General features: G+C 47.6%; 2 protein-coding genes, 1 long non-coding RNA gene and 1 pseudogene across 6 annotated transcripts; 2 read left to right on the top strand and 2 right to left on the bottom strand.

The window, feature by feature from the left end:
* The first annotated feature begins 20693 nt into the window (after positions 1 to 20693).
* On the top strand, positions 20694 to 22158 carry LOC124655783 (annotated as a pseudogene).
* A 1315-nt stretch (positions 22159 to 23473) lies between these two features.
* On the bottom strand, positions 23474 to 32884 carry LOC124652327 (putative disease resistance protein RGA1). 2 transcript variants are annotated; one of them, XM_047191350.1, is made up of 5 exons: positions 28616 to 32884; positions 28290 to 28418; positions 24551 to 24811; positions 24324 to 24477; positions 23474 to 23967 (listed from the first exon to the last, which is right to left on the bottom strand). In XM_047191350.1, the coding sequence occupies exon 1, from the start codon at positions 32882 to 32884 to the stop codon at positions 28622 to 28624; it is 4263 nt and encodes a 1420-aa protein (XP_047047306.1). In that variant the 3' UTR covers positions 23474 to 23967; positions 24324 to 24477; positions 24551 to 24811; positions 28290 to 28418; positions 28616 to 28621. The 2 variants fall into 2 exon arrangements, with proteins under 2 accessions (XP_047047306.1, XP_047047307.1); XM_047191351.1 differs by having other exon boundaries at positions 24425 to 24477.
* A 1193-nt stretch (positions 32885 to 34077) lies between these two features.
* Positions 34078 to 35589, bottom strand: LOC124655235. 3 transcript variants are annotated; one of them, XR_006988609.1, is made up of 3 exons: positions 35475 to 35589; positions 35320 to 35369; positions 34078 to 34585 (listed from the first exon to the last, which is right to left on the bottom strand). It is a non-coding gene; the product is annotated as an uncharacterized LOC124655235 (long non-coding RNA). The 3 variants fall into 3 exon arrangements; XR_006988610.1 differs by lacking the exon at positions 35320 to 35369 and having other exon boundaries at positions 35475 to 35550; XR_006988608.1 differs by lacking the exons at positions 35320 to 35369; positions 35475 to 35589 and adding an exon at positions 34674 to 35302.
* A 15531-nt stretch (positions 35590 to 51120) lies between these two features.
* On the top strand, positions 51121 to 54119 carry LOC124654197 (transcription factor HHO6-like). The gene is made up of 5 exons (XM_047193215.1): positions 51121 to 51835; positions 51943 to 52193; positions 53017 to 53278; positions 53390 to 53466; positions 53570 to 54119. The coding sequence occupies exons 1-5, from the start codon at positions 51583 to 51585 to the stop codon at positions 53831 to 53833; spliced, it is 1107 nt and encodes a 368-aa protein (XP_047049171.1). The 5' UTR covers positions 51121 to 51582; the 3' UTR covers positions 53834 to 54119.
* The last annotated feature ends 17421 nt before the right edge of the window (positions 54120 to 71540 follow it).

Here is a 71540-nt window from a genome sequence, read left to right as displayed (position 1 = left end):
CCTTGAGCATCTCTTTTCCCTCTTCCGGTTCCACACATCTTTGAAGGACACCGGTAACACTTCTCTTGTATACCTCACCATTGATGAAGGTGTAAGCTTTGGCTCTCCGTTGGATCCTTCTTGACTCAGTTTCGTCAACCGGCAAGGTGCCGTTGGTCAGGAATTCCTTAATAGGTTTAACCCAAGATGGTGCTTCTCTAACCACAAACACCGGCACATCTATGTCCATGCTATCCACAAGCATTGCTTCTTCCGGTATGGGCATCGCAGTCCCCGAGCTTACCGGAGGAGTCCCCGGGTTTGCCGGAGCAGTCCCCGGGTTTCCTTCGTCGATGTCCATTGGCACCACATGTGACTCCGGTACGAAAATTGATTCCGACTCCGGACTCGGCTTGATTGATGGAGCTCTTAAGTGCGCCAAGGCTATTCCGGGAGGAATTTCTCAGCCCGCGGCACATGGTGAAACTCACATCCCGCGAAGAAGCCGGCAATCTTTTGCACATGAAACCGGTATGAGGCCATGTTGGCATCTTTCACATCCCAATCTCCGGAACACTGCTGCACCACAAGATCTTAATCGCCGTAGCAAATGATCCGGTGCGCACCGACTTCTTTTGCAACCTTGAGCCCATGGATTAGAGCCTCATACTCAGCGACATTGTTTGATGCCCTGAAGTGCACTTGCAAAACATACCGGAGATGATCTCCCTTTGGTGAGGTGAGTACCACACCGGCACCTAGACCCTCCTTGAGCTTGGATCCGTCAAAGTGCATCTTCCAGTATTCTATTTTGTGTTCCGGCGGCTTGTATTGCATTTCCACCCAATCGACCAGGAAATCAGCCAAAGCTTGTGATTTTATGGCATCCCTTCTTTCGTATACCCGGCACGTATGGTGACAACTGAATTGCCCATTTTGCAATCCGGCCGCTGGCGTCTTTGTTGCCCATGATATCCGAAATGGGTGCTTCACTCACCACTTTCATGGGGTGCTCCTCGAAATAGTGCTTGAGTTTAGTGGCGGCCATGAACACGCCATAGGTCATTTTTTGGAAATGGGGGTAGTTTTGTTTTGAGAGGGAGAGCACCTCGCTCAAGTAGTATACCGGCCTTTGCACGGTTTTCCCTTCTTCCTCTCTTTCTACCACAACCACCACACTCACATCCCGGTTGGTTGCTGCTATGTATAACAACATGGGCTCCCTCTCCAAAGGCGAGGCCAATACCGGAGCGGTGGCTAGCATTGTTTTCAGCTCTTTGAACGATGCGTCTGCCTGTGGGGTCCAGACGAAAGTATCCGATTTTTTCATTAAGGCATAGAGCGGCAAAGCCTTTTCTCCTAGCCTGCTTATGAACCGGCTTAGCGATGCCAAGCTTCCGGTAAACTTTTGCACATCTTTTAGTTCCCGTGGGACAGTCATTCTTTCTATTGCCCAGATTTTTACCGGATTAACTTCAATGCCCCGGCTTGACACAAGAAAGCCAAGCAGCTTACCGGCAGGGACACCAAAGGTGCAATTTGCCGGATTAAGTTTCATCCGGAACCGTCTTAGGTTGTCAAATGTTTGCCGGATGTCATCGATTAAGGTGTCTTTTACCTTAGTTTTTATCACAATGTCGTCCACGTAGACTTGCACATTCTTTCCGATTTGATCAAACAAGCATTTTTGCATACGGCGCTGGTACGTTGCACCAGCGTTGCGCAAACCAAAAGGCATAGTAACATAGCAATAAGCCCCGTGCGGTGTAATGAACGCAGTTTTTATTTGATCTTCCTTTTTCAGGGGGATTTGGTGGAAACCGGAATACGCATCCAGAAAAGACAACAACTCACACCCAACAGTAGAATCAATCACTTGATCGATCCGGGGCAGAGGGAAAGGATCTCTTGGGAAAGCCTTGTTGAGGTTGGTGTAGTCGATGCACATGCGCCACACCTTTGGAGCTTTTGCCTCCAGGTTCTCATCTTTCTTCTTTTCGACCATTACCGGATTGGCCAGCCACTCAGTAAGCGTGACCTCCACGATGAAACCGGCAACCAACAGTTTTGTCACCTCTTCTCCAATGATTTTCCTCCTATCTTCAGCGAACCGGCGCAAGGGTTGTCGCACCGGCTTGGCGTCCTTCCGGACGTTTAGAGAGTGCTCAGCCAGCTCCCTCGGAACACCCACCAAGTCATCAGTAGACCAGGCAAAGATATTCCGATTCTCACGCAGGAAGCTGACGAGCGCGCTTTCCTATGCTTGATTGAGGCCGGCACCGATACGAACGGTGCGCTCTGGGTAAGCCGGATCCAGCACAATGTCCTTTGTTTCATTTGTCGGGTTGAATGCCGGTGAGCCCAAGTTTCCACTCATTGCCGCTAAGCTCAACTGTGAGGACTGAGCCAGCGCAACCGCGGTTTGCATTCTCCTTCTTTCCTCCACGATCACCAGCGATTCCGCTAGGTTTGATCCGGCAGATGCTGTTTCCATTGAGACTTTGTAGTTTCCCACCACAGTTAAGGGTCCACGAGGTGCCGGCATCTTCATCTTGAGGTAAGCCATATGAGTTGTGGCCATGAAAGCTGCCAATGCCGGTCTCCCTAGCAGTGCATTGTAGGGACTGTCCAGGTCCACCACCTCAAACAGAATGTTTTCCACCCGGCAATTGTCACGTCCTCCGAAAGACACATCCACCCGGACTTTTCCTACCGGCGCGCAAGACAGGCCCGGAACGATTCCATGGAATGTTGTGTGAGTTGGCTGCAGCATGTTTTCGGTTATGCCCAGTGTACGCATTGTATGCTTGTACATGATGTTTATGCTGCTCCCGTTGTCTATCGGCACTTTGCTGAACTTGACTCGAGTTTCTGGCCCTCTCATGATTGGGTCCACAACAAGAGCGTATCCACCCGGATTCGGCATGATTTTGGGGTGATCCTTGAACGACCAGGTGATTTCCTGATCTGACCACAACATGTACTTTGGTACTGCTGGCATCACGGCGTTTACTTCCATGGAGCGGCGATGCACACTCTGCCTATCTGTTGGCTCAGTGACAAAGACAACACAACACAAATGTGGGTCCTCGTAAACATTCCGGCCCAAAGGTGCCGGTGGAGGTGGTTGATCATTATTTTGCTCCACCCGGTTAACTTGCTGGTATTGTTGTACTGGTATGGTATTGGCTCCGGTAAGAGGTGGTGGTGGTGGTAATGGGTGCTGGTGCAGCATGTCGTGAGAGGGCGGCAGTATCGTGGCACAGCCATCTGCTTGCGCATCTTTTGCCGCTCCTCTCAGCATCAAGTGCTTGATCCATGAACAATCCTTTGTCAAATGGTTTGCCGGCTTCGATGGGTGTGGAGTGTGAAGCTTGCACGGCATGTCCATTGCTGCTTCCATGGTGTATCTCATATGCTCTTGCCAATCTTTTTTCTGTCCCCACTTTTCTTTTTCTACCCATTTCTTCTTAGGACCCGCCCATGGCTGCGATCCGGTTTTCTGCCTCTGGTTTCCGCCGGGGCCGGAATCTTCCTGCACCGCGGCTACTTGCTGTGGACCATACCTTCGATCCGGGAAATCTTCCCTTCTTTTGTTATGTCGATTATCCCGGTGTTGATCTTGCCGGGGTTGGTTTGACTGCGCCGGTTCAGCTTGCACAGCCGGCTGCAGTGGGTCTCCCAACGCATAGTTTTCCGCCACTCGCATCATCTCTGCCAATGTGCTTGGCATGTTTCTCTGCAGCATTTGCCACAGTGGTGATCCTCTTCGGCATCTCTGACTGAACCAAGCAATCGCTTGTGCTTCAATCACTCCTTCACATGTGTTTCTCGTTGAGTTCCACCGGGTGAGGTAATCCCGGTCTGTTTCACCTGCACGCTGCTGGCATAAAGCGAGCTGCTGGGGCCGGTTTGGCCTCTTGTAAGTGCTGCTGAAGTTGGTCACAAAAGCTTCCTCAAAGTCCAACCATCCGTTAATGCTTCCTGCCGGCAAGTTGTTAAGCCAAATACGCGCAGGTCCTACCAGGTAGGACGGTATGATTCTTACCGCTCCGCCACCAGCAACATAAACAGCTGTGACATAGTCCGCCAGCCAATCTTCCGGCTTGGTCGTACCATCGTACGTTTTCGTGTCCCAGGGCAATTGGAAATTGCGTACCGGTGGCTCTTCTCCCATGATTCGTGGGCCAAAGCACTTTGGGCCAGGAGGACCCTCAGATTCGATCATTTCGGAAAGATGCACTTTGTCCAGCCTGTGCCTCGCATCCCGGCCTGGTAAGCATCTTTCCCCCACGCGTTCCCCCAAGGGGTTCCGGTAGGCTCTGACTCGTTCCACCTCGGAATCTCCTTCTTCATATCTCTCCGGTTCCGCGGCCCTTGCCTGCCGGTACCTTGGTGGTCGCACCTCTTCTTCAGCGTACACTGCTCTTGCAGCTCGATAATTTTGCCCGGTTTCGTGTCTACCGGCATGATTGTTTCCGGCATAGCCATAGCCATTTCCGGCATAGCCACGACCTGCTTCATAGCTTTTTTCTCCAGCATTGTACGGCCCGGCTTTTTGTTTTCCGGCAAGAACCGGAACGTACACGGTCATCTGCCGCGCATTTGTTTCTTTTTCTCTTCTTTTATCCGGATGAGGGGATGAAGCCTGCCCCTGGGACTTGCTTCCGGCAACTTTTTTCGACCGGATTGATTTTGACTCTAGCGCTGCTTTGTTCATTCTAGCAAGCTCATCATTTTGTGCCTGTATGGTGTCAAGCAGCTCTCTAACTCTATCTTGCTGCTTTGCCAGAGCCTCACCGGATAACGAATCACACATCTCCATAGCGGCCTTAGCAGCTTTTATAGTTTTATCCGGACTACTGTACTTAGGTTTCTCTACGATGCTCACAGATGCAGAGGTACTTTTGCCGGCATGAATTTCCTTACGCAAATCCTGATCTAGATTGCGAACCTTATGCCGGTTTTCCGGCATCCTAGCAGCATGAGCGCTAACTGAAGCAAAGCCATGGGCAGCGTTATACTCACGTAGGGTCAGGTTCAGCTCGCGCAGCGCCTGGAGGATGTTTGCGCCGCCGGAAAGCAGCGTCTTGCGTGTCGCCTCCAGCTGCGCTTGGGCCGCAGCCGGATCGATGTTCTGCGCGATGGGCGTCGCCAGCGCGTTCATCGCCGCTTGGAGTGGCGTTTCCGGTGGTGCAGAAGATGCTCCCGCAGCGCCCGCGTCGCGCTCCAGCGGTGGTTTGGCTGGGCGGGTCGATGCCGCACGGCCAGGGCCTTGCTCCACAGCGTCCTTGCCGGCGCCGGCCACGCCAGCCATCATGACCTCCACGCTGCCGGCGGCGCGGCCAGCACACAGCCATCTTGGCGGATCCGGTGCCACCAGCACCGGCGAGAGGCACTGGCGCACAGGGACGGTGCCGAAGTAGAGGCGGTGGCTGCCGAACTCGATGATGCGGCCGTTCTTGGGGAACTTACCGCCGTTGGCGAAGCAGCCCGCGTTGTCGTTGATGAAGTCCATGGCGTAAATGTTCTGTACGAGCGCGGACACCGTTCGCTTGCCGTCGACGTCGAGGAGGCCCGCCCGAATATGCACTCCAGCAAGCGCCTCTCTCTGCCCCACGGTGGGCGCCAACTGTCGTCGTGGTGAACAGACAGATGCCATAGGATGGCTTAAGTTGGGGCCGAGTTGGACGCTAGAGGATTCGGGGGAGGGTTTTGGATCAGGTCGGATGAACTTCCGGGTGCTTTCCTCAAGAACTTGGCCAAAGCCAGAGGTAGAAGAAGAGAGACACAAGGATGAACTCCGTTCTAGATCTTCTCTATTCCATGAACAAGGTTACAGGAGGTTTTCATACATACATGCTCGTATTATCTCGTCGTGCCCATGAGGAGGGCTGCCCCCTCTCCTTATATAGGGGAGAGGGTGGCTTACAGGGGAAGAAACCCTAATGGCATCTTTGAACAGACAAACTACTTTACAAAGCTACTTTATAAAGCTACTTTAATCATAGGTGACGCCGGTATCTTCTTTAATCAGGGAAGCTGATGTCCTCCGGTTGCTTTGGGCGTCACCCTTGTCTTTTACGTCATGGCTTCGTTTAAAGCTACTTTGCTTAGCTCATCTTTGTCTTCTAGCTCCTGAGAGAATCTTTGACCAGCTTTGCTTATACCGGTAGTCCGGTATCTTCTTAGCTCATTCCGGCATGCCTCTCTTTGGGCATAGCGGTATAGGCTTCCTTAGCCAAAAGCCTAAACTCACAGTCCGGAATGAACATCAAACCGGTATCTTGATGGCTCAAACCATCCGGTTTGGCATGCCTTTGGCATACCGGGGTCATCCCCCCAACATTAGTCCCCGAAGCTGGTATAGTCCGGTGGATTTTATCCGACGGTCCATGCCAGGTTCTTATCTCACTAGGTACCGGTTTGATCTTTCCGGTACTTTGTTCAAAGATGCCGGCCTCCCTGCCTTAGCCTCTTTTTGTTATCTTTTGGATTTTTCCGGTATCTCAAGTCATATTTTCATCTTGCTTCCTTTGCAAGGTGTCTCCGGTGTCTTTTCCTCCGGTATCATTGACATTTAATCCCTCCTCGGCGAAGTCGAGAATTTCTTGGGTACAGTGCGTCCGCCGAGACATGCGCACCTGTTTCGCCGTGTCGGTGTCGCGTGGTCACTTCGGTTCGGCTTCTGCGCCAGCATTTAATGTGCCGCACCGGATCCTTCCGGCCATTCCGGATCCGTGCGGCGACCCTGTCGCCGGCGTGGCAATTGATACGTCTCCGACGTATCGATAATTTCTTATGTTCTATGCCATATTATTGATGATACCTACATGTTTTATGCACACTTTATGTCATATTCGTGCATTTTCTGGAACTAACCTATTAACAAGATGCCGAAGTGCCGGTTCTCGTTTTCTGCAGCTTTTGGTTTCAGAAATCCTAGTAACGAAATATTCTCGGAATTGGACGAAACGAAGACCCGTGGGCCTATTTTTCCACGGAGCTTCCGGAAGACCGAAGAACATACGAAGTGGGGCCACGAGGTGGCGACACCACAAGGCGGCGCGGCCTAGGGGGCCCGCGCCGCCCTATGGTGTGGCCCCCTCGTCGGACCCCCGACTCGCCCTTCCGCCTACTTAAAGCCTCCGTCGCGAAACCCCTGATGCGAAAAACCACGATACGGAAAACCTTACTGAGACGCCGCCGCCGCCGATCCCATCTCGGGGGATTCTGGAGATCTCCTCCCGCACCCTGCCGGAGAGGGGATTCATCTCCCGGAGGACTCTACACCGCCATGGTCGCCTCCGGAGTGATGAGTGAGTAGTTCACCCCTGGACTATGGGTCCATAGCAGTAGCTAGATGGTTGTCTTCTCCTCATTGTGCTTCATTGTTGGATCTTGTGAGCTGCCTAACATGATCAAGATCATCTATCTCGTAATTCTATATGTTGTGTTTGTCGGGATCCGATGGATAGAGAATACCATGTCATGTTAATTATCAAGTTATTACATATGTGTTGTTTATGATCTTGCATGCTCTCTCGTTACTAGTAGAGGCTCTGGCCAAGTTTTTGCTTTTAACTCCAAGAGGGAGTATTTATGCTCGATAGTGGGTTCATGCCTCGCATTGACACTCGGGACAGGTGACGTAAAGTTCTAAGGTTGTGTTGTGCTCGTTGCCACTAGGGATAAAACATTGGCGCTATGTCCGAGGATGTAGTTGTTGATTACATTACGCACCATACTTAATGCAATTGTCTGTTGTTAGCTACTTAATACTGGAGGGGGTTCGGATGATAACCTGAAGGTGGACTTTTTAGGCATAGATGCAGTTGGATGGCGGTCTATGTACTTTGTCGTAATGCCCAATTAAATCTCACTATACTTATCATGTCATGTATGTGCATTGTTATGCCCTCTCTATTTGTCAATTGCCCGACCGTAATTTGTTCACCCAACATGCTTTTATCTTATGGGAGAGACACCTCTAGTGAACTGTGGACCCCGGTCCATTCTTTTAATACTGAAATACAAATCTGCTCGCAATACTTGTTTCTACTGTTTTCTCCGCAAACAATCATCTTCCACACAATACGGTTAATCCTTTGTTACAGCAAGCCGGTGAGATTGACAACCTCACTGTTTCGTTGGGGCAAAGTACTTTGGTTGTGTTGTGCAGGTTCCACGTTGGCGCCGGAATCTCCGGTGTTGCGCCGCACTACATCCCGCCGCCATCAACCTTCAACGTGCTTCTTGGCTCCTCCTGGTTCGATAAACCTTGGTTTCTTTCTCGAGGGAAAACTTGCTGCTGTGCGCATCATACCTTCCTCTTGGGGTTGCCCAACGAACGTGTGAAATACACGCCATCAAGCATATTTTCTGGCGCCGTTGCCGGGGAGATCAAGACACGCTGCAAGGGGAGTCTCCACTTCTCAATCTCTTTACTTTGTTTTTGTCTTGCTTTATTTTATTTACTACTTTGTTTGCTGCATTATATCAAAACACAAAAAAAATAGTTGCTAGCTTTACTTTATTTACTGTCTTGTTTGCCATATCAAAAACACAAAAAAAATTAGTTTACTTGCATTTACTTTATCTAGTTTGTTTTATTTACTACTGCTAAAATGGCCAACCCTGAAAATACTAAGTTGTGTGACTTCACTAGCACAAATAATAATGATTTCCTATGCACACCTATTGCTCCACCTGCTACTACAGCAGAATTCTTTGAAATTAAACCTGCTTTACTTAATCTTGTCATGAGAGAGCAATTTTCCGGTGTTAGTTCTGATGATGCTCGTTGCCCATCTCAATAATTTTGTTGAACTATGTGAAATGCAAAAATATAAAGATGTAGATGGTGACATTATAAAATTAAAATTGTTCCCTTTCTCATTAAGAGGAAGAGCTAAAGATTGGTTGCTATCTCTGCCTAAGAATAGTATTGATTCATGGACTAAATGCAAGGATGCTTTTATTGGTAGATATTATCCCCCGCTAAAATTATATCTTTGAGGAGTAGCATAATGAATTTTAAACAATTAGATAATGAACATGTTCCTCAAGCTTGGGAAAGAATGAAATCTCTCGGTTAAAAATTTCCCAACCCATGGATCGACTACTTGGATGATCATCCAAACCTTCTATGCAGGACTAAATTTTTCTTCGCAGAATTTATTGGATTCAGCTGCTGGAGGTACCTTTATGTCCATCACTCTTGGTGAAGCAACAAAGCTCCTTGATAATATGATGGTTAATTACTCTGAATGGCACACGGAAAGAGCTCCACAAGGTAAGAAGGTAAATTCTGTTGAAGAAACCTCTTCCTTGAGTGATAAGATTGATGCTATTATGTCTATGCTTGTTAATGGTAGGACTAATGTTGATCCTAATAATGTTCCGTTAGCTTCATTGGTTGCTCAAAATTCTAGGCCGAATCCTCGCTAATAATAACTCTTATGGTAGATATGTTTCGCCTAATGAGGAAAAGGTGTTAGAAATTGAAAGATCCACCAAGAGCTTTATGCAATCACAATATGAGCAAAATAAATTGTTTATTAAAACTATGAATGAGCAATCTGCCTTGTTGAAGAAAATAGGAAATCAACTTGAAAATTTAAATATGGAGATTTCTGGGTTGCAAACTAAACTTGCAAATGCTGAAGACCGAATCTCATACATGTCTGCGTCAAAATCTTCTTTAATTAATAAAATGGCTGCTAAACCCGATGATATTGAAAATAAAATTGTTACTACAGCAAATGCCATCCAAGTTAGAATTAATGAGAATATAAGATTAATGGCTGAACTGCGTGCTAGGTGGGATAGAGAAGAAAATGAAAAACTAGCTAAAAAGGAAAATGTAGCTAAAGTTTGGACTATTACCACCACTAGCAATGCTAATGATTCATATGTTGCTGCACCTCCTACTATCAATGGTAAAATAATTGGTGTTGGCAATGCTTCTACTCCTAGTGCAAAGCGCGCAAAATTACCCGAAACTCGCTAAAACCGCTCGAAACCGCTTGTGATAAAACTGCTGAAATTTTTTCCAACCTTGGGGATGATAATCCCATTGCTTTAGATTGTAATGATTTAGATTTTGATGATTGCCACATCTCTGAAGTTATAAAGTTCTTGCAAAAACTTGCTAAGAGTCCCAATGCTAGCGCTATAAATTTGGCTTTCACAAAACATATTACAAATGCTCTCATAAAAGCTAGAGAAGAGAAACTAAAACTTGAAACTTCTATTCCTAGAAAGCTAGAAGAAGGTTGGGAGCCCATCATTAAAATGAGAGTCAAAGATTTTGATTGTAATGCTTTATGTGATCTTGGTGCAAGTATTTCTGTTATGCCTAAAAAAGTCTACGATATGCTTGACTTGCCACCATTGAAAAACTGTTATTTGGATGTTAATCTCGCCGATAATGCTAAAAAGAAACCTTTGGGGAGAATTGATAATGTTCATATTATGGTTAACAATAACCTTGTCCCCGTTGATTTTGTTGTCTTGGATATTGAATGCAATGCATCTTGCCCCATTATATTGGGAAGACCTTTTCTTCGAACCGTTGGTGCTACTATTGATATGAAGGAAGGTAATATTAAATATCAATTTTCTCTCAAGAAAGGTATGGAACACTTCCCTAGAAAGAGAATGAAGTTACCTTATGATTCTATTATTAGAACAAATTATGATGTTGATGCTTCGTCTCTTGATGTTACTTGAGATACACTTTCTGCGCCTAGCTGAAAGGCGTTAAAGAAAAGCGCTTATGGGAGACAACCCATGTTTTTACTCCAGTATTTTTATTTTATATTTGTGTCTTGGAAGTTGTTTACTACTGTAGAAACCTCTCCTTATCTTAGTTTTATGTTTTGTTGTGCCAAGTAAAGTCTTTGATAGAAAAGTAAGTACTAGATTTGGATTACTGCGCAGTTCCAGATTTCTTTGCTGTCACGAATCTGGGTCTATCTCCCTGTAGGTAGCTCAGAAAATTAAGCCAATTTACGAGCATGATCCTCAGATATGTACGCAACTTTCATTCAATTTGAGCATTTTCGTTTGAGCAAGTCTGGTGGCCTAATAAAATCCGTCTTTACGGACTGTTCTGTTTTGACAGATTCTGTCTTTTATTTCGCATTGCCTCTTTTGCTATGTTGGATGAATTTCTTTGATCCATTAATGTCCAGTAGCTTTATGCAATATCCGGAAGTGTTAAGAATGATTGTGTCACCTCTGAACATGTGAATTTTTATTATGCACTAACCCTCTAATGAGTTGTTTCGAGTTTGGTGTGGAGGAAGTTTTTCAAGGATCAAGAGAGGAGTATGATGCAATATGATCAAGGAGAGTGAAAGCTCTAAGCTTGGGGATGCCCCGGTGGTTCACCCCTGCATATATTAAGAAGACTCAAGCGTCTAAGCTTGGGGATGCCCAAGGCATCCCCTTCTTCATCGACAACATTATCGAGTTCCTCCCCCGAAACTATATTTTTATTCCGTCACATCTTATGCACTTTGCTTGGAGCGTCGGTTTGTTTTTGTTTTTTGTTTTGTTTGAATAAAATGGATCCTAGCATTCACTTTATGGGAGAGAGACACGCTCCGCTGTAGCATATGGACAAATATGTCCTTAGGCTCTACTCATAGTATTCATGGCGAAGTTTCATCTTCGTTAAATTGTTATATGGTTGGAATTGGAAAATGCTACATGTAGTAACTCTAAAATGTCTTGGATAATTTGATACTTGGCAATTGTTGTGTTCATGTTTAAGCTCTTGCATCATATACTTTGCACCCATTAATGAAGAAATACTTAGAGCTTGCTAATTTGGTTTGCATATTTGGTTTCTCTAGAGTCTAGATAACATCTAGTATTGAGTTTTGAACAACAAGGAAGACGGTATGGAGTCTTATAATGTTTACCATATGTATTTTATGTGAGTTTTGCTGTACCGTTCATCCTTGTGTTTGTTTCAAATAACCTTGCTAGCCTAAACCTTGTATCGAGAGGGAATACTTCTCATGCATCCAAAATACTTGAGCCAACCACTATGCCATTCGTGTCCACCATACCTACCTACTACATGGTATTTATCCGCCATTCCAAAGTAAATTGCTTGAGTGCTACCTTTAAAATTCCATCATTCACCTTTGCAATATATAGCTCATGGGACAAATAGCTTAAAAACTATTGTGGTATTGAATATGTACTTATGCACTTTATCTCTTATTAAGTTGCTTGTTGTGCGATAACCATGTTTCTGGGGACGCCATCAACTATTCTTTGTTGGATATCATGTGAGTTGCTATGCATGTCCGTCTTGTCCGAAGCAAGAGAGATCTACCACCTTCATGGTTGGAGCATGCATATTGTTAGAGAAGAACTTTGGGCCGCTAACTAAAGCCATGATTCATGGTGGAAGTTTCAGTTTGGACATATATCCTCAATCTCATATGAGAATAATAATTGTTGCCACATGCTTATGCATTAAAGAGGAGTCCATTATCTCGTTGTCCATGTTGTCCCGGTATGGATGTCTAAGTTGAGAATAATCAAAAGCGAGAAATCCAAAATGCGAGCTTTCTCCTTAGACCTTTGTACGAGCGGCATGGAGGTACCCCATTGTGACACTTGGTCAAAACATGTGCATTGCAAAGATCCGGTAGTCCAAGTTAATTAGGACAAGGTGCGGGCACTATTAGTATACTATGCATGAGACTTGCAACTTGTAAGATATAATGTACATAACTCATATGCTTTATTACTACCGTTGACAAAATTGTTTCATGTTTTCAAAATAAAAGCTCTATCACAAATATAGCAATCGATGCTTTCCTCTTTGAAGGACCATTCTTTTTACTTTTATGTTGAGTCAGTTCACCTATTTCTCTCCACCTCAAGAAGCAAACACTTGTGTGTACTGTGCATTGATTCCTACATACTTGCATATTGTACTTGTTATATTACTCTATGTTGACTATTATCCATGAGATATACATGTTACAAGTTGAAAGCAACCGCTGAAACTTAATCTTCCTTTGTGTTGCTTCAATACCTTTACTTTGATTTATTGCTTTATGAGTTAACTCTTATGCAAGACTTATTAATACTTGTCTTGAAGTACTATTCATGAAAAGTCTTTGCTTTATGATTCACTTGTTTGCTCATGTCATTACCATTGTTTCGATCGCTGCATCCACTACATATGTTTACAAATAGTATGATCAAGGTTATGATGGCATATCACTTCAGAAATTATCTTTGTTATCGTTTTACCTGCTCGGGACGAGCAGTAACTAAGCTTGGGGATGCTTGATACGTCTCCGACGTATCGATAATTTCTTATGTTCTATGCCATATTATTGATGATACCTACATGTTTTATGCACACTTTATGTCATATTCGTGCATTTTCCGGAACTAACCTATTAACAAGATGCCGAAGTGCCAGTTCTCGTTTTCTCGCTGTTTTTGGTTTCGTAAATCCTAGTAACGAAATATTCTCGGAATTGGACGAAACGAAGACCCGAGGGGCCTATTTTTCCACGGAGCTTCCAGAAGACCGAAGAACATACGAAGTGGGGCCACGAGGTGGCGACACCACAAGGCGGCGCGACCTAGGGGGCCCGCGCCGCCCTATGGTGTGGCCCCCTCGTCGTGCCCCCGACTCGCCCTTCCGCCTACTTAAAGCCTCCGTCGCGAAACCCCCGATGCGAAAAACCACGATACGGAAAACCTTACCGAGACGCCGCCGCCGCCGATCCCATCTCGGGGGATTCTGGAGATCTCCTCCGGCACCCCGCCGGAGAGGGGATTCATCTCCCGGAGGACTCTACACCGCCATGGTCGCCTCCGGAGTGATGAGTGAGTAGTTCACCCCTGGACTATGGGTCCATAGCAGTAGCTAGATGGTTGTCTTCTCCTCATTGTGCTTCATTGTTGGATCTTGTGAGCTGCCTAACATGATCAAGATCATCTATCCGTAATTCTATATGTTGTGTTTGTCGGGATCCGATGGATAGAGAATACCATGTCATGTTAATTATCAAGTTATTACATATGTGTTGTTTATGATCTTGCATGCTCTCCGTTACTAGTAGAGGCTCTGGCCAAGTTTTTGCTTTTAACTCCAAGAGGGAGTATTTATGCTCGATAGTGGGTTCATGCCCGCATTGACACCCGGGACGAGTGACGGAAAGTTCTAAGGTTGTGTTGTGTCTGTTGCCACTAGGGATAAAACATTGGCGCTATGTCCGAGGATGTAGTTGTTGATTACATTACGCACCATACTTAATGCAATTGTCTCGTTGTTAGCTACTTAATACTCGGAGGGGTTCGGATGATAACCTCGAAGGTGGACTTTTTAGGCATAGATGCAGCTTGGATGGCGGTCTATGTACTTTGTCGTAATGCCCAATTAAATCTCACTATACTTATCATGTCATGTATGTGCATTGTTATGCCCTCTCTATTTGTCAATTGCCCGACTGTAATTTGTTCACCCAACATGCTTTTATCTTATGGGAGAGACACCTCTAGTGAACTGTGGACCCCGGTCCATTCTTTTAATACTGAAATACAAATCTGCTGCAATACTTGTTTCTATTGTTTTCTCCGCAAACAATCATCTTCCACACAATACGGTTAATCCTTTGTTACAGCAAGCCGGTGAGATTGACAACCTCACTGTTTCGTTGGGGAAAAGTACTTTGGTTGTGTTGTGCAGGTTCCACGTTGGCGCCGGAATCTCGGTGTTGCGCCGCACTACATCCCGCCGCCATCAACCTTCAACGTGCTTCTTGGCTCCTCCTGGTTCGATAAACCTTGGTTTCTTTCTGAGGGAAAACTTGCTGCTGTGCGCATCATACCTTCCTCTTGGGGTTGCCCAACGAACGTGTGAAATACACGCCATCAGCAATGCGCGTGTATTTTTGCGCCACGTGGCGGCCCACGAGGCGAACCGCCGCGGCCCGACGGTTTTCGGCCCACTAACTTCTTCTCCTACATAAGGGCGGAGCGGTACCACTCCGTCCTCTTCTTCGCACTTGCCCTCATTTCCATTGTACTTCGAGCTCTTCGCCCCGCGCAACCTCGTCGCCGCCGGTCACCGCCAGAGTCCTGGTTCCGACGAACTCACACCGCTGCTCTCGCTGCGCCGAAGATCTTCACCGCGGAGAGATCCACCGGCGCTTCTTCGCCGCCGCTGCTTCGAGCTTTCACCGGCGGATTTCACCCTTCACCGTCGCCAGCCTCCATCGACCTTTGTGAGCTCACCGTTGCTCCGGCGACCTTCTCCTTGAGCGTCTCCGCCGCCCCAGGTTAGGTTCGATTCGCATTTACCTTCCCTTTCTTTGTTTTCCGGATCTTGGGCCGGTAGAATATTTACTTCCTCTTTTCTTTCGCTTTTCTTCTTACTCGTAGATCTTCGCGCGAGGGTAGTTCTTGGGAAAACTGTTTTTCGAGTAGATACCGGCACTTCTCAGATCCGTATGTCTACAGAGGAGTCTCTCTCCGCTTCGTCCTCCAGTAACCAAGAGAGTAGTGCTTCCGACGGGCTAAGCGCAGATCTTGCCCGGATGGAAATTGACACCAGCCAAGACCAAGAGGCCGGTAGTTCTAGCCCTGCCCCCGGGACAGATCTATCCAATAAGAAACGCGGGCCTGGAGGGGCTCCGATGTTACGCAACACGAGATGTCTGGCTCCGCCCGTCTAGGAGGATACCGGAGGGAGTATCTTGTCGGCTTCCTGGCGATGAAATCGAACCGGTACTCAATCCCGGTGAGTTCGTGGTTTTTCTTGCTCACTTTGAGTGTGGCTTCGGCCTTCCAGCCTCTGACTTCTTTCGCTAGTTCTTAAACTTCTATCAACTTCAGCCTCACCATCTTCCCGGCAATGCCGTTTTCTATCTTTCTTGTTATGCTACCTTTATGGAGGCATACATTGGCATCCGTCCCACCCGCGAGACTTTTGCTCGCTTTTTCTCTCTTCGGATCAATTCGGTCCAGGGCAAGGAAATTCCTAAGCCCAAACCCCCCGTTCAATGCGGGTCTTGCATTATCGGCTCCCGCCAAGGGAGCCCCTTTTTTAAGTTCTCCGGCCTTGAGTCTTGCCGGTTGTGGCAAACAACGTTCTTTTACGTGAAGAACGATGACGCCGCGGACCTCATCAACCTGCTGGCCTTCAACCCGGCGCCGCCCACCAAGGTCAATTGGGGCTACTACCCTTGGACGAATCACATCGAGCCGAACCGGGTGGTACGCTTCATGGAGAAGCTAATGAAGGAGACCAACATCTGCTCAAATGACATCATCCGCGCTTTCATCTCCCGCCGGGTGCTTCCCCTTAAGCGGCGGGCTCACAAGATGAGCGAGATGTACGGTCCCGGCGATCCCACTAAGATCACCGGCCTCCCTCTAAGCAAAGCAGATGTAGTTCTCAAAGCTAAACAAATCTGCCAAACGGACATGCCGAATGACTGGGAGTGGGGCTTCTTGCCTCTTAGCTCCACCAACCCCCCAACTGATGAAGTAAGAAATTATTCTACCCGGGCTGACATACCGGTAACTGTTGCGTTGTGGCTAACTATTTTTCTTTTTTTTCTTTTTTTTTTTGCCAGGCCAAGGACTGCTTCCCTCGCATTGAATCGGATAAGCGAGGCCCTGTCCGGAAGCGCCCCCTGGACAAGGTTGACTCAGATCCTTATATCCATTGGATGGAACTCAAAATGGGCCGCACGCACGTCTCGCGCCCCGGTAACGTTTCGTCTGAGGCTTCCGGCTCCGTTGATGACCTTACTATGCTTGAGGTAGTTTTCTCTTCCGGCCTCTTATGCTTTTATTGTTATTTTCCTGCTGTAGATATTTCCTCAGCTGGCCCCCAATCACAGGTCCATGAGCACGCGACTCCTCTGCAGGCTGAGGTTGGCCAGGAGTTCCTGGACAAGCTCACCTCTGGGAGCAAGAATAACAAGGCCCCGACTACAGATGCCGGTTCAAGCCAAGCCCCTCCTGCCAAACGCTCCCGGACGGAAGTCCTTGGGGGGAAACAAGTAGGCAAGAGGCGCTACAAGGGAAAGACCATGCCGGTCTCTTCCGGGTAAGTTTTTGTTTCTCTGTTGGCTTGGTTTCACAGATTTTTCCTTCCGGTTGCTTTTTCTTATCTTTTCTCTTTTTTGTTTTTCTCCAGTCCTACGCTTACGCTCTCCAAGGGCGCTGCCGTTCAAAGCTGGCGAGCTCTGAGGGAACGGCCAGGACCTCACGTCCTTCTCGTTCGAGCCCGGTACCTTCTGGTACCGGCAACCCTTCTGCCTCCCCTCTGGGAGGCACATCAAGTGGGGGCGCGCGGCCCCTACAACTTCTGATCACCGCGCGGAGGATGACTTTGTCTCCCCTCCTGACATGCAAGATACCGGCGCCAGCAACATCGGCGCCGATCCTGAAGCTGCCGGGCGGGCGGAACCTTTAATTCCTCCCGTCCAGAAAGAAAAGAAGAAGAAGAAGAAAAGCTCACGCTCTTCCCCCTCCAAGGCCGCGCCGGATACTTCCGCGCCGGCAAGCTCTACGCCACCGCCAGAAGCTCCAATTCCTGAGTCCACTGGGGCTACGCCCACACCGCCGCCGGAAGCTCCTACCGCCAAGCCCATCGGGGACGTGCCGGTGCCGCCACCAGCCCAAGGACCCTCTGCGGCCAAGCCAACGCCACCGCCAGAAGGCGCCAAGCTCCGCGTGTCTGAACCCTTCAAGGGGAAAGCCATGGCTTCCGGCCCGCAGCCCTTGGTGCTGCATGCCGGCCGCGCCGCTGTCGTGGCTGGAGAGAAAGCTACCGGCCTGCTAGGCCGGATTACCGAGTTGAAGCGCGAGGGCCGCGAGCTGGGGCACTTGCTTGACTACGCTGAAAAGTGGAATCAGGCCGACGTGTCCTCAGCTACGCGTGGCGTGGGGAAGGACCGGCTTCCTATTGTTGACTCGGCCGGCCCCAAGAGCACTGAAGAGCACTTCATGCGGCTTAAGCGCGCAGTGCGGGAATTCGACAATGCGTGGCATGATGCTACCAGCAACGTGGTGGTAAGTTTCACCAAACTTTTGCAATTTTTCTGTTAATGCCGGTTTTATTCTTTCCGGATTCATATATATCCTCCCAGTCCCCGAGTTTCGGGTTGAGAGCACAGCTCTGAGCGCGAAACTTTCCTTAAAATTTGAAAAACGGAAACTTGACAAACTACGGCTAAAAACTGGCGAATTTAGACTAAATTTAATGATATTTACTATATAACGGGCGAAGTTCATACATAGAGGCCGAATTCGACTATATTTCGAATTCGGCTAGGGGAATTCAACTGCTAATTTTAAAACACGGCGCTCTACATGCCGAAATGGCGGTAGAACACCGTGTAGTCGCCGCCGTCGTCGCCGTCGTCGTCGAACTGCGGCGGCGCGGCCTGGCTGCTGCTGCCCTGGCCGGCGTCTCCCCACCGAGGCAGGGATGGCTTGTACCATTCGTCGTCCGAGGCTTCGAGGTCGACGAAGGGGGCGGCGACGCCGGATGGAGGTGTCGCAGGCCGGCGGTAGCGAGCGACGTCGTCGGCGGTGGTTGGAGCGGCGGCGCGGGCGGCGAGTTGATGCGCGGCGGCTAGGTCCATCAGCCGCCGCTGCTGCTCCGCCTCCTCGCGCTCCCAGTCGCGCCTCGACCACTCCAAGGCGGCGTCCTCGGGGAGGGTGTTGTCGGCGGGCACCAGGTCCTTGAGCGACCTGGCGATCGCCTCCGCAACGGCGGCCTCCTCTGCGCGCTTCGCCTCCTCCTCGGCGAGCCTGTTTGCGGTGGCGTTGTTGGCGGCAGCGCCGTCCTCCTTCTTCGCCGACTTCCTCTTCCGCCCACGCTGCGGGGAGGAGGGTTGGTCGCGGATGACGAGGGCGCCGCTGCGCCCTCTGGTCGGCGGTGGAGACGCCGGCTCCTTCTTGACACGCGCCGACATCGACGGAGACGTCGCCTCCCTTTTCACCGGCGCCAAGGACGGCCTCGGCGCTGATCCGGAAGACGACGAGCTGGCAGCCATGCACCGTGGCTGCCAGACGTTTCCCCGGCGGCGGCTCGCCGATGCCCTCGATGCAGGGGGCATCGTCAGCACCGGGAAGTTTCTGCCCTCGATGTGCTCGAGGACATTCTCCAGCGTCCGGCCCGGCGCGCTCCACCAACGTCGGCGTCCCGCGGCGTTGTTGCGCGGAGGCGGAGGCGGCGGGCCGTCGTAGGCCACCAGCTCCCGCTCCCACCGCCGTAGGAAGTAGGAGTTCCAGCGCGTGTAGTTGTCGGGGTGGTGGCGCGGGTCGGCGTGCTCCTCGTCCGTCATTGTCAGCCGCGCCTCCTCGATGGCGGCGTCGAGGGCTTCGCCCCGAGGCGGCGGCGGGATTGGTACGCCGCCACGACTTAGCCGCCACCCGCCGCCGGGAGGCCTCGTGTCCGGCGGGCAGGGGTACCCCGCCTGGTGGAGGAGGTGGCCCTCCCACTGGTGGAGCGACCGGCGGGGGAAGCCATTGGCGGCTGCGCCGTCGTCGTCGGAGAACGCCATCGTTGGAGGTGGAGGTGGAGGGTGATGGGAGGGAGAATGGAGGAAGAGTGGAGCAGGGGCGTCGCGGCGAGCGGAGTGGCTTTAAATAGGCGCGGCGGGCGCGGCGGGCGACGGCGATTAATGCCGCGTGGAAGACGATGCGTGCGCGGAAGACGATGTGACGGCATTAACTCGCCGCGTGGAAGCTACGCGGCCGACGAATGCTGACCGGCGGCAGGCTTTTACAGCGCGCGGAAGACGATGCGATGAGGATGACAATCGCTGTCTCTCGCCGACAAGTTGGGGCCACCAGACGCGCGGGAAGTTTCCTTGCCGTTTCGCGCGCTTTTGTTTCGTCCGGAGTCCCCGAGAGCTCCCCGGGGGGCCGGGGATGGCCTAGGATCGCCGGATGAATTTAGGCCCAAATCCAGACGAAATCGAGGAACCGGAGACGCGACTGGACCGAATTTCGCCGTCTGGATGAAAAAAACATCGTTCGGGGGCCTCGTCGGGGAGACGAGTGGAGATGCTCTTAGCCCTGGCCCGAGACAAGGAAACTGTGGTAGCATCCTTTGATTCTTGACAGAAAAATGAGAAATATACTGATATCAGCCCAAAGTAGTATGTTTAGCACCGGCCTTACTTGTTGGCTGGCTCCGCCCCTGGCCGACACCACGAGCGCGGCGGCGCCCAGGCAGGCCGCCGGCAATGGAGACTGAGGCGAGCTGTCGGAGTCTCAAGAAGAGGAAGCTAGCGGCGCCCAAGAGCCACGGAGTGCCGCCGGCACCGGAGGCTACGGGGTCGCCCGGTTCCGAGCCGCCTCCCCCGGCCCACAACCAGCAACCGCCGCCCGGAGACGCTGCCGACCGCATCAGCGACCTCGCCGACGCGATCCTCGGCGAGATCGTCTCGCTCCTCCCCACCAAGCAAGCCGTCCGCACCCAGATCATCTAGCCGCGGTGGCGCCACATCTGGAGCTCCGCGCCTCTCAACCTCGACTGCGAGGACCTCCTCCCCGTCGACGCCGACGAGGACGTCCTTGCTGGCGTTGATTCCAATATCGTTTCCGTCCACCCGGGCCCCGGCCGCCGCTTTTGCGTTCCCTCCTGCTTCCTCCGCGACCGAGCAGCCGCGGTCGACGCCTGGCTCCGGTCCCCCACCATGGACAGCCTCCAGGAGCTCGAGTTCTGGTTCAAGTCCTACTACCGACCGCAGCCGCTGCAGCAGCCGCCGCCGCCGTCCACGTTCCGCTTCCCAGCCACCCTCCGCGTTCTCACCATCGGAAGTTGCAACCTACCGGACAGCACCGTGCAAGAGCTTCAGCTTCAGTTCCCCCTGCTCAAGCGTCTCGGGCTTGAGCTTGTGAGCATCTCAGAGTGCTCGATCGCTGCACGGCCTGATCACCGCTTGCCCCGCTCTGGAGTGCTTCCTGATCAGCCACGGGTTTGCCTCAAGATCAGCTCCCTTACCCTCAGATCGAAGCGTCTGTGTCAAGAACTACCGGTTGTGCAATGACCAGTTGAAGGAACTCATTGTCGAGAATGCCCCTTGTCTTCAGAGGCTGCTCCATGAAGATTTCGACTATGGTCTGCATGTATCGGTAGTCTCCGCGCCTAAACTGGAGACCTTAGGCTGCCTCTCTGATGGGTTCTACATCTCCGGACAGGATGACCTCTCCAGAATTGTGTTTGGCTCCACGGTTATTAAGGTACCTTTGGCCTTCCTTCCTGCCTTCAGGAGGCTTCTCTGTATATAGAAATTGTATAAATATCATATGCACTTGTGTTGGCCTAATCTTGTCTATCATGCTTGATAAAGGGACTGCGTGTTGATAAACTGGCAACGGTGGTGCACACTGTCAAGATATTATCTGTTACTATGAAGACACTTAGTCTGGAATCAGTTGTTGGGTTGACAAGATGCTTTCCGTCCTTGGAGAAGGTGTACATTGAGGTGACGATTTCATTGTTAATTCATACTCTGCAACTGCTCATTTGATCTACTTATTACTAGCCTGAACTGGTTGGTTTTCCATTCTTTTTCAGCCATACACAAGAAACGAGAATAACGAGTGGCGTCGGAAACACTGGAATCTCATCACGTGTCCTGACATCCGCCTCAAGGAAATAGTGCTTGATCCGTATCTAGGCACTAAGTCCGACATTAACTTCGCCTCGTTATTTGTAATGAAAGCTAGAGTGCTAGAGTTAATGACATTTTTGCTTGAACCCAGGGATTATAATGACAAGTTCTTGGCGGAACAACGTAGGAAGCTTCAGTTAGAGAAGAGGGGTTCACGAGGCGCCCAGTTTCACTTTACAAATGATAGATTTGTCCGTCGTGTTAGCGATATGCATCATGTCCGTGATTTAGATTTAATTGATCCATTTGTATGTTGTTGATGTTGAAACCAGCATTGGTCCATTTTCGAATTATTCTTCCCTATTGACCTAACTCAGTTGGTATTCTGTCCAAACTTGATTAGAACACCAAGACAATAGTGCTTGATCCGTACCTAGGCACTAAGTCTGACATTAACTGCCTCATTCTTTGTACTGAAAGCTAGAGTGCTAGAGTTAATGACCTTTATGCTTGAACCAAGGGATTACAATGACAAGTTCTTACAGAGGAGGGCTTCAAGAGGTGCCCAGTCCATAGTGTTAGGGATATGCATCATATCCATGATTTAGATTTAATTGATCCATTTGTATGTTGATGTTGAAACCGGCATTAGTCGATTTTGGAATTATTCTTCTCTATTTGCCTAACTCAGTTGTTATTCTATCCAAACTTGAGTATTTTATGTGTTTGGTGTTTTTAAAGTATATTATCTGGAACCTCATGATATTTAAACAAGCTATTTGTGTTGCCGATCTTATGATATACTACTATGTGGCAACCTAGAATGTACAAGCGTAGAGCAACCTCACTGTATTTTTTTTTTGACAAATTAACAATGATATGTAATACAAAAAAATAAGTTTGCATCTTGAGGTGCTCATCTTGATTTCCGGTGTAACATTACTGGGACTGATGTTTGTTATTATGGTTCAAGTTTGTCGTGCTTTAAATCAAACTGACAAGTTATTTCAAATTGCAACAAGTGACGGATGGGAATAAACCAGTACCAGATGCATGTTAGACTGCACATTCGGATCTGAAATTGTTCCACCAACTTTGACATTCACTGCCTTGTCAGGTTGAGCATCGGAACTGGATATTCTTACATATATTGCCATCTATGTCAATCAGCATATCCATTGTTGTAAAATAATTTTCGTGCAAGTGTTCAATCCATTAAAATTCTATAGTATCTTCTACTTTCCAGTTGATTTTGTAGTTCAGATTTTGGGACGATGTTTAGCTACAGGATCTGCTTTTAGCCATAAAAATTACCCAGGGTGGCAAGATGTTTCGAGCATGGGTCAGAAATCTATGGGAATTTGGAGAGAAGGCAGTGCCTTTTTCCTTGTTCAGATTTGGGTGGAATGTGCATGAAATGTATAGACTGTGGATGGATCAGTTCCCTTTAGTGTAGATGTTCATAGAAATCAATGAATTCTGGGTGCAAATGGCCTGCTGAAGATCAAGCCTGCTGGCTGCCTGCGGTCCACCGAGGCCTGAGGTTTCCTGTTCGTGTTGCCTGCTGGCTGCTCCTCCTGCAGGGCAATGCCGGAACTTGCTGTGGACTCCAGCGATCTGCCTGACCGAGAATTCCCTTTGTACACAGGTTTCTGCGCTCTTTCTTTTTTATCTGAATATATGTATTTGGCATAGCAGTCTATTCTGCAGTAATTGTCCTTCCTCATTTAGGTTGATTCTTTTAGCTTAAACTTACACTTTGCTACTGGCCGTTTAATAAATTGTGTTGTTTTGCGTAAACAGAGTCTTCCCTGTTTCATTTGGAGATGAGTATGTTATGGAGGTCGTAAGAAGAGGAGGACGGGAATACAGTTGCACACGCTGATCAACCCCACAAATGTAGCACTTCCAATCGACACAAGAACTTGTCCAGTCCACAGGTTAGCAGCATGACAATGAAGAGATTGGATGTACATGTGTCGATTCAGCAAATGTTTAGCTCACTTATCAGCCCACTATTGTCTTGATCTTCGCATCGCAGCCACCTAGGTTTTCGTCCAGCCACTTAGGTTTGGTGTTTGCACCGGTGGCGACTTGCGTGATGCCGTTGGGGACTTCGTCGCTGGAGATGGTGTGGGTGGTGGTGGTGTGCCTGCTGGTGGAGCTCCAGTAGAGGAGACGCAGCGACAAAGCTGGAGCACGCAGAGGGGTGCTCCAGCCAGACAGCCGTCGTCGCCGTTGGTTGAGGGCAATGCTAGGTCCTGTTGATTGGAGCCGGGCAGTCCTAGTTAGAAGCGTCCGGTCCTGGCCCTATGGTGCCGGCAAGAACCGCCCAACAGCCGCTGATGCATATCTGAATGAGATTAAAAAAAAATCTGAGTTAACAAAGAGGCTCCAACAGTCAAACTTGCTAAAAAGAAACTTCACGCGTAACTTCTAATGCTAAAATACAGGAAATAAATATTTGCAGATCACTCGTTATACTCTTAACAGTGGCATCTCCTGGGTGAGAGCCATAGCTTGATTACGCGTGAAGGTTTTCTTTATCAGTAACACATTGTGTTCAACTGAATTGAACACAATGGTAATAGTACCAACTCATTAACACATATGACACTCCGTTTTCCATTCCAGTTCATCAAAATAACAGTATCAGTCCACTACGAAATGGAAACGTGAAGAAAACTGCAAAAAGGAAAAGTCCGATACCTAAGTGTTGCGGTGGGTTATTTGGATGGTTTCAATTGGCAATATGGAAACTGATACGACAGTATTGATTCATTTAGATAACCGATTGGGTCTAAAATAACCTTGATCTTCCGAGGAGATCTTGCACGTAAATTCTGCTTCCAGAATAGCCAAACTGGAAATAAATTAATTAATAAGAATTTGTCCAAGGAAAATAAAGAAACTGAAATAAGAAATATAGCACTCACTTTACACCAAGCAGCATGCGAGCATAAAGCGCATACAGCACTTCAGCTGAAGCGCATTAGTGCAATTGGGACGAAGTTGCATCTACTATCAAATGGTAGAAACTTGAAAAACTTGGTAAGAAATATAACTTCCATCAATAGATAAATCTTTGGGAGAATTTGATTCATGTGGAATACTTCATATATGAAACAACAAGTTGCATCCAGCAAAACAGACTTGACAGCATTTATACCACCAGAGAACAACGTCAGTGCATGTTCCTGCACCAAGGACACAATAGGATGTGATGGAATCATGGAAACACAAAAACAATATGTTTAGCAATAAACAAATACTGGTAATTAACAGTCAATAGTTACATAGGCACCGTTGGGAAGCACACATATGACATATATAAATAGCAGGTTACACGAGCAACCTTCTAATTCCAAGGTAGTTTTTCTTTTCTTTTCAAAGTGACTATACAGTATAGCGATAAGTCCACACCACCCGTTTGTAAAAATGCATTACGTCATCTCTGGCAATCTCGGATATCCGACCGATCCAGAAAATAACAGCAAGTTTCCGGATTAAAAACTGACCCGATCAAATCCCAGAAAAAAGGCCGCCCCGGATTTTTATCGGGGCTGTTGGGTATTCGTCGCCGAAATTTGGATATAGTCGGGTCCGAGGACGTTTCCCGCACCATTGATAGGCGTATGCTAATTGGTGGGACGAACATTTTAGCTCCACGCATGTAGCTCCCCCGTCGGTGCCGCCGCCGATCTATAAGCCCCAGCCGCAACGCGTAGTCGTCAGCATGGAGGCCACCGGCAACCTGCCAACCAGATCCGCGTCAGTGCAGCCTCAATCGGGCCTTCTCCGTCCGTCTGCCGCTTCCGCCACTGCCGTTCGTGGGGGTGCTCTCAAGGTTATCACTGCCGGGACGAAGCGGAAGCGACAGGGGGCGGTGGCCTTGCGGAAACGAGCTCTGTGGCAGCTCCCGCATCGACAATGGTTATCGCCAACGGTGCGAAAGAGGGGCTTCCGGGGGCGAAAGAAACCCATGTTCGCCGGCGCACCAAAATAGAAAAAGGTGCATCCACGTGGACGGGCGCCACTATGGACGGGTGCGCCTTCAACACGTTCGTCGAGACGGCTGTTTGGTATATTTTTTCCGTTTTATCTGAATTGTGCTAGGACAGCTGCATTTCTTATTTGTTATTGCGTAGCTACGAGTTGCATACGGTTCCTACCTCGTATGTCAACATGTTGGAGAATGAGGTGAATATTCATAGAGAACCGCTCGACGCTTACGAGGACGGATTTGATGTTTAAGAGAATGAGATGGGGGGGGGGGGGGGGGGATGAAAAGGTGGAGCCAAAGTTTGAAATGACGTGCTGAAAGGAAAGGCTATTCGATCAGCCAACTACACAGATTTGAAGGATGTCATTTTGTTGAGGGCATGAGAGAAGATTTTGCTTGATGCGGTGTCCAACAATGATCAAACCGACATGAAACATTGGCAATGTATTGAAGACAAGTTCAATCGTGATATGCCGTTCTCTTCTACCCGCACAATGAGATCACTTCAAGGCGGATATGATGCGATCTAGCAATGTTGTGGCCGTTGGAGTGTTTGCTTGGAGCAAATGAGAAATGCACCGCCAAGTAGATGCACAATCGATGACTATGATCTTATTGTATGAAGTTTCTACTGCGCATGATTGATTTGGTCATCAGAAACATGTTTCTATTAGTTCTGTCTGTTTAAGCTATATATCTAAACCCTAATTTAGAGTTTGGGAGATCTGTTCTGCTATGGCTCGTGCGGCACCGGAATACACGTTTCAGGGCTACCGGATATCTGGATCCGAGATATCAGGGTTCAGATTATGGGGGGTCTACTAGAGATGCTCTTAGGGCATCTCCAACGGCCCGACGAAAACGGACGCGGAGCAACCGCGCGGTCGAAAAATACGCATGCACCCATGCCTAGTGGCCTGACGCATAGTGACCGGGCTGTCCGCAGAGACGCAAACGCAACGCATATTTGCGCCTCGGACGTTGTGCGGTCACACCGAGTGACCGCTCGCTTTTCCCACGGGCCCGCCTGGCGGCGACCTAGAGACATGTTTCGAGCACGTCGCTTTGGCGGCCGTCACTTCGGCGTCTGCGCCGCATCCTGCGCCATCAATGGTGTCGCCTCATCTTCTGCACGCTTACCAGGCTTGGCGAGCGGCGGCTGGACTTCTGCGCCGCCATCAATGGCATCGTGTCCCGCGCGCACCCGACCTTTTAAAAGGCGACCGGCATCGTCCACACCACCGACACCTCTGCTCCCACCCTCACCACCGCGCGCCACCGCATCACAATGGGGAAGAAGAAACACGACTCCGAGGCGTCCGACAACGGCGTGAAGAAGGATTTGCGGCTGAACAGGGTGCCGCTCCACGTCGATATGGCGCGGGTGTTGTATGCAAACTGGGTGTCGTGCCACCACTGGGGGGACGTGCACCTGCCAGGCGGCGCTGGCGGCTCAGCCACTTCCGGTTGCATGTCCTGCCCGTGCCTCTGCGCGAGCCAGAGAGGAGCGTCGAGATCCGGCGCAGGCGGCGGTACATGCCGTCGGATCTCCGCGACGATCCTGCCTTCGCCATGGACTCCGATCTATGGCATACCTGGCGCGAGATCGCGGAGGATCCGAGAAGGAAGGTGGGCTTCCTCGACGACCGAGACTACACGCTTGACCAACCTTCGGCGTCTGCGCCTCCTCGTCGAACAAGGCAACCAGCTCCTCCTGCACCTCCCCAGGACGACGACGCGCTGGCATACCACAACGAGGAGGCCAAGGACGACTCAGACGACTTCGTCGCCTACGTCTTCCATGACTGGCAGGCGGCCATGGCGGAGGGCCGGAAGTTCAACCTGCCGGCGACGATGACCGACGAGGAGATCGAGAGGCTCTGCGTCCTCTTGTCGGAGGTGGACCGACCAGTGCAGCCGCCGCTACCCCGGTACGCCACCGACATCATGCCGCCAGGCCTCACGGAGGAAGAGGCCTTGGAACGGGCGCTGCAGAACTCGGCCCCGTAGCCGCCGCCACCTCCACCTCCGTCCTTCAACCCGTGGGCTGCTCCACCACCGGCAGCACCGGCGTACGTTCCGCCGGCTGCCAACTGGCCGTGGGCAATACCGGATTTCGTCGTGCTCGACGATGACGAGGAGTAGGCTAGGGTAGCAGGCGGTACATGCGCCTTTTAGTTTTATTTTTTTATTTTCCTTATTCACTATGTAAATTCTGTTTATCTTGAATGCAAAACCCTAAAAAAATTGCGTCGTGCCGCGGGGGCACCCCGGCGCAAACGGACGCGCGGTCGAATTCGACCATTTGAGCCGACGCATACGGACGGACGCCGGTCAATTTAGGCGTCCAATTTGCGTCGTCCCGTCGGAGATGCCCTTATACCGCAGAAGACCCCTCTTCATTTTTCATATAATCAAGGCATTATCGCTTTAGTTGGGACCAATCCTTACGAGATCATTGATAGAACATACTAACGTGACAAAATGAAAATGAGTAACATTGTATTTGTTAATAGTGGCTCTCGCTCTTGCTCGAACTCTAGTGCTCACGGTCTAGAACTACTCAAATATATGAACAGTACAGATCCAGCTAACAGAGAAAAATATGTGTTGATTAAATTTCTAAATAGTGTATGAAACCATCGGAGTTGGATGATTATGCAAATACTAACCAAGATTATGTACACCATGGAAGATACAAACTGAGGTCTTCATGGTTGCACTGCAAACTCAAACTGCACTTGGATGCAGATATGATTTGTAGTATGAGTCTAACGAAATATGCAGACCGAAGAAGAGCCCTGCACAGTAGATTAAATAAGTGGCATATTCAAGTGAAACAGTAGTAACTGCGATGAACCTCGGAAAGGCCTACGGGGTTCATGAGCCATCCGACCTACTGTTACCATGTTTTTTCTAAAAAAAAATCATGCCATTACCGCACAAAAACGTGAATTGGTCGTGTACAGAATAAGATTAGATATCATGAGATTGTTACCTTGGATTAGTCACTGATTATAATTATAGGAATGGTTCCTTTTAGCTTGCGGCACTGCCACATTAGCTCCTCGCTGTTGCCAGAGTGGATACATAACATTCGCAGTGAACTTGGGAGGCCGTCCTTGGGCAGCAATTTCAGGGCAGGACAGTTCCAAATATGTAAATATTGTAGAGAACATGGAAGGCCGTCCTTGGGCAGCGAACGGAAGGCCTGACAATGTTCAATCCATAATTTCTTGAGGCTGGAAATTCTGTGTAACCCTGCTGGGAGGCACTGCAGCTTGCGGAAGAATTCAAACCTGAGCTCCTGGAGGGAGGAGAGGAGCTGAAGAGCATCCTCTTGCTCCTTACTGAAGCGCTCCACCTCATCATTTTCATTTCCATCCAAGTATAATTTGGTGAGGGAGGATGATAGGAGGCTGCAGATGGGCGCAGCAAGGAAACCTGTGGGGTCATCTATGGTTATCTCCTCAATTTTGCTGGAACGGGGAAAATTTTGGGGCTCAGAACTGGCAAAGAATTTGGGGGTTTTCTCGATTTCTAAAACTGCGAGACGGCACTGTGCAAGAGCCCACATACCCTCGCCTCTTAAATCCCCACAGTTATGTATGTGCAGATTCGTGAGAGATGTGAAATCTGAGAGGGGCTCCAGGGTCACAATTCCCTCGATGTCCTTGAGAGATAGGGTTTGTAGAGAGGTGGGTAAAGGAAAACTAGAGAACGAATGAAAGGAGAGGAACTTGGGGCAACCACTTATACTCAATTTGCGGAGGGAGCGGAGGCCTTGGAGCCCTCCTCCTCCTTGGCCTTGGAGCGAACTGGAGAGTAGGGTCAACTGTGGGCAATCGCAGATCCCCAATTCCTGCAGCTGGGGAGGCAAGAGCACAAGTGCTTCTCCTCCTGCTGCTACTGTTGCTATCTCCTCCTCTCCTCTTGTCTCTTGCTGCTGCGGTCCAGTTTGTCCAAAGCCCATTTTATGAGTTGTTTTCTGCTGCTCCACCACACCAACCCTTGTTATCTTCGTACAACTGTATATGTCTAACTTGCTCAGATATGGGAGATAGGAGAGCAGCTGTGCCAGTTCCTTCTCACTAGCACTACAATGCCAAATCTCCAGGGTACCAATTCGTAACTGGTATATGGCAGCACTCTCAACATCAGTTGGTGACAATAAATTATTGGAATTAACTTTTTTAAGACTCTGCATAGGCGTTAGCTTTTGGAGGTGATCCAGTGGCAGCGGAGGGCAATTCTGCATTTCCAGCTCTAATAGGTCAGCTAGATTAGAGAATGCCAACATATTCCAGAACGTGCTATCATGACCACCCACCTTCCCAGTAACTTTCAAACCCGATTCTGATCTGCAATTTTTTGAGTAAGCCAACTCCATAAAACCTGATCCTACCCGTTCAATCTTAGCAGAGCACGGAGCAAGAGTCCAAGGAACAGGAGGCAATGCCAACAGCTTTGGGCAGTCCATAATCTCGAGCTTCCGTAATCTAGGAAACCAAGTCGCACATGCCTCATGTGCTGATTGCCAACCTGAATATGGCAGCTCCACCAGTTCAGAGCATTCTTTAACAATGAGCACTTCTAGGAGAGAGACCAAACGACAAGCGCTAATTCCGACCCATTTTTTCAATCTTGAAATCTTAACCAATTCTAGCCTTTTCAAATTTTGAAAGCTCTGGCTAGGGATACCACTGGGATGCTCTTCACCAAGCTCGCTAACAAACACCAACTCTCCTATAGGTGGAAAATTGTTCCAAGCTACATCAACCAGACAAAGAGATTCCAATGCTTTAACTGAGAGGTTCGAACCTAACCATGAAGGGCAGGTAGCACCTCCATGTCCTCCAATGTGCAGCTCTAGAAGATTGCTATGTGGCTGAAGGCTTTCAAGAACATGATCTTCTTTTGCAAGATCCTTATTAGGTCGACCATAACCCCATTCTAACATTAGCTTCTGTATGTGGGTTTTGTGTGTCAGTTTTGCTTCATTCACTTCTTCATGTCGTTCAGCATTCTCAATGCTATGAATTCTTAGTGACACACCAAACTCCGCCAAACGACCGATCTGTCTCATTTCAAAACCTATATTTTCCTTTTTTACCATAAAGCTTCTCAAGTCCTGCAATAAGTCCTGTCTTCCCAAATCAGAAGTTCTATCTTCAAAGAAATTCTCCTGAACAAGATAATGGCACAACTTTGTAAGCTTGCTCACATCTCTTGGAAAATCAACAGGGACATTGTGTTTTTCAACATCTAGAACCCTTAGGTGATAAAACCTTGACATGTTGCTGGTTAGAGTTACATCGAAGAAAGGTATTATCCTTAGGTACCGAAGATGAACAAGTCTTGGAAAGTTGCAAAACACATCCTCCAGAATGTATTTATAAAGTGACTTAGACAACAAAATAACACGAAGGGCTTTTGCTTCTGCAAACAAATCACCAAAAGTCTTGGCAAAGCATCCATGGTGTTTTCCAAATAACATCACAGTTTGTAGGTTTTCAACTTTCAATTTCTCTTCCAATGTACTCAACTCCCTCTTAAATTCTTCAAAGGCCATTCTATCATTGACATCTCTCTCATCTATAATGATAGACAAGTGACGTACAGATGGAGAAGATTGCACATATCTTACATTAGAACTAGATATGCTAAGACACTCTGACGATGAAACCTTCACTGCCAACTCATGCAGTAGGTCATGCATAACATAACAAGCACTGCCATCTATTTTTTCATTCTTCTTAAAAAATCCACGATTAACTAAGTCATTTAAATAGCACAGTCCAACATCTTCAAGTCTTTTCCTTTGATCAGAAGAGTCTAAAATATCCAGCCCTGTCCATAAGTGAACCAACTCGTTGCTACCATACTCATAGTCTTCAGGAAACAAAGCACCATAGAAAAAACACTGTTGTAGATGGAAAGGAAGATAATCATAGCTAAGCTTCAGAGCTGGCATAATGTCATGGTCGCTGGTTTGTAACTCCCATTCTTTGCTTTCTAGAACTCTTGTCCAATTATCCAATGTAAGCTGACTGCTTAGAAGTCTACCTACAGTTTTTGCTGCAAGAGGGAAACCCTTCAGTTTGCCCACTATTTCTTTCCCAACATCAAGTAATTCAGGATGGTCTTTCCATGGCTGTTGGTGACCAAATACGTATGCTTCAAATAAATGCATAAAATCTTCAGTGCCTAAGCCATTCAGTTCTATTGAATAATCAACTATTTTTCCAACTGTTGCTGTCTCTGGGATTCGAGTCGTGACAATAACCATATTACCTCTTGCCTCTCCTTTTCTGAAGGGAGCTAACAGTTTCTTCCACTCATCCTCCTCATATGTCCAGACATCATCCAAGACCAGCAAGAATCTCTTATGTTTTAATCTTTCTTCGATAAGCTCTTCCTCAATGGCATTTTTCTTTTCACCATTTACTTCAGGGATCTGTCTCAGAATCTCTTGTGCTAACCTGTTTGCATCGAAATTGAGAGATACACAGATCCAAATCATAACATCAAACGAGCTCTTCACTTCTTGATATATGTGTTGTGTGAAAGTCGTCTTCCCAATACCACCTGGGCCAACAATTCGAAGAACGGTAAGTCCATCGGCACAATATTTTCCATGGGTAATGCCATCTACAATGTTTTTTTTCTCAACATTCCTCCCGAATATCTCTGGCTCTATTATTGCTGGGGTTGTTTTGGGTCTCTTGCATTGGGCAGTAGGTTTGCGGAGCTCTAGATCAAGGATTTCCTTCACCTTAGCACATATGGGATCCAGCTGCTTTACAATGTCTGACATCCGTTTAGACATCTCCACACGATCGAACTTCAGTTTTGGTGTGTGCAAGATGCCAGCTGAGGAGAACTTGAGTTTATTGGCAACGGCCCTGGCAGTGTGCCGGGCATTGAGAGCGAGGCCACACATGCAGCCCCCGGCATGCTTATCGGCTGCATGGTAAGTTCTGTCGAGCTCGTCCTGGATGCGGAAGTAGTCCAGTTCGTCAAGCACATCTTCCGCCTTGTCCGCCAGCTGCCGCAGCATGTGCAGCAGCTCCTTGAGCGCAGGGTTGGCGATGACCCTGTCCTGCGCGGTGTATAGTATCCCCTGCGCGCGCAGCAGCTCCGTCTTGAGGGCGCTGATGTTGGGGCCAAGACTGTCACTGGCTGCCCAGTTCTTGAGAAGGTCATCACTAACGGGAGCCAGCGCCTTGCCCAATGCCCACACTGCCGCGCTGATAGCGGTGGCCATCTTCACCCTGCTGATGAATGTGTTAAGAAGCTGCACGCATTAATAGGAATGTATTTGCAGTTAGTCTAGGTACAAAATAGCTATACTGGTTCTGGCGAAGGAAATAAAAAAGAGAAAATAGTAGCTACACTATATTGTCGTTGCAGAAAAATAGCTATACTGGTTCACGTACACAGGTTGTGTTGAGACTTGGATCTCGCAGAAGAATGCTGGAGAGGTGGGATTTCGCAGGTTCAGAGAGCGTGTAGTCCAGCGGATGCCTGGATGAACAGACCAACCTTCAGCCCCCGCTTCTACGAATTGCAAAACCCATTGGCATTTGGAGGATTCTGGAGGCAGACCAACCAATGAGGCAAGATCAGTACACTTTATATTTGTAGAAGGGAAAGACATCTAGTCGATTTGTACGTACCTTCTGCTCCTGCTCAAAGATGATCGGTGTTGGAAGCCGCCGCGCTGGTGAAGATGTGCCGGCCGAGGAACAGAGTTGGGCGAGATGAGAAGGTTGGCCAATGGAGAGAAGCCGGCTGTGTGTGTGTGAAACTGAAGAATGGAGTGACCGAGGATCACCAATGACTGTAAGACGAGGGTGAATTATTGCTCTCCCTGCAACAGCAAAAGGTGTTACTGCTCGTACCCACCACCTTTATTTCTGTGTGCAGGTCGACAGCCCTGCTTGACCCTTGCAACTTTGCAAGTCTTCCCAGCTCCAGTCCAGACTCCAGACATTACCATGTGGAAAAACAGTGCTAACGTTCAGAAACATCATGGCTGTGCAAGTGTGAACATTGGAGACGTTTTGAATAATGGAGGACGCCAGCGGCAGTACAAGTCCATGACCATGTCACAAATTAACCTGAGGAAATTGCACAAACCAGCAACTCTATGGGAGAATGTTGCACAACCAGTGACATGAACTTTATTTTGCACAGACCAGTCACTCTAGGGGTAGTTTGTTGCAAGGAGCTCTAATGACTTCATTTTGTTGTTTAACAGTTTACCTGGCAGCCACCGTGGCACCTCTGCAACATGCTAAGCCACTCTTTTCCCTCCAAAATTGGCACATCTAGATGTAACAATGATCAACATCATGCATCAGTTTTGATGATAAAAATAGATGCATTCTAGCACAAATAATGACAGCAACAGTAGGAGCATTATAGAATCAACCATCGATGATGACAGGAACAATAAAAGCATTATAACACACCTTTGTTGTGAATTAACACACCTTTGTTGTGAATAACATGAGCATTTGTAGCATCAAAGATGACAGAATAATATGATCATCATTCGGATCACCATCATGGCTCATAAAAATATTTACAAAATTTGCGTCTCTTTGCACATGCATCCAAAAAAGGAATATGCTTGGTCACTAAGCCTAGCATTACACATCATTCTTCTTCTTGCCGATTCTCGGCATCAAGACCTGCAGTGAAGTAGCTATACAATCTGGAGTTTAGATACCCCCCCTCCCATTTGTTGTCCCTGTGGAGGTGCATATGTTGGAGCAGCTTGTCTTGGTGGAATCCATGGTGCGTGTCCTGCTGGAGCATGGGGCATTGCATCAGAGGTTCTTGTAGCTTCTGGTGTAGTAGATGAAGTTGGGCATGCACTTGATGCTTGAGACGTAGTAGATGAAGTTGAGTGTGCACTTGCAGCCGGGGGCACAAACGGATTAGGAAACTTTCGGTTGCTCTACACAAAGAAAAAGACAAGTAAGTTAGGCAAGCTTTTGTGGTCTTAAGTTAGCATATACAAAGAGTAGCACTTGACAGTAATTTACCTTGTGCCCTTGTTTTCGGACAACAAGATGGGATTTCAATACCACACTTGAATACCTACATCTAAACAAAGCCCTAGAGGTTCTATTCGCATGAGAGAAACCAAGTTCTCAATGTAAAGGCGGATCATATGGTAAAAAGTAGTATTACTCTGTTCCGAAATATAAGCCTTATTCAGCAAGCTAAATTAGCTTTCTAAAAATGCTTATATTTTGGAAAAGACATAGTATTATCTAGGGTATAAGAGAACAAATTGCATTGTCAGCTGAAGTCGCGAGAGATTAACTCACCAAAATCCTTTAAATCAGGTTCATATTTTTGCCAAATTTTGCCCATTTGGGGATACTGGACATGCGTTCGCGGATACTCTGTCCGGTGCATCCAACGAACGCCCCACAAACAGACACGGGCATGTCTATTTTGTCTTATTTTTTGATTATTTTTATTCTACTAGTAAACATATTTGGTGCCATAATCGGAGTCAAATATTAGATCAAACACAAATTCAACAGCAATCTAATTAACATACACATACAAGCCAACGAAAAATGAACAAGTGCCTTAGTTTTGCAAAATTAAACAATGCACAGTATTCAAATAGCATGTTGAACTTGACAAAACATATGTAATATTCGTATTGATATATACATATGCTTGACAAACAAGCAGCAACGAGTGCCTTGCGCAGTACTCCAAACCTGGCATAGAGAACCGAGAGGATTTGGTTAACAGAAGAGAAAATAAAGCACAGGGAGAAGAAGAACATCAAAAAAGTTCAGGTAACTGGCCGCGGCTCGAACTACCTTCTAAGACGTAAGCGGATGGCGGCATGGCGCGGCGGAGCCCCCAGCTCCGACTGCGGTTGCGGAGGACCCAGCGCGGCTCCAAGATTCGGCAGCGAGCAGCCGACGACCAACCTCCCGGCCACGCGCGGTCACCGACGGCGGCACCCGGAACTGCGACCTCCCGCGCGGCTCCAAGCAGCGAGCTCATAAGGGCGGCGCCGGCCAGCCAGTAGAGCTGGGAGGGCGTCCGCGGTTGGTGGTATCGGCTGTCTGGGATTCGCCGCGGCGCCGGCCAGCCGGAGGCGGCGGGAATCGAGAGGCACACGAGTCGGGGAGAGAGAGGAAGGGGAACAGAGAATTTGGGATAGTCGCTGGCAAGTGGGCCAGGCCAGACATTTTGATGCTAGTAGTAACTTTTTTCTTCATACATGATCAAATTTAGAAATGAATGACCGGTACAAATTCTGAAATTACATATATTTTGTAGCTAGTACTCCAGTTCATTAGAAGCTAGTCACAATCCTTTCTACAATCCATGGCCAACCACGACCGCACATGTTTCCGCCATGGCTCGCGCCGGCTATCCGGATGATCCGAACAGAGTAGAGCACGAGGTGCGGGGAGGCGGTGGCGCGCGTGGCCGTCGCCTTGGAGGACGAGCGGGTGTTCCTCGAGTCGCTCCAGCGCCAGCCTCCGTCGGCAACCCATGCCGACATCCAGGCGGCCAATGTCAGGCTCGCCGACGCTAGGGCGTAGCTCCAGGACTCGAAGGAAGCCATGCGCATCCTGGGGGGGCCCAGCCCGCGGACAACGTCTACCTCTACTACGACTACAACGCCGACCTCGCCGGCAACGAGGGCATGGGAGATCGTCGTCGGGCCCTAGCGGTGGTGGAGCAAGCACGCTTTGAAGTGCTCGCCATGAGGCATGCGTACGAGTTGTCGACCCCGATGGAGGTGACGCGGCGGGAGCAGCCGCAGGTGAACTGAGAGAGCCGGGAGCTAGAGGAGGCCGCCGCGAACGTCATCGTGGCAAGGGACATTGCCTACTACGAGGCTGACAGGGACGCGGCCACAAAGGAAGCGGCGGCCAGAGCCCATTGGGACGATGCTCTGGCCGAGTGCAGGCGCGCCACCAGCGGGAGGACACATCCTCTACCATTCATCGTTGGGAGGCCTGCGTCGCTCGCGTAGCTAGTCGTCGTGTGTGGATGGGCTCCGACGGCATCGGCCCGTCGGGGCACGCCGGCGGCCAGCAAGCCATGCGACTGCGAGTAACCCTGACCATAGTAGGCCGTGCGACGACGAAAAGATATTGTTGTCGTAGTTAGGTTAACACTTCTCTAACCATCTCTTTAAAGATGATATTTTTGACCAACCAATATTAATGAAATACTTTTTGCTTAACACCTGATAATTTTTTTTATCTATTCTGTCTGATCCCAGAAACTACTTTCGTTTGCAATAGCATATGCCAGGAGCAGAACAAAATGGAGTTGAAGTCACACAATAATATGAGGATAGGTGCAGCTTGAGTGCCGTCCAACGGAGTGATTGAGATCTCACTAGCAGATCTGATCATGACCAAAACACCCTTATTTCTCCACGAATATTTCAGTTGTTTTCCACCAAAAGGCAAAGCGAAATAGAAGCTCAAAAGATTCAAGAAAATGCAGCATCAACAATGAGAGTTCCAGGCGAGTGATTGTAGAGCCGACTAGTTTGGCAACGGAGTGTAAGGGATTCTTCTCTAGAATTGCACTGCACCAGAATCAGAAATTACAAACAAATCAAACTCAACAATGCCCTTAAAGTAGCAAATCTGATTTCTGATTTGTGTTTCTTCCATCTCTGCATAAATTAAGCAAACAGCGACAGTGCCCCTAAAGTCAAGATCGGCGAAAAGAAAATGAGAAATGGAAGATAAAATGGTCCATATGCATGCGTGACCATCACCCAAATATTCTCCGCAACTTACACATACGATTCGCACAGAAAGCAGCCGCATCGAAAGGAATTTCTCCCTTCTTTTCTGATTCTCAAAGCTGAGCTTGATGTGCCTATCTCTAGTGCCGCATACGTACAGTATCTTTTTTCCTTGCGGGTGCTTGTACCAACCATGTTACATCAATCTCCAACAGTTACCGAGAAAAGCTTATGGATTGAAAATGAGTTAGCTTTTTTTTTGAGGGAACACAGCTCTTTATTGATCACGAAAAACCATTACAGATTGTCTGCCGGATACATTCCGGGGTGCAATTACGAAAAATAACAGAAACAAAGCGCTCCGCAGAGCGAGCTAAAGTATGAGCTGCCTCATTACAATTACGATACACATGAATAAAGGAAACCGCCGCGAAGGAAGAGCTCCTTGCCTTGATATCCTGCACCAGTACGCCAACCTGACTGCGATCAACAGTAGAGGAGTTGATACGCTGCACCAAAGACAGGCAATCAGAAGCGATTACCACATTATCGAAACCTTCATCTCCGGCTAGGGAAACTGCGTGGCGGAGAGCCAACTCTTCAGCAACCTCCGGCGTCATGACCTCCTGGACTAGTTCACTGCAAGACAGCAAACAATCTCCTCTGTGGCTTCGGATCACGACGCCAATTCCCATCCGGCGAGAAGAAGGGAACAGAGCTGCATCAACATGAATTTTAACCATACCTTCAGGCGGCGGAGACCAACGTGGCATAGAGATGGTCTCACGACTAGTAGAAGGGTCCGGTTTGTATAAATGCAGCTCTATCATTTCGATATAAGCTTTGCACTGTTCGGCAACACTATGTGGATGTCTCATTGGTTCACCATTTTTTACCCCGTTCCGAGTAATCCACAAATGCCAAGTAACCACGGCGAGGGCCGTGTTCTGTCTATCAGATGATCTGCTCAAGAAGTCAAAAACCCAGTATTTTGGTTCCGTGAAAGAAGCTCTCTGAAGCTGAATTCCTGAAGTGATTTTAACCTCTTCCCAGACTTCTTTTGCATACTGACAGAACAATAGTGTGTGCGCTGCGGTCTCCTCCCTACTACAGTACACACAAAGCGGCGAAGCAGGAATATGTCGCCGATTCAGCTGTACACCAGAGGGCAGACAATCATGGGCAAACCTCCACAGATTAATCTTCATTTTTCCAGGAGCTTTAATCGCCCAAAGTCTCTTCCAAGCCAGGTGTTCCTCCTGGTGGATAGAGTGAACACCACCGCCTCTCTTGCTTCTCTCCACATAGAACTTGTCATGACGGGCAAGATGGTAGGCAGAACGTACGGTGTAATCTCCAAACTTTGTAAAGGGCCACGAAACAAAATCTTCGCCAACCCGCTTACTGACAGGTAGCTGTAGAATCTTTTGAGCCACTTCCTCTTCAAAAATGGTGCGAACTACGTCCACATCCCATGCACTGCGGTCTTCGTTGAGCAGAATATCCACAGTAGCGCCGATAGGAATCAGCGTCAGAGGTCGTAACGTCTCCGGACTCACTCCAGGAATCCATCTATCCGTAAGCACATGAATTTTCTCACCGTTGCCCACATTCCAACGGACTCCTAACTTAACCAATTGCATGCCATGACAAATACTTCTCCAGGTGTAAGATGCGGACCTTGATTGTGGAGCGTCCCAAAGTTCACATTCTGGAAAGTATCTCCCCTTTAGAACTCTTGCACACAAAGAATTAGGTTCAGTGAGTAATCTCCAGCACTGTCGCCCAAGCATGGCCTGGTTAAATAACATAAAATCTCTGAAACCCATCCCCCCTAAAGATTTGGGGGTCGATAACCACTCCCAGCTGCGCCAGTGCATCTTTTTCTTCCCATCCTCAATACCCCACCAATGATCAGCGATCGCCTTCCGAAACGCATCACAAGTAGAGATAGGAAACATGAAACAACTCATAATAAAGGTAGGAATTGCTTGGATAACCGATTTAAGCAAAGTTTCCTTCCCGCACCGAGACATCGGCCGATCGGACCACCCATTCATGTGCTTCCGTGCTTTGTCCAAAACCGGCTTAAACGCCGCAACAGAGAGCGACCAATATTAGTGGGCATACCCAAATAGCTTTCCCGAAGGGCTTCATTGGCAACTCCTAGCCGAGCCATGACATCCATTTTAACACTCGTCGATACAAGTGCGGACCAAAGAAGACAGAAGACTTATCCATGTTTATCTTCTGGCCAGAACCTTGGCAATATCGGTTAAGGGTCTCCTTCAGTGCATCCACACTCTTCGAGTCACTCCGAGAGAAGAATATGCTATCATCTGCGAATAGGAGGTGGGAAATAGGTGGGCCAGAACGACCATTACGGACTCCTTGTAGAACCCCCACATTCTCCTTTTGTAAAAGCAGACTAGACAACCCTAATAAATATGGACTTATAGGATCTCCTTGACGGATTCCACGAGAGGGAACAACAGGCGAGGTGAGCTCTCCATTCACCCGAACTGCATAACGAACATGGGTAACACATCTCATAACTACAGAAATCCATGCTGGTGCAAAACCCAACTTGCAAAGGACGTCGTGCAAATATCCCCATTCAACACGGTCGTAGGCCTTCATCATATCAATCTTGAGCGCAAAGAAAGGTCGTTTAGCTTTCTGCTTCCTGATCGTATGAAGACACTCATAAGCAATCAAGGCGTTATCAGTGATTAACCTGCCCGGCACAAAGGCACTTTGGTGTTCAGAGATCACCAAAGGAAGGATAACTTTCAAGCGGTTGGCTAACACCTTCGATGCAAGCTTGTACAAAACATTACACAAACTGATGGGTCTGAAATTTTTTAAATGAACCGGGTTTGTTACCTTTGGAATGAGCACAATGATAGAATCACAAAAACCCTCTGGAATTTCTTCACCCATCAAAAAACCCCGGACGGCAGCACATATGTCATCTTTCAAAAATTCCCAATGAGTCTGATAAAATAGAGCGGGAAAACCGTCGGGTCCTGGAGCCTTAGTTGGCCCCATTTGGAACAGTGCATTCTTGATTTCAGAGTCCGTGTACGGTTTCACAAGATCTTCATTCATTCCATCCGTGACTTTGGATTCAATAGCATCAAGAACCATATCTGACTCACAAGGTTCAGAAGTAAATAAGTTGCCCATAAAATTCTCGGTCATTACCTTTATCTCATCAATGTCCTCACACCTTGATCCATCCTCCCGGATCAGTGCTCGGACTTTATTAGTGCGTCGGCGAGCAGAAGCGCGAGCATGGAAAAATGCGGAGTTCCGATCACCCGCCTTCAACCATTCCACGCGGGACCTCTGTCGTGACATCACTTCTTCCCGCTCAAAGAGCTCACACAACTCTCGTTCCACATCCCTTGACTTGGCGAGCACAGAAGGGCTCCAAGGCGCCAAACGAATAATTTTCAATTTATGCTCTAGCTGGCGAATCTTTTTCTTCACCACACCAAAGGAGGCCCGGCTCCAATGTTGTAGCGAGGCGGTCACCGAATGAAGATTAGCCCAAGTCGCCTGCAAGGATTTCGGCCCAACATCGGCCTCGGCCCAGGCCCGCTCCAAAGTGTCCCGGTAATCTGGCGCACGCAGTCATGCAGCCTCAAATCTGAAACCTGACTGAACTGGCTTCTTTTCTTTAATTTCTACCGAATTTTGGAGGCGGACGAGCAAAGCAAAATGATCTGAAGTAGTTGTGATAATATTCTCCACTACGTGATCATCAAAAGCTGCAGTAAAAGCACCATTAGCTACAGCTCTATCAAGCCGCACACGGACTAGATCATCTCCATCTTGCTTGTTTGACCACGTAAACATAGGGCCAGAGTAGCCCATGTCCACCATGCCACAATCATTCAAGCAATCCTTAAATAACGCCATCTGTGCATCCGATCTTTTCCGTGGCCCAGCATGTTCGTACTGAAACAAAACCTCGTTAAAATCTCCACAAGCTATCCAAGGACCCTCCCATTGAGTTCTCAATCTTCTCATCAGACTCCAGAACTCATGTCGCTTATCTCTACAAGGTTCCCCATAGACGAAAGAGGCCCGCCATGGAACACAAGTATCCGACGAAATCACTACATCAATGCAGTGAGCATTTTGTCCCTTGAGAGTCACTTGGTACTGCTGCGTCCAAAAAAGTGCAAGGCCCCCACTGAGGCCCTCACAACTAACAGCGAGACTGCCCGTATATCCAAGACTCCACATAAAATTACGGACACGCTTATCCTTCATCTTTGTCTCCGACAGGAAGAGGAAGGAGGGTCGATACGTTGAAACAAGCCAACGCAATTCTCCTACTGTCGAGTCTGACCCAAGGCCTCGACAATTCCAACATAAAAGTATCATTGCGTGCGGTGGGGCTGCTCAACAGCCTCCACCAAATCCGCCGATCCTGAATTTGTAATTCGCTGCTTCTTATTTGAATTATTTGAAGCATCTTCCCCATGAATAGCAGCTCCATCAGTAGGAGCAGAAATGACAGACCCCTTTGATAGAGCCAACACACCATTAGCCGTTGCAGCAACCATCTCAACCTGAGGGGTTTTTGGCACATATACCTGCTTGACTTGCTTCCGTTTCTGTCCAGCCAGACGATCCCCCGATTGTACAGCATTCTCGCCCGCAGATGCAACTTTCTTTGCAGTACCAGAAGCTTTACGAGTCCTGGTGGTTTTCTTGACCGATGACACGACCCCTCCTGTCACATCTTGCTTCTTCTTGCTGTTTGGTATTGGAGCCAAGGCATGAGTGCCCGACCCACCCTCAGTGCCCTGCCTAGATGTCCTCCCATTCTGGGACTGCTCAGATGATGCCGAAGCATCCCTCTTTCTCCAATCTGGCACACACAATTTATCGCCACTATATGGCAACTTCCCTTCCTCATCTCTCTCACCAGGGGTAGGACAGAGAATGGAGGAGTGGCCCAACATACCACAAGAAAAGCAGTATAGGGGCAACTTCTCATACATCACCTCATACTGCACAGTCTCATCCTTCTTCTTCGAGAAAACCGAAACAAATCTCATAATTGGTTCAGTAGCATCTATGGTAACCCGAGCACGGAGAAAAGATCCCCACGCTCTACCATTCTCATCTACATCCAGACGATCCACTGTACCCAACAACGAAGCCAACTGCGTACCACGGTCAGTGTTCATCAGTTCATATCCTAACTTCATGATTCTTGCCCAGACCATCAACTCATTGAAAACCACCTCTTCAGGCCTGACACGGACATCAAACTCCTTAAGAAGAATAGCATGCTTATTACCTAAAGTCCATGGCCCTCCTTTTGCCACTCTAGAGCGGTCTGCTTCAGAACCGAATTCAGCTAGGAATAAATTAGGGCCCATGTGCCTAACAATCAAACCCTTAGGGTTACCCCAGGCAGGACGGATCACCGAAGTGATCGTGTTGATATGCAGATTATTCGGCGCAAGTACCTTGCCCATCAGAGCCCATTGTGGGCGTGGAGGCTCCTTGTCCCCCTCATCATCCAGGATCAATGGAGCAGCTTCCCTGGACGTAAGATTCAACTTCCGCATCAAATTAGTAACTGCCTCCCCGCCATCAGCAGCGGTGCCCGAAGAACTCGCACAAGTAAAACTCTCCTTCTCCTGATCTCCCACTACCGCCGCCGGAACCGCCAGATCGGCCCTCTTCCCAGCTGCAGCGTCCAACGCCACCACAGATCCCTTATTCGCCATCTGCCGTCCCCGATCGATCACCAGCACGAGCCAAGGGTGGGCGGCAAACCAGGTTTGCCCCTTAGTCACCCCGAGATCGTGGAGAGATCCGAGAGAGGAGCGACAGCACCTGCACGAGAGCACCAGATGTGTTCGCGAGAATTAAGATCGGGGAATCGCCTTGGCGTCGCCAATCCTAACCGCTCCGAAAAAACCAAATGAGTTAGCTTTGGTAGAAATACGAGATGGCATATTTTTAGCTAGTGGTAAACCACAATTACAAATGCCAAAAGGACTTCATAGAATTCATTTAGTAGCACAGGATTTCGATCGCATGAAATTCCTTGCTTTCTCGGCGGGGAATTTCGGTGCGCATGCGGACGGTCACAAACTGCCTCATATACGGTATTTTCTTTGCTTTTTTTTTTCCTTGCATGTAGATATACAAGTATTCCTCTTTCACGAAGTGGTGGGCCTACCTATGCGGCGATTCGATGCGCCTGTCTTTCCAGCTTGAGAGAGAGAGAAGCCGACACAAGCGACAGGCATGCGATGTGAGTCCACCTCGTTGATTCCCTCTCCCTGCAGAAAGAATCTCCTTCATTTGACCTCTTTTTCAGCATTCACACTCGCGCCTTACTAATTTTCATGATAATTTCAGTTCAAAAAACCATAATTATTGTCCTACAGCATAACTGTCAGATAAAAATATAGCATACAATTATTCTTGAAAAAAAATGTACATAAGATTTCATCCGACTGAATTTTATTTACAAATACTCGCAGTGAAAATTTTAAATATTTGACCTAAACAATTTACAAAATGGCAAAAAAAGCCCAAAGGTACGAGCTTCCTAGAATCTTCTTGTCAAATAAATATTAGACCCATATAACACAAACCATATTTTATAAATGATTTGTTAGGGCAGCCTATTTGCCTCCCGACTTTTATATCTTTCGAAGTGCAAAATCCGATGTTTCCTAAAATTTTCAAATTAATTGTCGCAGAGTTTAGGCAAAAATATTTCCTAAATCTGTCTAGATTTATTGAACATTTGACAACTAAGTTGGATCGGGTGTAATTATTATAGTCACTAACCCCTAACTTGATTTGCAGTCTGTAATTATTATAGTCACTGACCCCTATATTGATTTGCAGTCCTCTCGAAAGTTTCTTTTTTGAGGGGCAGTAATGTCGATAGTTGCAACCACTAGAACTTTGCTTTAACGATCTGGTATCCGGTGGCGCCTACCGCTTCATTCCCCCTTCCCCTCTCTCCCTCTGCTACAAGACCTTGAGGGTCGACCTCCGTCGGCCAGGCCGATCTGAGGCCCTCTCCACCGGAATAGCCAGCCGGAGTAGGTCAAAGATGGGCGCCGGAGTAGATAGGATTAGGTATAGTTGCAGATCCAGTCTAGTTTTAGGTTCTACCCATGTGGAGTATGGCGTTATGCTCTTGGGGTTTGGCCATGGTGGATCTCGGGCTGCTCCCGGTGGCCTGTGGTGGTGTGGTGGCTGGGCGAGGCGCTCCGTTTGTGGGAGCCGGAGGCGAACAGCGGCGGCGCTACCACGACCCCCCAAATAAAGCTCATCTGCCTTCCTCTTGATCTGGGCGGAGCTGGGCCGGATCTTCTTCCTCTTGGCCACCATGGTGGTGGAAAAGAGGAGGAAATACTCATCGGCGCCGTGGTTGACAGATCGACGGGCGGGCGTCCTGGAGCAGGATTTCTTCTCCGAGCGCAACACGCGGCGACCAAGTTTGTCGCCATGATTCTCGGTCAGCAAGGTGACCCATCCTCAACCTCCGATTTGGAGGCCCTCCGATCTATCTGCTGGTGCTCGACGCCTTTAGGAGCCCAAGTGGTTCGTCCCCGGTCTCCTGGAGGTTGCCAGCAGGGAGATCCTCTCGCCGGAGTAGGGCTTTTGGGCATACAACTATCTGAGCTCGGCGGAGACGCCTCGAGCTCGCCGGCGTGCGGTGGCAGAGGCACCAAGGCCCTTGATTGCTTTTCTACATTTCTTTCCAGGTGCTTTGTGTAAATTGTAGGGTCGCTTCTTCAAATAGTTGGTTCTTTAGGGCAAGAGATGATAAGGGATCTTACTGTAATTTGTACCTGCCATGTGTGCTTCAATGAAAGATGCTCCACTAGGGTCGTTAACCCCGTCTTGTGTTCAAAAAAAAAACTAGAACTTTGCTTTATTCTAGAACTTTACTTGTATGCAATTAGTTAGCATTGTGTTTGCCCCTGTTTGTTTAAGACTCCATATAAAAAAATTAAAAGTGAGATGGGGTAGACTTAAGCATAATCCCTTGACTTAATTAGTAATGAGTTGGGCGGTGCCTGTCACAGTCTCGTGAGAGGAATCTTTGTTAAGTGCCCCATGGCATCACCACAAAAATATATATTTAGTATGGATGGCATGCACCTCCAAGCTTCTATGGACCAGCCAAAAGGAAAGGATTAGAATCTGATCTCATCCTCATGCCCACACTAATAAATTAGGTCTAAGATAATAAGGTAAGATAGCATATAAGAATCTCTTGAGTAGTGTTTTCTACATAATCCTAATCTCATGCGCATAATTCAATGGAGAGAAAGAGAATCAAGACGAGTCGTACACATCCTCGGAGAAAAATTCAGGGATCTCGAAGATTCTTCTGTCCTTTGAATTGGTCTTAGTTTCTCTTTTGGCTCTTGGGTCCTAGGACGGCCAAATTGGCCAATTAGTTATTGCCCGTCCACATATTGTTCAGCTTGCACATGTGCTAACTGATATCTGTACTTTGTAGCCTCGTCGTTGGCATCACTAATAGTACTACTAATATCTACAAAAAAACATGTTTATTATAGCTTGTTAATGTATGCATATACTTTGCCACTTTCAATAAAAAAAAGTCCTAGATGGCCATCTAAAAAAGGTAGTGTGTTACTAAAATTAAGATTCAAGAGTGGCATCTAGTGCTTGGTAAGGTGGCTAAGCTTTAAGGGGACATCTAAAGTGGTTTGAAAGGGCACTTACCATGACATCGACAAACACCATCGCAAAAGTTAACCGTATATAGTTAGTGCCCTATCCTAGCAACCACATTTGACTTGGAGATGCGATAAGGATCTCGATAGGTGCATGACCTTTGCTGATAATTAACGTGGACCTACATTACCTTCTTTTAGGCACATCACATTATCACCAACAACTTTGAAAACCCTTTCGCAAATCTCTTTCTTATGTTCACTTCAACTAATTAACTCAGCTCGCCTGACTTTGGCACCGTCGACAAAAAATGGCTTGCATTTCAAGTTTTGACTAGTATAGTCAATTTTCAAAATTTATGTGTAACTAGTCCACGTGGTGCCTTTTTCTGTGTCCAAATCCTTGTTTTTTTCTCGAGACCAGGCATGGGCAAAACCTTGGCAGCCGACAAGGTTCCATAATTTCTCCTAGCAATGCACATCATCTGAGCGTTTACAAGTATGTGGTCATGTTTTTTTCTTTTGAGAAATACATATGTGTGATCAACCCTATAGGATACACCTAACATTGTGGCAAAGTGAGAATGTAATCTCATCTTAGCCTTCTTGCTTTGGTCCCCTTCAGCTCTTGATCAAAGGAAGGGCAGGGGAGGCAATGGAATCTCTCCATGGCCTCGTCACCAAAAGAATGTGATGGATGGATGTTTACACGGCGCGGAAGTGCACAATTCACGCGTGCCCGGCCAGCCGGCCTGTCGATCCCTTTCTACCAAAAGACACGGCTCATATAAAGGGTGGCAGAATCATGCATTATCTTGGTTGCTTGCACGTACTGGCCCATCAACAATGGACTCCACCACTACTTATCCATGCGTGATCCATCCGAGAGAGGTATGATTGTGTACCAACAAAGTACTAGGATATATTTTTTCGCATGATTTAAAAACCCATTTTTTTTTGAAACGGCATGATTTAAAAACCCATGAATAGGTTAAATGACTGCAATGTCATATCCATTGCAATATTACGTGATTTCTTTGCAACGGTTTTTTTATTCATTCACGGAAAAATTACCAAGAGGTGGGTGGGTTCAGTTTCCTATAAAGCAGAATGCATGCAAAGCACTTCTTAGGATCTTATGGAGTAAATTCTAATATCAAACACGCACATAGAAAAAATTCAAAGGATCCAAATCCTCAAAATATGTATGAAAATCTGAAAGATGCCCTAATTAGTTATGCATTTTATGGTACAACGAATAAAGTATGCAATAGAACGCTTCCATTATGTTCCGGGGTTTGTACGGAGCGGATGTGTGCAAGATCGTCAATGGCACGATATGTGATGCGTCATGAAGGTCGCGATAAGGCCCGCCGCGCAATAGTTGCTTCCCATGTTTACTGCCTAACAAGGGTATGGTTCTAATGGGTTGTGACCCTAGTGTCTCCACATCTATGATGAAATAGTTCGCATGATAACCTTGCCATGATCATGGGGGTGCACTGTGTTTGATTCTCGATTGAAAAGCTCATGTCGCACTCCAATTTCTCTAGGTCATTATAATTTGACCAACAAGAGATCCACTGAGATTGGCAAATCACTCCAATTTCATCACCGTGCTAACTAAAATCGTGCCAATTTGTTTGGGACTTGGTCAACTCCAGGAGTGGCATTGCTGAAACAATCATGAAGACAACCCTAATCTGATTGGGCGAGCACTTAAGGATGATCACTTATATATACACAACGGTTTGAACTGGCTTATAATAGTGTCGCCTATGTTTTAAGCTAAATAACAATTAACAACAGCCACCCCTTCGTCACGATCCGCTGATACATTGTCGTACCAACTTTGTATATTAGTAAATTGACGCCCATGGTCGGTCATGGACGGTAAGCTAAGCAAATTTAACTAAGGATATATGTTAGTATGTCGGATTTAAGCCTATTCTATCGATTTGAATTGAATCCGTGTATTTCCTACTTGGACTGAATCCATATTTTGGGATGGAAACAGTACTCAATGTTTTTCTGTTACTACTATTATTATTATCATGGTATAGGACAACCATGTACTTATGATTAAAAAAGATTCACTGTCCAGTTGGCAAGCATGGGGCGCACCGACTGAAGTCCACAGATTCGTTGGTACGACAATCTGTCCATGCATGAGATAAGCTAGCCGTGTTGTACTACTACCAAAGCAAAGAATCCAGATCCAAGGCATCTGGTGGTGTGGGGGCACCATCAGCATCAGAATCTCAAAGGATCCAAAACCCAATCATGCCCTGCGAATTAAGCCGGTGTGCATACGGCATGCGTGCGTGTCTCTTACTCTGCCCTTTCGTGTGGCCCAAAGTCCAGTGCAATACTAGTTTGGGAAAATAATCTCCGGCCTTAATTTGTTTCTTCGTTTATGAAATGGGTTAGCATCATAACTTCACGAATGAAACCAGGCAAAACATTTTATTTGAAAAAGAAATAAAATTAAATGGCAACTACTCATTTAGCATGTACTACCTATGTTCCGAAATATTTAGAAACAGACGATATCAAAGAATTCATATTAAAATTCAAACAAAAAATCAAAATCGAACTAACAGTCATTTGTTGGATCATTAGGAGGATGTTGTAGCCTACTAGAGATCGACGCACATGTTTGATGGTTTGTCCGCCTCATTAAACTTTCCATCAACCATTATAGAAAATCTTGCCAACACAGTCTTATTCTCTGAAAACATGAAAACTTTCCATCAACTAGGGACAACAACATCACATACCCCGAACCGGGATCGCTCATCCGGTTTAGTAGACTCTTAACGAGCACCTCATGCACACGCTACAGACCATCGAATTCGCTAAACTATGTGAGGCAATATTTATTTGTTTTTTTGAATGGTCATTTATTTGATAATCAATCATTCTATCAACAAAATGCAGGAAAAGGAGGTTAGCACTAGCAATCTAGCATGCACAAAGTGTCAAAGCATACACAAATCTGACAAGAGAGGCATCATCGTCGGCACCAAATACGCCCTCGTACATTTGGTGAGCACTAGCAGAATCTTTCTGGTGTGGCTTCTAGCCCTACTAAAAACGGAAGAATCTTTGTAGCTCCAGAAACGTGACGTTAGCTTGTCTCCTTCCATTATTCCCTAGAGATGGAGAGAGGATGAGGGAATCTCCCCCTTGCCGTGACCTTGCGGCCATGGCAGGTCCAACCCGTCTCTCTCGTTCCGGCCCTACTCATACATGGAATCCTTATCCTTCTCCCATAAATACCTCTACAGCTATTTAATCGTATGGAAAACATAGTTCAATGGAGTTGGCCGCGTGTCCCTCTTTTTATCCCGGTTGTGATTCAACACCTACCCCTCACCAGCTCCACTTGCGGAATCTCAACCAGCAGCAGCATCCAGACACCACGATTCCTTGGCTGAATGGACCACGGAATAGAGAGGCACAAACGACCTCATGGCCAAAGATGACGTTACGAAAGGGAATCTTCCACCCATCGTCCTACTTTTAGCACCTTGAAATATTGCTATATCTCATTAATTAAGGTCACACTTAAGAGGCTCCGTTTGGAAGCTTTGGATTATATTATATGCCCCCCTTTAAACATTACACAGGTGCCACACAAAAAACCTCTTATATATTGATAGTTATTTTTAACCATGAAACTTCTCGTTGGGTGAGACAATGAAATATGCATTGAACTGCGAGTCGATGGCCGCTAATGGAACTACATGCTCTAGATCGTCCATGTATGCATGGTCGTCGAGTTTATCTATGGACCAGCTCACCAGGTTCTTGCAGTGTGGCTTGCACCTGCCCTCATGATAGATAAACTCGACGTCTCTTTTCCTGCCATTCTCGAGCTGACTCTCGTCGCTGCCCAATACTTGGTTCGTCATTGTAAGTTTTACTCTTCTCGTCATCTATGATCATGGGATCACCCGCACCCTAGCAATCGTAGAGCTCGCTCCTTCCAATGGTGTCATAGCTCTTGTAGATCGAGCTCGCTGCCTCAATCACCATCATCATCAATGCTACTATAGAGCTCACTCCCTATGTCAACATCACCGTCACCGAACTCGCTCCTTCCGCCCCTTGGTCCTCCGCCATCCCGCCTTTCTCTCGCGCAGGTTCTCGACTCCCATAGGAAAAGAGAAATTTGCCTCCTTGGGCATGTAACATTTTTTTGGCTATGCATGCCCCATTGAGTTAAAAAAATGAGGGCAATCGCTGACCAACAGACCATGTTTCCTAGGTTTAGCTTGGAAAATTTTAGGCTCACCGACAAAATCCGTTCCCCAAAGGAGGATGGCGTGCCGACGCCCCCGATACGGTAGTGCCGGTGCACCTGCGGGCGCCTGTTTGGGGGGGGGGCACTGGTGGAAATGCTCTAAGGAAACCACTCCCTCCATTCACCAATGTAAAACTTTTAGATATTTAAAAGTGAACTGTGTACCAATCAAAATGAGTGAATCGTACACACTAAAACATGTGTACCTAAACCAAAAGAAACTAAAGTTATTAATAAGACATTCTTGTTTCAATCTTTTTCTTTGACCAAGAATTACTCAAATAAATATATAAAATTTGTTCATATAGGCAGTCTAAGGATACTGATTACGTACATTATAATCAAAAGTGTGCTGCTTAATTTTTGGATCAAAGTTTATTGGTCAAAATGAGACATTAGTGAATATAGGCAGTAGTTTCTCCGGCAGAATATGCAACTGAGACGTGAGTGGAATATGAGGGACCTTGAGGGGCGGACCTGCAAAAAAGAGTAAAAAGATTCTGGGCAGACGGGGCACACCGCAGGCGCGTGAAAGGATTATGCGGTATCTGGACGCCTCTTCCCTGTACGCGACGAAACGCCCCCACAGAGGCTGCATCTTCTTCTTTTCTCCGACTCCCACCTCTCTGCAATTTACCATCCTACCCTTCTGCAACCCTAAAGCTAGCTAACGCCAGCCCCAAACTATAGTGTAAACAAAAAATCACTCGTATTATAGTTCTCACAAACTCATTTTCCAAACTGTTCTTTTAACAAAAATCAGCAACGCGTTTTACATAGGATTTTGAGAACTACTCACTGAGTGCAAAAATTAGATAGACAAGCACTAGGCAGCCTGGCAATTGGCAAACCCGGCCAGTGAGTTGTAGATAAGTTTTTCTTTGTTCTTGCAAAGAATAAAGACAGGAGTGAAGAACAAGTAAGAAGACAGTAGTATCTTCCGTGGGTGATTCTGTGCTGCTCCTCGGCAGAATGACAATTCTGCCCCCAGCTAGCTGAACCGTCTCTTCCTCCTCCGTCCCGTATAAACGCCGGAGCAGCACGCGAACGGCACCACCGTCTCGGCAGTCGTCATCTCCATTTCCCTCTCGGGCAACCTCCTCGACCTCATAGCGGATCCGTGGAAGCCAGGTCGTGCTGCATCTTGTGAATTGGGAGGGAGCTCTGGATCGGCGGCGGCGATGGGGTCATCGTCTGCCGTGAGCAACGACGCCGTCGACGTCCTCGGCGGTGGAGCGGGGGAAGACCAGCACCGTCTGCGAGCGATGGCGGCGAGGAAGGCGACGGACTCGCTCAGGGCGGCCGTGGGCAGGTCCGGCGCGCCGGAGAAGGCGGCCAGGCTCGAGGAGTGCGCAAGGAGCCTCGAGGCCGAGAAGGCCAAGATGGAGGTCTTCCGACGCGAGCTCCCCATCAGCGTCCACCTCATCGCCGACGGTGCGTCCGTCCGTCCTTCCGTTCTCGCGACACTACTATTCTGGTTCTTGTGCTTCGTTTCTCATGATTATTATTTGGCTGAGCTTTTCCTTTTGTGTTGGGTGCAGTGATCGACTGGCTGAAGGACGAGGTGACCCAGCACCGGACGTCGGCGGCGCCGGGTCAGCTGCTCGCCCCGTTGGCTTCGCGGTCGCCGTCACCGGCGCCGCCGGCGAAGAGGAAGGCGGAGGGCGTGAAGACGGAGGCGGACGCGACCGACAAGAGGAGCTGGATGAGCTCAGCGCAGCTCTGGACCTGCGGGAGCCACAGCACCGCAAGCACCAGCAATGGCGGCAGCGACAGGAAACAGGCCCAAAAGGTATAGAGAGAGGCGTGAAATGCAAATTACTCCTTGCACACATAAGTAGTACAGTATGAAGATGCGGATGGATTTTTTTTGGCGGTTTAAATTTGGTTTCATAATACTTTGTTTAATTTATCCTGATAACTGCTATTAGCCTATTACTAGTTTAACAAGGAATTGGTTTAGAGCGGGAGAAAAATAAGTAATGCCAAGAACTAAAATTGCAAGAGTTGATTTGATCAAGAAATATGGAGAATTTAATTAGTATGTGACACTGAAAAACTAGGGAGACTTTACAACTCTACTGTTCAGTAAAAAGTTGGCCAATTTGGTGGAGCTAGAGAGGAAAAAAAAAGGGAAGTGGACCTTTCCAGCAAACTTGCAGTTCCATGTTTTTAGAGATCTCACATCATATAAAACACAACATGTGTTTGTCATGCTATTTTTAGATTATGTTTAGTTTTATTCAGATGCCATTTTTCGTATATATTTAATTAAGATGTCAAATTCATTCAAATCTTATATAGAGATTTGCGTCTCATCACAAGACCAATGTTGCAGTTGCGATCCTGCATCATACTCCACACAACATGTGTTTTTTATGTTGTTTTTAGAATATGTTCATTTTTATTCAGAGGCCCTTTGCACCCTAGGAAGATAAATAGGATGTCAGATCCCATATCAGGCTTAATTATAGAGTTTGCATTCCATGACTAGGAAAATTATCTTTCTCTTAAGCTTGTGGTGTCAATTTCAGAAGTGCCAACTCATGTATTGTCAAGTATCTTTCTCTTAACCTGGGTTTTCTAACCTGTGTTGTCAATTTCAATTCCATCAGGTGTCTAATGCGTTCATGCCACTGAATGGGTTGCCATCCTTCTCAAAATCATCGGAGAGAACAGAGACCGCAGCCATGGCAGTCCCAGCCCTGTCCCTCTCATCCCCCATGATCGACGCCCCCTGCCCAGGTGCCCCGAGCGCCAACAGCAGCGTGGTCACTGACGCCCGAGAGCAGCAGTCGCGCAAGGCCAGAAGGTGCTGGTCGCCGGAGCTGCACCGCCGCTTCGTCGCCGCGTTACAGCGGCTCGGCGGACCGCATGGTGAGTGACGGACCGACTAATGATCACATTGTTTTTTTTTTTGCTGGGCTGTTCTGAAGAATCGACATATGTTGTTTTTCATTGGTGTGCTGAATCATGCTATTTATGCAGTTGCCACTCCGAAGCAGATCAGGGACATGATGAAGGTGGACGGGCTCACCAACGACGAGGTCAAGAGTCATCTGCAGGTTTGTTCCTAACCGCCTTCTGTTGTTCCCAGTACAGCCATCTTACTGTGATCATCATAATTGAACATCGGAGCATTGACGAAGTACACGAATTATTCTGCAGAAATACAGGCTGCACACGCGGCGAACATCCGACAGTGATCGGCAGCAGCAGGCCGCCGGCGTGTGGTCGCCGCCAGAGCAGTACACCACGTCGCAGCACAGCACGTCGCAGTCCGGCTCGCCCCAGGGCCCCCTGCAGCTCACCGTGTCGGCGTCGGTGACCGCCGGAGACAGCTGCGATGGCGGGGACGAGGAGGACGGCAAGTCGGCGAGCTACAGCTGGGAGATGCAGCATAACGGCACGAAGGCGTCGTCGTCGTCTTGAGCACCGTGGTCATTGTAGAATTTGCACAGGCATACTGCGTTGGACAGCAACAACGCTACCGAGGATCCAGGATTGAGGCGTTTTTCCCCTTGTGTATAGAGGGTGAGAGATTCAGGGACTGAGATGTGGGTTTTTTTGAGGTGGAATGTGCTGAAAGTTAACTGAACTGATCTGATTAACTGAGTTGTTTTAGGGATATACAGAGTTATAGTAAGACATGTTTTCGATCGCACTGTATTGCACTAATATGATCTTTCAGGTGAAATCAGGTGACCATTATTTTAAATTCAGAACTGGTTGCTTAGTTTGGTGCTGTACTAAAATCTACTCCCTCCAATCTCTTTTAGTAGACTCTATTTTAGTATAATTTTATACCAAATCCAAGTCAATTAAAAAGAACCGGAGGGAGTATATATCTATACTTCTTATACTCCTACTAAGTGCAATTAATATTTGTCTATCTCAACATGCAAACTATCCACATCACCTACTTCCTTAGCCAATTATTTGTCCATCTCATCCCACTAATAGTAGTCTTTATTTATTATCTATATCTACATGCAAGATATTTAGATTATCTATTTTTAACCATTAAACTAGCAATGTCATTCTTTTTATTTGCCGCTTGCTTGATAATATCGCACACTCGTGCTATAACATTACATAGTTAAGTCATGTGCAACTAAATATTGCATATTCTATAAACCAAGTTTTATGTGTTTTATTAGATTTCTTAAAGAGATATCCGCTGCAACGCACGGAGTATCATTCTAATTCATATAATAGTGGATGTCTCGTGGTAATAGGAAATATTTCCCTGCTGAAACTACTCATCCGTTTGTTTCCAGTGAACTGACTAAGGAAAAGATCCAATTGATCTCAATTTCAAATCGAAGGCGCCGGGAAATTTCAGAGGCATAAATGAAGTGACTAAAGGGTTGTAATGTTTTTTCTTGAATCTTGAATGGCTGTGAAGGGTTATTTCTGTGGGTGGCTAAAAAACTAAAACGTTGTCAGTTTAAAATTGATGGAGCTGTTGCACAGATGGACGGCAGCATCGGCCAACGGAACCCCGCACATGCCTGCGGACCTTTTCACATCCATCCTCGATTCCACGTCGTCGTCGAGTCTGGGCAAGCCCGTTTCAAAGAGTAAATTACATGATTAATTATGGAACTTGTTCGTATGTTTCGATTTAGTCATTGTATTCAAACAAACTGGAAATACGGTCAGTGAATCGTGCCGCCGTGTCACGTACGATCACCGCCGGCGCTGCCGTTACGTATCACGACGCGTGGCACACTAGGGCCCACCTGTCACTGAGACGAATTTCGGCCGGGCAGTTGTTTTAACAAGAAACCCCCTAGGGAGGGGCATTTATGACCCCTGTCTCCCCCACTTATCCTTTGTCCTGCCGCGATCATTCCGAGGAGTGGCGTTGCCCGACGGCGACGCGCGAGGAAGACGTGCAACGGCGACGCACGACGGTGGCGATAGGGGAGGGACGGCGGGTCAGCTTCGTGTGGAGAGCGACGCGCGTCGGCGGGAGCGGCGGAGATGCGTCCTGTTCGTAGGCCGGAAGGAGAAGCGCCGCCTGACTACAGTAAACCCCAACCCCATCTTCTTTTTGTAGGATAACGTTGCATAGAAAAACAAAAATTTTCCTACCGCGAACACGCAATCCAAGCCAAGATGCAATCTAGAAGACGGTAGCAACGAGGGGGTATCGAGTCTCACCCTTGAAGAGATTCCAAAGTCTACAAGATGAGGCTCTTGTTGCTGCGGTAGACGATCACTTGCCGCTTGCAAAAGCGCGTAGAAGATCTTGATCACGATCGGTTCCGGCGCCACGAACGGGCAGCACCTCCGTACTCGGTCACACGTTCGGTTGTTGATGAAGACGACGTCCACCTCCCCGTTCCAGCGGGCAGCGGAAGTAGTAGCTCCTCTTGAATCCGACAAGCACGACGGCGTGGTGTCGGTGGCGGTGTAGAAGTCCGGCGGAGCTTCGCTAAGCTACGCGGGAAATATGAAGTGGAGGAGCAAAGCTAGGGTTTGGGAGGGGGTGGCCGGCCACTCAAGGGGGCGGCCAAGCTATGGTCTTGGGGTGGCCGGCCCCTCCCTTGGCCCCTCATTATATAGGTGGATCCCAAGTGTTGGTGTCCAAGTCTTCGAATAAGACCCGAAACCAAAACCTTCCATAGGAGGGGAAACCTAGCCCAACTAGGACTCCCACCCAAAGGTGGGATTCCCACCTCCCATGTGGGGGTGGCCGGCCCCTATGGTGGAGTCCACTTGGGACTCCACCCCATCTAGGGCTGGCCGGCCATGGAGGTGGAGTCCCATGTGGACTCCACCTTCCTTGGTGGTTTCTTCCGGACTTTTCTAGAACCTTCTAGAACCTTCCATAGAACCTTCCGCGACATTTTATTTCACATAAAATGACATCCTATATATGAATCTTATTCTCCGGACCATTCCGGAACTCCTCGTGATGTCCGGGATTTCATCCGGGACTCCGAACAAATATTCGAACTCCATTCCATAATTCAAGTGCTACCATTCCAACATCCAACTTTAAGTGTGTCACCCTACGGTTCGAGAACTATGCGGACATGGTTGAGTACTCACTCCGACCAATAACCAATAGCGGGATCTGGAGATCCATAATGGCTCCCACATATTCAACGATGACTTTAGTGATCGAATGAACCATTCACATACATTACCAATTCCCTTTGTCTCGCGATATTTTACTTGTCCGAGGTTTGATCTTCGGTATCACTCTATACCTTGTTCAACCTCGTCTCCAGACAAGTACTCTTTACTCGTACCGTGGTATGTGGTCTCTTATGAACTCATTCATATGCTTGCAAGACATTAGACGACATTCCACCGAGAGGGCCCAGAGTATATCTATCCGTCATCGGGATGGACAAATCCCACTGTTGATCCATATGCCTCAACTCATACTTTCCGGATACTTAATCCCACCTTTATAGCCACCCATTTACGCAGTGGTGTTTGGTGTAATCAAAGTACCTTTCCGGTATAAATGATTTATATGATCTCATGGTCATAAGGACTAGGTAACTATGTATCGAAAGCTTATAGCAAATAACTTAATGACGAGATCTTATGCTACGCTTAATTGGGTGTGTCCATTACATCATTCACTCAATGACATAACCTTGTTATTAATAACATCCAATGTTCATGATTATGAAACTAATCATCCATTAATCAACAAGCTAGTTTAAGAGGCATACTAGGGACTTCTTGTTTGTCTACATATCGCACATGTACTAATGTTTCGGTTAATACAATTATAGCATGATATATAAACATTTATCATAAACATAAAGATATTAATAATAACCACTTTATTATTGCCTCTAGGGCATATCTCCTTCACTTTTCTCCTTAGTTCTTCTGAATCGGGTGTTCTTTGCTCGGTCACTCGTTAGATTCGTCGCAGTAGGCCATGCTTGTTAGGTATTTGGCGTGCTGAAAGCAGAGGCTTTTTTGGGTGGTTCGTGTAGGGTTTTGGCTTGGTAAAAATCAAAATTTTCTGAATTAGTGTGCACGAAATGAGTAGATTTGCTTCGTATGCTTCATGCAGGAACTAGCAGGGACAATTTCTCAGTTGTTTTTCACCATGGTGGATATTTTGTTGGTACTGGCAGCAACAGGTCTTATTTGGGTGGGGCAGTCATTTGGTTTGATCAGTGTGATGTTGCTGAGTGGACATTAAAAGTAATGGAAGATTGTGTTGAGGAAATGGGATACGAAATGTCAGGGAGGATCAGGGCATACTATCTTCTTCCAGTTCTCACATTGCAGAGGAATGGTTTGAGGGGCATATTCACGATACTGACACTGAACACATGCTGTTTTTTGTATCACTTGGTCACCTGTTTCTAAACATTTATCTGGACCATGATGAAATTCTGAGAAGGATGGAGTGGGATGATGTTGTGCAATTCCCAGTGACTGACTTGCCCCCTGTTTTGAGCCCTGTGAAGAAAAACTAGAACATATCAACAATTGATGAGAAAGAGGGTGCATTTGAAGAGGAGGCTGATGCTTTTGATAACCATCATGATGAGAAACCTGAGCCTATCATGGTTGTGCCACCTGAGGCTGTTCCTCATGTCAGTGCAAGGAGGAAGAGCAGCAAACTTGTACCAATGGAAGAAGCAGATGAGGACAATTCAGAAGAAGAGGATAATGGAAATGATTCAGACTACAATGAGTCAGTTATTGTGGACAGTGATAATGACATTAGTGAAGGAGATGATGATCTTGTTGATGAGGATGACAGTCAGCCAACCAACCAACCTATGAAGGGCATGCAATATCCCAGTCTGCAACCTGTGAAGGGCAAAGAAGTTGTAGAGGATCAAGGTTCAGATGAAGAAATCTCTGAAGATGATGACCTCTGAGGACCTGACTCTGATGATGAGAATTTGAAATTAAGGTTTAAGACATTTTGTGCAGAGGATATGTGATACGTCCATTTTGCATCACTATTTTATATCATAATTTGCTGTTATTCATTGATATATTTCATATTTGGAGATGATACTTATGTTATTTCATCTATTTTGCATGTTTCATGATTATTGGAGGACCGCGCACCGGAGTCAGGATTCTGCTGGAAAAAGCGCCGTCAGAATGCAATATTTCGCAAGATCAACAATCGACGGAATTTATATTAAAAATCCTATTTTTTCAGAAGACGAAGGGAGCCAGAAGGAGGAGCGGAGGAGGGCCGCCATGGGCCCACCTCACATGCCGGCGCGGGCCCTGCCCTGGCCGCGCCGCCTTGTGGGGAGGGGGCCCACAGCCCCCTCTGGCCTCCTCTCCTTCGCGTATTTCTTCGTCCCGAAAACCTAAGCTCCGGGGGGATAGTCGCGAAGAGTCACGGCCCGCCTCGCGGGGCGGAGAACACCAGAGAGAAAAGAGCTCTTCGGTAGGCTGAGATCCGCCGGGGAAATTCCCTCCCGGAGGGGGAAATCGACGCCATCGTCACCGTCATCGAGCTGGACATCATGTCCATCACCATCGTCATCATCTACATCATCATCACCGCCGTCTCCACCGCTGCACATCATCACCGCCGTAACAATTCGGGTTGGATCTTGATTGTTTGATAGGGGAAACTCTCCCGGTGTTGATTTCTACTTGTTATTGATGCTATTGAGTGAAACCATTGAACCAAGGTTTATGTTCAGATTGTTATTCATCATCATATTACCTCTGATCATGTTCCATATGATGTCTCGTGAGTAGTTCGTTTAGTTCTTGAGGACATGGGTGAAGTCTAAATGTTAGTAGTGAAGTATGGTTGAGTAATATTCAATGTTATGATACTTAAGTTGTGGTGTTATTCTTCTAGTGGTGTCATGTGAACGTCGACTACATGATACTTCACCTTTATGGGCCTAGGGGAATGCATCTTGTATTCGTTTGCCAATTGCGGGGTTGCCGGAGTGACAGAAACCTGAACCCCCGTTGGTATATCGGTGCAGGAGGGATAGCAGGATCTCAGAGTTTAAGGTTGTGGTTAGATTTATCTTAATTACTTTCTTGTAGTTGCGGATGCTTGCAAGGGGTATAATCACAAGTATGTATTAGTCCTAGGAAGGGCGGTGCATTAGCATAGGTTCACCCGCACAACACTTATCAAAACAATGAAGATTAATTAGCCATATGTAGCGAAAGCACTAGACTAAAATCCCGTGTGTCCTCAAGAACGTTTGGTCATTATAAGTAAACAAACCGGCTTGTCCTTTGTGCTAAAAAGGATTGGGCCGCTCGCTGCAATTGTTACTCTCGCACTTTACTTACTCGTACTTTATTCACCTGTTACATCAAAACCCCCTGAATACTTGTCTGTGAGTATTTACAGTGAATCCTTCATCGAAACTGCTTGTCAACACCTTCTGCTCCTCGTTGGGATCGACATTCTTACTTATCGAAAATACTACGATACACCCCCTATACTTGTGAGTCATCAAGACTATTTTCTGGCGCCGTTGCCGGGGAGTGAAGCGCTATTGGTAAGTGGAATTGGTAAGGGAAACTTTTACTGTTTGTGCTGATTTTATTTCTGCCTGCTGCCATAATTCATTATGGAGAGATCTTCTCTTGAATTTTTGTTTAGAAAATCTACTACTACTGCAAAGGTAGTGGATGAGGCGACAGGTGAGGAAGAAATACCATACAAAATACCTATGAAAATTATTGAACGTGTAGTGGATAACCGTTATACAGGGGATGGAACTGTCCACCCTGGAGATCATTTACTGTTCTTACATGAATTATGCGGTTTATTCAAGTGTGCAGGTATTGCTATGGATGAAGTGAGGAAGAAACTATTCACTATATCGATGTCTAGTAAAGCGGCGCATTGGTATAAATTACTGGATAATGGGGATTCTCTTGAATGGAATGATATTGTGCCCCGGTTTTATTCTAAGTTCTATCCCCCAAGTGAAATTCACAAGGATCGCAACCGCATATATAATTTTTGGCCTCATGATTGAGAGAGTATTGCCCAAGCGTGGGGGAGATTGAAGTCTTTAATGCTCAAATGCCCCATTCATGAGCTTCCTGGTAATGTTATTATTGATAATTTCTATGCAAGACTTTCTTTTCAAGACAAGACCTTGCTGGATACTTCTTGTTCTGGATCATTTACACGCAACAAATGAGAGTTTAAAAGGGACCTTCTTAATCGGATCCAGGAGAATACTGAAGGATGGGAGAACGACAAAGATAGAGAATCAGGTATAAATTATGATTATAAATGCATTGAAGCTTTTATGGATACTGATAAATTTCGTAATATGAGTGCTACTTATGGTCTTGATTCTCAAGTTGCTGCAAATCTTTATAAAGCTTTTGCCTCTCATTATGAATTGCCTGAGAAGAATTTTGATAAGTATCATGAACCGTATAAAGATAAAATTGATTCATCTATAAATAAATGTGTTGTAGTTGAAACTGTTGATCATGTTATTCCTGAAGCTTATATTGAAAAAACTCCTTTCCCTGCTAAAATGAAGGAGTACTCGTTATAAATAGTGCGGTTAATAAAAGTGAAAAGAAACCTATAGAACTCGAAGAACAAATAAAGGTTGAACCTCTCTGTTGCAATAGTTAAAGACCTTGTGACTGAAAATGTGGAGGATGGTCATATTATTTTCACGTGAAGATGCTTCTAATATTGTTTCACATCCTAATAAGTCTAGGAAAGCTAGTGTTCCTATGCTATCCGTTAGAATTGGTGATCATTGTTATTATGGTTTATGTGATATTGGTGCAAGTATTAGTGCTATTCCTTATGAGCTTTACACGGAGATTATGCACAAAATTGGTTCTTGTGAACTTGAAGATATTGATGTGGTTATTCGGTTGGCTAATAGAGAAACTATTTCTCCAATTGGTATTGTTCGAGATGTGGAAGTTCTATGCGGTAAGATTAAATATCCTGCTGAATTTTTGGTACTTGGTTCTGCTGCTAGTAAATATTGTCCTATCATTTTTGGTAGACCTTTTCTAAATACTTGTGGAGCTGTTATAGATTACAAGAAAGAGAATATTTTGACTAAATTTGCTGGTGAATCTTATGAGTTTAATTTCTCTAAATTTGCCAAAACTCCTTATAAAGCTGATTCGCCTAATAATGATTTTAGAGTTGAACAGTGTGCATCTATTGCTCTTGCTCCTAATAATCCTTTGCGGCAACATTTGGAGAATAGTGAGAGTGAAGTTTTTAGGGAAGAAAGAAATGAGCTTGATGAAATTTTCCTTCGTCAACCTATTCTTAAGCATGATTTACCGGTAGAAGATCTAGGTACAACACCACCACCAAGGGAAGATCCTGTCTTTGATTTAAAACCATTGCCTGATAATCTTAAATATGCTCATATTGATGATAAGAAAACATATCCTGTTATTATTAGTTCTAAGCTTTCAGAGTTTGAAGAAGAAAGGTTATTGGAAATACTGAAGAAACACCGAGGAGCTATTGGCTACACTCTTGATGACTTGAAGGGGATTTCTCCTTCTATTTGCCAACATGCCATTAATATGGAAGATGATGCAAAGCCTGTTGTTGAACATCAGCGTCGTCTAATTCCTAAGATGAAGGATGTGGTAAGAAATGAGGTATTAAGACTTCTTGAAGCTGGTATTATATATCCTATTGTTGATAGTAGATGGGTTAGTCTCAGTGCATTGTGTTCCTAAGAAAGGAGGAATGACTTGTTGTGCCTAATGATAATGATGAGCTCATACCTCAAAGAGTAGTTGTAGGGTATAGAATGTGCATTGATTATCGAAAAGTTAATAAGGTTACTAAGAAAGATCATTACCCTTTGCCTTTTATTGATCAAATGTTAGAAAGGTTATCTAAAAATACTCATTTTTGCTTTCTTGATGGTTATTCTGGGTTTTCACAAATTGCTGTTAAAACTAAGGATCAAGAGAAAACCACTTTCACTTGTCCCTATGGAACTTATGCTTATAGACGCATGCATTTTGGTTTATGTAATGCCCCTGCTACTTTTCAAAGATGCATGTCTGCTATTTTTCATGGCTTTTGCGAGAGTATTGTAGAAGTATTCATGGATGATTTTTCCGTCTATGGGAATTCTTTTGATAATTGCTTGCGGAACCTTGATAAAGTTTTGCAGAGATGTGAAGAAACTAACCTTGTTCTTAATTGGGAGAAATGCCACTTTATGGTTAATGAAGGAATTGTATTGGGACATAAAATTTCCGAGAGGGGTATTGAAGTTGATAGAGCTAAAGTTGAAGCAATTGAGAAGATGCCCTATCCCAGGGATGTTAAAGGTATTCGTAGTGTTCTTGGTCACGCTGGGTTTTATAAGAGGTTTATTAAAGACTTCTCCAAGATTTCAAAGCCTCTTACTAATCTTCTTCAAAAAGATGTACCTTTTGTTTTTGATGATGATTGTAAGGAAGCTTTTGAAACTCTAAAGAAAGCCTTAACAACTGCTCCTATAGTTGAACCTCCTGATTGGAACTTACCATTTGAAATTATGTGTGATGCTAGTGATTTTGCTGTAGGCGCTGTTCTTGGACAGCGAGTAGATAAAAAACTGAATGTTATTCATTATGCTAGTAAAACTCTTGATGCTGCTCAAAGAAATTATGCTACTACTGAGAAAGAATTGTTAGCCGTAGTCTTTGCTTGTGATAAGTTTAGATCTTATATTGTTGATTCAAAAGTTACAATTCATACTGATCATGCTGCAATTAGATACCTTATGCAAAAGAAAGATGCTAAGCCAAGGCTTATTAGATGGGTACTTCTGTTGCAAGAATTTGATTTACATATTGTAGATAGGAAAGGTGCTGATAATCCTGTTGTTGATAATTTGTCTAGATTGGAAAATATTGCTTATGATCCTGTTCCTGTTAATGATAGTTTTCCAAATGAACAATTGGCTGTAATAAAGGTGAGCTCGCGAGACGAGTCCTTGGTATGCTGATTATGCTAACTTTATTGTTTCCAAGTACTTGCCTCCAACCTTTTCAGCCCAGACAAAGGAGGAAATTCTTTTATGACTTGAGGCATTATTTCTGGGATGACCCACACTTATATAAAGAAGGAGTGGATGGTATTCTGCGAAGATGTGTTCCCAAATATGAACAACAAGAGATATTGAGTAAATGTCATGGTAGTGCTTATGGAGGACATCACGCCGGAGATAGAACCACGCAAAAGGTTCTACAATCAGGTTTTTACTGGCCAACTCTCTTCAAAGATGCAAGGAAGTTTATTTTATCTTGTGATGAATGTCAAAGGGTTGGTAATTGTCGTTGCCTAATCGACGGTACCTCGGAGGAGGGATCCTCACGAGGGGGAGAAGAAGTAGGGGCCATAGGGCGGAGTGCACACGGGACGGTGGTACGCGAGTTACCCAGCTTCGGAACACCTGCACGATGACAGGGCCTACTGCCGCTTGTCCGGAATTATCCGGGCGCTTTCGCGTTGTTACAATGAGTTGTGGTTCTCGCCTCAAGGGCTCCCGGGGATCCGGCTTATAAAGGCGCACGGATCTAGGGTTTACATGGAGAGTCCTAGCCGGATTACAGACAGCCTAGCTACGGAACAATATCTTGCCGTGCACGTCACGGATCCGCCTTCCATACACGTCGTACTGGATCCGGGTTCCTCATGGGCCTCCCTGGATCCGGGTCACTCCTAGGTCGGTACGGATCCGGCCTCGCCGATCCTGGGCTGGACTTCTTCCTGCATGATCAACGGCAAGCTGGGCCGCCCGATGGGCCACATGCCTCATCACCGTCTCGTGGGCCACCCGGGCTTGCCGGATCTAGGCACTGTCGATGGTACACCCATGAAGTATACCCACAACAGTAGCCCCCAGAGTTCTCCAAGTTTCGCCTGCAGTTTCCGCCATGCTTGTTCCTTAAATTTCCGGCATCATCGGCAACGCGGAGAAACTTGAAGAGCTCAAACTGCATTTTCTTCTTTTTCCAACTTATAGCCGGATAATGCTCTCATCCTGCGGGACTTCATCCATCGACGTTCCAAAGAACATTTCTGGGTTACTCCCTGCTTACGAACGAGAGCCAACTTATCTTCACGTAATTACCCGGAATCTTAAAAGACTCAAACGGTTCCGCCAATTCTGGCGCCATTTTCGCGCGATCCGCGCGGTAACTTATCTCTAGCCATTTTTACCGCTAGGGTTTGGGACACGTGTCACGCATCCAACGGCGCGACGCTTGCGTTCCGACCACAGGATGCGGAACACGAATCTCATCCCCTCTGCCTATAAATATCAGCCGTCGACCCCTTCTCACCTCATTCACCCCCTTCTTACCTCTCTTCCGAGCGCCGCCCGAGAGCCATTCCTCCGCCGCGCCGGAAACCACCGGAAAGTCGCCGGAACATCGCCGGAGCGAGCCCTCCGCCGCAGTGTTCTTCGTGTTCTTAACTCCGGCGAACCACCGCGCGGAAAAACTCGCCGCCGGCAACTCCGACCACCGCACGCGCCATTACGGTAAAACCTCGAGCTCGAACTTCGCGCCGTAGTTGGTAGGGATAGACTTGGGGAAGACGAAGTGAGATCCGACTAAGGAAAGTTTCCGCCAACCTTTTTCTTCAGATGTCTTCGACGACTCCGCCTCCGAGCTCGGAACCGATCATGGCGACGCCAATTTCCTCCGCCCCTCCTCCCTTTGTCCCCATCGAGCTGGACCCTTCAAAGGATTCCGGCAAGGAGGCGAGGGACCTCCGCGCACCCGGAGAAAACCTGCAGGGCGGGCCGATCGGAGCAGCAAACGAAGAAGCTGCCAAGAAGTCAAAAGCTCGAAAGCGCGATTCCGAAGCTAAGGGGAAGTGGTGGCCCTGCACCACCACCGAGATGGAATTGAAGAATCTCGAGTCGGAGGGCTTCCTGCAACCCGGAAGCTGGAGGACAGTTCCAGATGAACCAGCTCCGGCTCCAAGGGACGACGAGATGGTGCTGACGAAGGCACTGGTGGAGCGCGGATTTTCATTTCCGCCTTCGGATTTCTTCCGGGAGATTCTGAAGACGTATGGACTACAACCCCACAATATATCTCCGAACAGCGTGCTCGCCATCAGCAACCACGTCGCTCTCTGCGAAGGTCACCTCCGGGTAACTCCAGAGCTTCCCCTCTTCCAATATTATTTCTCTGTCAAAAAGGAGAAGATCCGCCAAACTTCCGAGTTGGCGACTTGCGGATCTGTCACCTTCATCATCCGCCCGGGTCGCGTCTATCCCCCCACCGACCGCCATGAATCCGCGAGATACTGGTCTGGGGGTTTCTTCTATCTAAAGGACGTCTCCGACCCCGCGAGCGACAAGAAGCTACCACCTTTCAAGAACTGCCCCGCCACCGAGCTTCCGTCTTGGACGCACTCGCCTCCACTTCTCCGACTCGCCACGGCTGACCCGCGCCTGTCGGGCGGATCTGCAAGCTCACGGAGGAGGGGCTTACGGGGAAGGATTTAACCCTTTCCGGTTCACGAAGCGGATCCGGCCGCCGCAGGCACGGGGACCGCCTGATGTTTGAATACACAGGGCGCGACGATCCGATGCGCGCCACCAAGGATAATCTCTCCGCCGACGCCATCGACAAGAGGATCCGGGTCCTCATCAAAATCCCACGTGAACTCCACGTTCACGTATGCAACAAAGACATCCACACGGAGGGAACCGGAACTGCGGTACGTCGTCTTGACTTTGGTTTATCGTTTTTCTTCAAACTTTTGCTAAGTGTAACTTTGAACTAGCTCGAGGCGCTTGAGGAAAATGAGCTCGGAACTCTCCTCCGAGTCCCATCCACCGGCCACGCGGACCCGGAGGCCACGTCAGAGGCGGAAGCTCCTGAAGCTCCACGTCCCGCGAAGAGGAAGAAACCAGCCCCTTCCAGCCCTTACGCGAAACGCCCCCGCGAAACGCTCAGCATCGCGGCTACCCGGAAAGCTGAGGCGGAAAAGAAGCGCCTCGCGCTGATTAATACCAGCAACAAAGGGCAGCCTGCCATCCAGCACTTTTTCAAGCCTTCCGGGTAAGCGTCTTCTTCCGAGACCCAAGTTCTGGTTTAACACTTGCTCTTATATTTGTATGCTTTTCCTGAAGTTCCGGAAGCCAACCTCCCAAGGCCCCAAGGGTCATCAAGAAGAAAGTCAAACCATCTCCGGCTTCCTTCCCTATCACTCCTGAGGTGGAAGTTCCGCCTAAGGCTTCATCTGCCAGCAAGCCAAATCCGAAGGACATCATTGACCTTGATGACCTTCCGGAAGACCCTGCCCACCATGGCGACTCCGCCCAGAGGACCTCCTCACCCATGCCTCCACCAGATCAACCAAGTTCCGCTTTCGCGGGACCTACTGATGAGGAGCAAGAGCAAAAGGCCAAGCTCCTCCAAGTTACCAATGCGACCCGCGTCAGCCTCGAGCCAACTCCATCCCTCCAAAAACTTACCCTCGCAGAGCGTCACGCGGAAGTTTCCGCCATGCTGAACAAGGTATGGGGGAAGCCGGAGGAAGAGGTGGGTTATCTCGCGGAACTGGAGGACAGCCTGAAGGAATTTTTCGCCAAGCACAAGGAAGTGCGGCAGGTAATACTAGCCCCCAAGCATTGGGTGATATAGTTCCGTGTAACATGTATTAGCCGATGCTTTCTCAAAATGTACTATTAGGCGGAAATTTGAATCTTCGCCAAGTCTTCGAAATCTTTGCCAGCCCCCCAGATTTTAATATCCGACTCTCTCTGCTGCTTCTCAGTCCACGCGGAAACTGCACGAAGATTTGCGCATTCACGTGCTGGAGCAAATCAAGGAGATCGAGGGACTGCGCGAACACGCGGAAAATAGCCGAAAGGCTATCCAGCTGCTTGAGACCCGACTTCAAGGTACGAGATCCGGATCTTCACTTTTTGTTTTGCGCTGACAGTTGTTCAGGGTGCATAACATGTTCAATTCTGCTTTCAGAAGAAACTGCCAAGCATTCCTCGCTTGATGAACTATCCGCCAAGGTCAAGGTGCTTGAGGCGGAGAACGAGTCCCTCCAAAACTTCATGAAAGAATCTTCAAGCAAAGAGACTGAGGCGAGGAAGGAGCTCTCCGAGAAGCACGCCCGTGAGAAGGCGGAACGATCGACAAGGCTGGAGAGAAGCCAAGGCCGTGCGCTCTCCCTGATTGCCAAGAACAAAGCCCTGGAAGCGGAGGCGGAAGCCATTGACAAGCTTATCTTCCGTAAGCATTTTTCCGCGTCGTTGCTCCGACCACCTTGCATGTTTTCTCTGACGGAACTGAACCTCTTTCTTTCACAGCAAGCCTTGGCTTTGAGTGGACAAAGGACTCAAACCTGACGAGGACGGAGGCGTACGATGAAGCGCGGATCTCAATTGATGCGCTGTTTGGAGCTTGTCGCGGGATTGCCACGGCTCTGCGGCTAAAGAAGGCCAAAACCACAGTCGTCGATACGATGACCAAACTTATGCGACAGGTGCCGGAGTTCATGAAGGACTGGCAGAAGTCTTCAGCGCGCGGAGCCACCTCCTTAGTCCTGGCCACCTGCAAGGCTTTCTTCCCCTCACTCAACCTGGCGCAAGTTGCACGCGGAGCCCCCGAGAGTTCCGACATGAGCGCCCTCCTCGCGGAAACTGAAGGCTATGAAGAGCTGTTTGTCAGGCGAGTGGATCACTCGTTCTGGTACAACAAGCACAATCTGCCCGAAGGTTTTTCCGATGCAGAGGAGGAAGCAGGCGAGCCAGAGTTTTATGGGGAAGGATCCGGATCCAGCAGCGAGTACTCCGGAGAAAACTCTGGAGAAGACTCTGAAGCCGGATCTGGTGGCAGCGACGACGGCTCCAGCTACCAGCAATCTGAAGAGGAGGACTCCGAGTAGAGTTCCTGTTTGAAACATTGAAACAAGTTGCATCATTTTGGCCCCGGAGTGGGTTTGTAATAAGACTAAATTCTTAAGTAGCTAGGAACGAAACGATAATGCATGGGGCGGAAACACTTATCCTGCTATCCGTTAAATATTACGTGCATGTTTCGTTTTATGTCGGAAAGCAAGTGCTGACTTCGTTATTTTCCGGCTTGCTCGCTTGACCTTCCACGAGCCGGAAAACCTTAGCCGGAAACGCTCGCCAGCGGCGACGAAGCCCAATGGCAGTCCGTCCATAACCGCGGAAACAAGCCCCCAGGCATAGGTGCCGGAAATCGCTACTAGGAATCCACGAGTTTGCAACAGATAACAACTTAATCAGAAAACTTAAGCTTACGTCCTAAAGGACGATTTTGAAAATCACAACTTTCATACACGCCTAGGCGGAAATATCCAGCTCTGCGGTTTTAGTCGGAAAAAACATACACGATCTAAAATGAACAAGTAAAGGAGGTAAAAGACTCAAAGAGTGAACCAGAAGCTTTATTTCATTGATCATGTATAACTATTACGAGTTTATAACTCGGAAAATATATGCTAAGTGTAGAAAGGACGTAGGCTGTGCGATATTCCAGGGGCGATCTGTTTCATCGTAGATGTCATCCGGATCCTCACGCTTGCGTTTCCGGTGCCGGTTAGCGAGTCTATCCCTTAGCTCGCGGAAATCAACAAGGTAGTACGACCCGTTATGAAGCACTTTGCTAACGACGAAGGGTCCTTCCCATGGAGATTGCAGCTTATGGTCTTTCACCTGTCGAAGGCGGAGGACCGGGTCTCCGCCATGAAGGAGCGTTTCCGAACTCGACGGCCTGTGATAACGTCGGAGCTTTTGCTGGTAGATGGCGGATCTGCGGTGCCGCTAAGTTCCGAGCTTCCTCGATCGGGTCCACGAGATAGCTGTCTGGCCTCGTCGTCTGTTTCTTCATTGTAGGCGGAAACTCGCGGTGAATCGTGGATGATGTCGGAGGGAAGCACGGCTTCGGATCCGTATACCAGGAAAAAAGGGGTAAACCCTGTTGATCCGGTAGGGGTAGTTCGTAAACTCCACGGAACAGCCTCCAACTCATCAGCCCAAGCTCCAGCTGCTCGTCGCGAGCGGTCCTTCAAGGCGTGGTTTAATTCACGATAATATTAGGCCGTTAGCCCTTTCAACTTGACCATTGGACTGTGGATGAGCCACAGATGCGAGGTCCAGTCGTATCCCCATTGTTTCACAATAATCCCTCAATTCTCCTTGAGCGAAGTTCGTGCCATTATCTGTGATTATGCTGTGTGGGATGCCGAATCTCATCACGAGGCTGCAGACGAATTTTAGTGCCGTAGCACCGTCGGCTTTTCTCATCGGCTTAGCCTCGATCCATTTGCTTGAACTTGTCAACGGCGACTAGGAGGTACTCAAAACCGCCGAGGAGATGATCTTTTTAACTTACCAACCATATCAAGCCCCCGGACCGCAAATGGCCGGGTGATAGGTATGGTCTTCGGCTCTTGGGCTGGAGCGTTTGGTTGAGTAGCGTAGTATCGACAACCTCGGCGAGGTCTTGACTATTTTATCGGCGTCTTCTTTAGGCTGTAAGCCAATAGAAACCTAACCGAAAAGCTTTTGCAACGAGTGATCTGGGAGCGGCGTGATGCCCGCAGTCCCCTGCGTGGATCTCTCTGAGGATTTCAATGCCATCTTGATTGGAGACGCATTTAAGAAATACCCCTGCTGCACTTCGTTTGTAGAGCTGTCCATCAACTATTGTGTAGGTTCTTGCTCGTCTGACGATCTGTCGTGCGAGGACCTCGTCCTCTGGCAACTTCTGATCGATGAGGTAGTCCGGGAAAGGCTGGGTCCAAGCCGGAATGATAGCCATCACTTCCCTAGCCGGAGACACCGCCACCTCCGGGTTTTCCGGGTTAGCGCCCTTAGCGAGGGTATCCGGAGATGTTCCGAGGAAAATGCCGGGCGGAATTGGTTTCCTGCCGGATCCGAGCTTGGATAGCATGTACGCCGCTGTGTTATCGTCTCGCTCGACGTACTTGACTTCGTATCCGAGGAAGCTCTTGGCGATCTCGTCAACTTCGTCTCTGTAGGCCGCCATGACGGAATTTCTGGCGTTCCATGTTCCGGCTACTTGTTGTGCCACCAGGTCGGAATCTCCACAGCATATGATGTGTTTGATCCCAATTTCCTTAGCGATGCGCAGACCGTGTAGTAGAGCCTCGTATTCCGCCATGTTGTTTGTGGCTTCGAAGTGGATCTGCAGAACGTACTGCAGTTCTTCTCCGGTAGGGGACTTCGGGGTGACTCCGGCTCCTGAGCCTTGATGCTGCTTGGATCCATCGAAGTGCATGACCCATGTTTACGGTTCCGGCTCCGGACTTGCATCCGGAGCTTCGTCCAATCTGCAACGAAATCTGCGGAACACTGAGATTTTACCGCGGTCCTTGGCTTGTAAGCGATGTCGAAGGCGGATAATTCGATGCCCCATTTAGCCGTACGTCCTGTTGCGTCGGCGTTGTTGAGAATTGTTGACGGCGGAGCCTTGCTCACGGCCATTCTTGGATGCTCTTGGAAATAATGCCTCAGCTTCCGGCTGCTTAGGAACACGCCATAAGCTAGCTTCTGAAAGTGAGGATATCTCTGTTTTGATTCCGTTAGCACCTCGCTAATGTAGTAGACAGGTCTCTGGACATCATATTCATGACCTTCTTCCTTTCGCTCCACCACGATGACGAGGCTGACGACTTTGTTGGTAGCTGCCAGATAAAGGAGCATTGGCTCTGACTCTCTTTGGAGCTGCCAAGATAGGTGGGGAGGTGAGTATTTCCTTCAACCCTCGAAGAGCTGCATCAGCTGCGTCGTCCCAGACAAATTTGTCTGTTTTCTTCAGCAGCTTGTACAGAGGTAGTGCCTTCTCGCCAAGACGGCTAACAAACCTACTGATTGCTGCAACACAACCAGTTAGTCGTTGCACATCTTTGAGACAAGTTGGCCTTTTGATGCACAGGATTGCCTTGATCTTTTCCGGGTTAACCTCAATGCCTGCGTGAGAGACTATGAAGCCAAGGAGTTTTCCGAGCTGGCACGCCAAAGACGCACTTCGGCGGATTCAACATCATCTTGTACCTGCGGAGGTTGTCGAAGGTTTACGTGAGATCGCTAATCAAGTCGGATCCTTTCCGGGTCATGACCGCGATGTCGTCGACGTAAGCGTGCACGTTCGGCCA

The sequence above is a fragment of the Lolium rigidum genome, chromosome 5, assembly GCF_022539505.1.
Source record: "Lolium rigidum isolate FL_2022 chromosome 5, APGP_CSIRO_Lrig_0.1, whole genome shotgun sequence".
Classification (NCBI taxonomy): Eukaryota; Viridiplantae; Streptophyta; class Magnoliopsida; order Poales; family Poaceae; genus Lolium; species Lolium rigidum.
The sequence above is the reverse complement of the archived record's forward strand: the minus strand, read 5'-3'. Positions and strand labels throughout refer to the sequence as shown.

Coding starts and splice junctions, on each gene's coding strand:
- LOC124652327 (XM_047191350.1), bottom strand. CDS start 32,884: ATGGCCACCGCTATCAGCGCGGCAGTGTGGGCATTGGGCAAGGCGCTG.
- LOC124654197 (XM_047193215.1), top strand. CDS start 51,583: ATGGGGTCATCGTCTGCCGTGAGCAACGACGCCGTCGACGTCCTCGGC. Junction 52,194..53,016: donor ACAGGAAACAGGCCCAAAAG/GTATAGAGAGAG, acceptor CAATTCCATCAG/GTGTCTAATGCGTTCATGCC. Junction 53,467..53,569: donor AGGTCAAGAGTCATCTGCAG/GTTTGTTCCTAA, acceptor ATTATTCTGCAG/AAATACAGGCTGCACACGCG.